Source organism: Myiozetetes cayanensis, unplaced genomic scaffold (assembly GCF_022539395.1).
Source record: "Myiozetetes cayanensis isolate MyiCay16 unplaced genomic scaffold, myiCay2020 scf4, whole genome shotgun sequence".
In the NCBI taxonomy this organism is placed as follows: domain Eukaryota; kingdom Metazoa; phylum Chordata; class Aves; order Passeriformes; family Tyrannidae; genus Myiozetetes; species Myiozetetes cayanensis.
This window is the reverse complement of record NW_026087631.1, coordinates 3,084,527-3,156,615: the sequence shown is the minus strand read 5'-3', so window position 1 is coordinate 3,156,615 and position 72,089 is coordinate 3,084,527. Positions and strand designations below refer to the sequence as shown.

Genomic DNA, 72,089 nt, shown 5'->3' with positions numbered 1-72,089 from the left:
GCCCACTGTTTTCCAATTCAATTACATCAGCCATGTTGCACTGCTAGAAGCAGAAAAATAGTTAACACTGCATTTTCTGATTTTGTGACCATCCTCTCAGACGATAAATACACTGCAAGATCTGTGCTAGCTGAATTTTCTGTTTTAAAAACTGAATGAAATGTCCTTTCAAACTGCTGGATTTATTTATTGGTTGGCCTGATGAAATTGAATACATAAATACACAGAACATGAATAAGTACAAGCACTGTGATGGCCAGAAATCAGCACAGATTCAGTGACCACTGTAGCTGAGATTCTCCAAAAAATTAGGCAACAGCATGTGTTTAATGAATGAGCAAGATATTGGGAAACTGGCCAGATCCTTTAATTTAAATGTCTCTGTTTGCCCTGAATTTCGAAATGGGGGTAGGGAAGTGACGAAATAGTGATGCATAAAAAGAAGTGGGGGTTTTTTTGGAGTGTTTTGAGCATAACATGTTCTGTTTACTATGGGGATATACTGCAGCACCAGTGATACTGTGGTATTCATCATTAGAAATATCCGACTGATACATTGATTTCAGTTACTGTTACTATTATCTAAATAAAATATCTTGTTTTACAAGTTTTAAATGTATATATAAATAAAATTTATTTATTTATTTATTTATTTATTTATTTCCATATAATTACGAACAGATAAATATATATAAATAAATGCATACTTTTAAAATGCAGTTAATTTGAACTGCATAGGTTTGCATAGGTATGGGGAAACACATAGAATTGCATAGATGGGGGAAATTATTGTCACTGCACTTGAGGTGTCTGACCACTACAATATGTGAATGTGAAAAATAAGTCTGTTCTGAAAAATAATGAAATTGGTGGAACACAGAGAACAATTCCACTGGGTGACATGTTACGTTCACCTAAAACTCTGTAATTCAGGCAATTATGGAAGAAATTTTAGAAATTACAGGCACAATAGCTTTTATTTGCCATTTCTATTTCATTTTCCTTCTGGTGTCCTCCTGTTTAGTACTTTAGGTTGATCTTCCTTGGAGCTGCACCCTGGAACTCTACTATATTTGGCCAATTTACTCAGTCCAGCAGCCCTCTTTCCTTTTCCTATTATGCAGAAAGCTTGTTGTGTTTAATAGCTCTTGACTGCAAACTTCTGTTCAAATAAAACCCTTGCAGAAATAAACAAAGCAGATAAATAACTTTCTTGTAACAAAATAATTTTTGTGGCTAACATGGAAATATTTTATGGTTAAGCTTTATCCAACAAACACAGTATTAGATGTGATGAATATTTACAGAAAACTCACTTGTGGTAATGAAAAGAGCTCTGATATGGCTGGTGGTTTAAGTTGCTCCACTCTAAGGTACTTTGTTATGTGACAAGGTAATTTAAAAGTACCTATAATGAAAATAGCACTCTGATGATTTACAGAGTTTATTCATTTTCTTGGCTTTGTTTTGTTCCTGGTTTACAAGGCCAAAATTGTGACAAGGTAGAAAGTGAAAGAATTGCTGGAAGACCTAATAAGTACATGATTAGCTTAAATTTCCTAATTTTTTTATAGCATAAAAAAGACAAAACAGAAAAAAACCCCCCAAAACTAAACCTACTGCATTAATATAGAAAATACTTCTTAATGACGAGAAATCAGTGAGAGTGCTGATAGTCTTTCCTGCTGTAAATGATACACCCAATTTCAGAAAGCGAGTTTTGGTTCAACTGTTTTTGACATTAGCAGCTAGTGTGTGCCATAAATTACCTTTGGATCACCCTAGGAAAATGCAGAGCAGAGTACTGAACTCCAGTTAATTTAGTTTAAATTTTCAGCCACATCTATTGGATTTCACACAGGACTGCTGTCTTTACACAGACAGTACTTTAAAAGACCTGGGGAAAAAAAATACGTATCCTAGATACTAATATTTTAAAAATGTTATTAAAAATATCACTGGAGTCTTAGAGTCATGTATTTGGCCCTGTTCTACATCTTCTATGACTGTGTGGTAAGAAGAGAAAGCCATAGCACTAACTTGGTCTCTCACAGGCCTGGTGATAAAATGCCTCAGTGACAGTTAAAAGCTGGATGGCAGAGATGCCAATGACCCATCTGAAGCCCCAGAGATCCAGCACAGGCATTATAAAGGGTCTAAAGCAGGAAAATTGGATGGATAAATGCTCCATCCATCCGTCCATCCCTGGTGGTCAGAAGGGTAAGTTAGAAATGAGGCATAACTTTGGCAAATGTCACATTGGCATTGCTTATTCTGAGGTCAGGCATCAGCCAGCAGAGGATTTTTGTGAATTCAGCAGCCTACAAGAGCTTCAAGTTCAGTCACTGTGCTCCTGTGTCCCTTGCAGAACCGCAGCCAGCTGCTGCAGGGGCTTCACCTGGCACTGACCTGCCACTGACAGATGCAGTGAAATTTATTCTCTCCATTTTTGAATCCCGTGTTACAAAGTATTTGACCCAAACCAGACAGTCCCGGCCTTCTCGGGCTAAGAGTTGGACTCAATGATCCTTGTAGGTCCCTTCCAAGTCAGGGTGTTCTGCGATTCCGTGATTTCAAGCACCAGTCAAGTGGGAGCTCCTCCCTCTCCTGTGTTGCCTTTATCCATGACAGACCTATTATGAGATACTGTGTGCTTCAGCTTCATACTCATGGTATTCAGTCAAACCGAAATGTTCTGAAAGCAATGTCTGCAGAACCAGGTCCTGAGTTGCTTTATTGACTTGAAGGGAGGTTTTTGTGAGATAAAATTCTAAGGGCATACTGTAAAGTGGAAATCTGCACCTAAATGCCGGAACAGAGTGCTGGTGATTTGCTGCGTGTGGACTTCGGTCTGTTTTCACTTTCTCAGTTTTGTTTGTGATTGGTCAGAATGTTATTAGTGCAGAATGTTTCTGGTTAATTTACACAATTATTCAAAGATGGAATAAATGGATTTTAAAAATTACCTGCTGGAAAAATCACAGCATGTTAACATGCTATAAGTCCTGCTGACAGTATTGTGCCCTGAGTCTAGAAATAGGTTCTTCAGGAAAGGTGGAAGAAAGTATTCCCTTAAGTGCTTCTTACATCTCATTTAGTCTACCTTGTGAATGCATTTTTAAAGCATCTCTTATTTATTTTAACTAGTAAATTTTTATTTTATCAGTTTTATTGGCCACTCCCATTAATTTCTCTAACTTTCACAAACATTCACCCACATACTGCTGTAGTACATTATTCCTATGACTTTGTACAACACTGGAATTTCTACTAAACTAACAGACACTTTAATGTTTTCAAGAGGCAGTGGAGAAATGTTTATAGTAATAGCTGTTTAGCACACTGTTATATCACATAGCACAGTACAAACAGATATCAAAAATATGTAATTTTCAATAATACACTTCTGTGATTTTCTGATCCACAGTATTTTTTCTTCATTGTTCTCCTGGTTAAACATTCATTTATCTGATAGATTTCTATGACAGTGTCAGTGCTTTTGTTTGTGAACAAGGCAGAAATATAAAAAAACCCCTATAATTTTCTTTTAGGCCACTAGACAATAAAGTTAGTTGCAATGATACTGAGTGTTTGACAAAAAGATAGAGCATATAACAATCCACACTTGCCTCTCCAGTACTAACTAATTACTCCTTTGGGTTGTGTTATATATTTTTAAAAGTTTATTTATGTAATATATCCTGTAGGATCAATTTGTTGCTGGAGTAAATAATTCTAACCCCATTGGTGTCAGAAGAGCTGCAATTGAAATGTTTAGTACATTGTCTTTTTAATCCTTCCTTGCAGGTGCAGAAACAGAAGTGGATATCTTCCCACATATAATTTAGCAATTAATAAATACATTCTTCCTCTAGGCTTATCCTATTTCAGGGTGAGATATTTTCAAATGTGGCTGCAGCAGCAGGGGACACACTAGGTTGCCATTTACTGGCTAGTCAGGCATTGAAGAACTACTGCAAATGGAGCAGAGAAAGAAGTTTCACTGTGAACTCCTGAAAAGGTGTAATCTAAGACACAGTATAAACTCTTCATCACAGCTTTCTTTTGTTTTCTTCTGTTTTTGATTTTGCTTTCATCTGTTTCTGATTCTTGAGGTAAATACCTGGACACTATGCTTCTGGAAATTCCTTTAACAGAGAAGTCAGAACGACTTCTGTTGAACCACGCTCAGCGAAACCTGCATAAAGAGATTCCAGTGGAGGGGGCCTTGACTATCCTTTTGTATCTCCTGAAGGGAACAGGACTTCACTCAGATGCTGAGCTAAGCTTTTCCCTAAGCTGTGAAAGAGGTATCTAATTTTTTTCATAGAATTAGGGTTTACTCCAGCTGTTCATAGTGTAACACTCGTGTCCTGAAAGCCGACCAACAGACTCGGAGGGAAAGCTTTCAATCTGTAGAGATTATGCTACTCTCTTGCTGAGGGTACAGGAAGTTTGGTGGATTTAATTGCAGAAGCTATGTCATAAATACTTGATTTCAAGGATTTATGCTGTTGAAGACAGCTGTGAAGAGCTCAGGTCATTTGTGGTGAAGTTTATTGTCTTTGCCATGGAACCATAGCCAGAAAGGACCTCATCAGAACTTTAGATTGTGTAAAGGCTTCACTGAAGTACTGATTGATGCAGGACTTTTTGGAACTGTACAAAAGACTTCCATGCCTTTTGCAGCCTTTAGTGTGCTAATGAGGCCAGGGGGATGGTGTGGGTTGCATAGATGTACCCAAAAGTGAGCAGTGAAGGCAAGGGTAGTGAGCGCAGGTGAGCACCTACCATGAGTAACGTGAGGCCATGATAGACCACACATAATGTTTGTTAAAAGATGATGACTGGTTAAAACTGTAAGGTAATCAGCAACTTTTTTTTTACTTGTGTGGTTGTATTCTTTTTACTTGTAAATTTTTTTTTTTGGGAGGGGGGGAAGGAAGGTTTTTGTTTTCATGCTTTATAAAATAGCAGGTAAAATTATGTAGCTTTATACTGACCCATTTGTGTTGAGGCCTTTTCAGTGTTGCTACCTCAGGAGGATGAAGTCAAAAGTGCTGTGCCTTGTTGACACAAAATCAAACACTGAATCAGACTCATGAACCAAGCTCTAGATCTTGCTGTGTGGAAGAAGAGTAATGCCAGTGCCTCCTGACTGTTGGCACTATGACAAGGTCTCCAAATCTGACACCGATGAGCTAATATTTATTAAAAAAAAAAACCAAACAAACATTCATGTAGGATTACTGGAATCATTAGGAAGGGGGAACTGTGATAATATCCAGATAATCCTTTGGCAGTAGAGACTTAGTGAGTGATTTGGCTGTTGTACTGTGGTTTATTTTGTGGCGATTGAAGATCAGAAAGTCATGGTGAAGTTTTTCCAAAGTAATAAAATACACCCAAAACCAACAGAAAAAGAAGTTTGTATACTGCAATTAGTGAAATTCCCCAAACCAATCAGGCATGTGGACGTAAAATTTTGTTTAATTGAAATAAAGAATTGCACACTTACATGGAACAGCTTCTTTTGCTAAGAGATAGGTAAGGAATTTCAACAAAATCTTCTTCTCTTTCTTGCTTTCTCTGGTAGCTTTCTTCCCTAGGGAGAATCCTTTGTGTTTAACCAGAGAATACTAAGAAACCACCTCTAAGCTAATCTTTTCTATCCGTAGTGTTTCCATCCAAAATTTGATTTAATAAACTGTTTGCCTGATTTCAATCTGTGTTCATCAACATAATTCTTCTTGAAATTATACTGAGAATATTTTATAAAATTAAATGTGTGGTGTCCACACAGCAGTGAATTGCAGTTTATCTGTGAGATGTCAGCAAATTTAGCAGAGGAAGAGCATTTGCTGTTTTTAGTGAGTTTGTTTTACTCACAAAATGATGAAGCGGTAGCAGTTAATGCAAGTGTGTGCTCTCTGTCTGTGCCAGAACAATTGATTTGGGCAGAATATACCTGCCTTCATCCTTGTTCCAGCACTGCAGCAGTGTTACAGAATGCAAAGGGCTCATTTATTTAGAACCCACCTAATTTATTTAGAAGAGTCCCAAGCCTCGCCTCTGCCAACTAACACATCTTGAAGTCTAATTTTGATCAAGACAGGCTTTCACCTAGAGGTGAGGCTTAAGGATGCTTTACCTCTTAAAAAACAATTTCAGTTTATTTTACTAGGTGCTCTTACAGGAAAAGAAAAACCCAAAGTTACCAACCAAGTTCTATTTTCTTGCAAGTCGGCAAAGCCCTTATTGCAAAAACAAGGACAACTCAAGTTTTGATTTAGCAGGTACCTAGCTGATTGTCTGAGCAGAGATTACCATGGTCATCATTTCAGTCAAGGTCTTTTAAGGCCTTTAGAGCTCCAAGCAAAGCCATGTTTTTGCATATTAATAAGAACTTACATTAAAATAACAGTAGCAAAGAAAACGACAGGATCAGCTTGCATAAGTGGTATAATTCTTTCATTTTTTCTTCATTTTAGAAGGACTAATCTCCTTAAATAAACATGATTATGCCACTCTGAAAATGTTCTATGTTAACATTCTTATTTCTTTAAAGGAAAGCAAATTCTGCCTATTCCTTACATGTTGCACAGTATGATGGCACACAGCCCACACGGTGGGTAATTTGAATGAACAGCAGGCCTTCAAATTGCACTGAAAGGGCTGTTATATTTCAAGCTGGGAACATTTTTATTACAGTCACATTCCTGACATCCTATAAGAGGCACACTCATTTTTTTTTCATCTCTCTTGATATCAGACCAACAGACAAATAGCTGGAATAAATGGGCATCTCTGGAATACCCATGGACAGTTTACAAATACAGCTACCTCAACTTTTTGAGCTGGAATATTCTGTACTGAGAGAAAACTCTTATTTTATACACAGGAACTGTAGCATGAATTGCATGCAGGAAGCCTCATCACATACAATCAGTGATTCACAGTTTCATTCAGAGCAGGGAACAACTTAATGGCATTATTCAGCCCAGCAAGCAGGGATTTGTGTAATGGGGCTTTCCAAAAGTATAACCACAGCAGCGAAGAGAGGTGGCAGCTCAATATTTTCTGTTTGTGTTTGACCTTTTGTCATACTTTGGACCTTGATACAGCCTTAGCTGCTTCTCTCTTGCTTTGGAACAAGTCTGACCATTTTTCCTGTAGCTAAACAAGGACTCAAACAGACTGTAGTCCTACCCACATCTTTAATCTCTGTTTGTTTTCTCACCCCATTAGCTTCCTCCTGCCTCATCCTCACTGCCTCTTTCAATTTCAGGGCTACAGAAGTTGTAGTTCATTATAATGAACTGCAGCTCATTAGTGGTGCTCTCCCAACCATGGAAATTCCTCCCTAAAGAGCTGCCACCCAAATAAAGCGAGCTGAAAGACTGGGAATTTTGCAGGGTTCAAATGACAGTTTTGCAAGATCTCTATCCCCTGCAAAGGAAACAAACCCATCCTAAGATTCATAAAAATGCACACATTTTAATGCTACTAAACATCAGCGAGTATAGGTGTCTAGGCATCAGAATGGACAATTATACATTTTTGTTAATCTTTCCACATGGCTTAGGCTGTGTCTTTATTGCCCACTTATATGCAGCATACATATATTCAAGGGAGTTATCCACAACTTGCAGGAAGGGTTAGTGACCAGAAAGCTCTGCTAAGACTCAGCAGAGTCTATTCTTAGCCCTGTTACCAGTAGATTAGATGACCTTGGACAAGTGAATTCACCTCTCCAGACCTCAGCTCTACTCACTGAATTACAGTGACATCTATCTGCCCTTGGATTATGATCTGATGTGTAAGTGGGAAAGGTTTAATACCCCTCTTATTATTCATGTTTAAGGGTAAGTGAAGAACATGCAAACTCTGCCTGTAATCTATTCAAACATCAGCTGTATACTAAAAACTGAAGGTCTATAGGTTCATTTCCTTGAAGTAATGATCAGAAGGGTATCTCAGAATCACAGAATATGCTGATTTGGAAGGGACTCACAAGAATCATTGAGTCTAACCCTTAGCCCCTCTCAGGACCATCCCCAAGAGTCACACCATGAGCTGAGAGTATCATCCAAATGCTTCTTGAACTCTATCAAGCTTGTTGCTGTGACCAGTGCCCCAGGCAGCCTGTTCAGTGCCCAACCACCCTCTGAGTGAAAAACCTTTTTCTAATATCCAACCTAAACCACCCCTGACACAACTTTAGGTCATTACCTAGGGTCCTGTCACTGTTCACCATAGAGCAGAGATCAGTGCCTGCCCCTCCTCTTCATCTCACGAGGAAGTTGTAACTGCAGTGAGGTCTCCCCTCAGTCTACTCCAGCTGAACAGGCCAAGTGGTCTCACCCACTCCTCACACAGCTTCCCCTCAAGGCCCTTCACTATCTCTGTTGCCCTCCTTTGGACACTTTCTAATAGCTTCATATCTTTCTTATATTGTGCTGATCAAAACTACACAACGTTCAAGGTGAGGATGCACCAGCTAAATATCTCCTGTCTTCCTCCAAATGAGTAGAATTTCTGCCAAGAAATTTTGCCCACCCTAAACTGTCCTTTGGAAGATTGTTCCTGATACCTTGAATAACACCATTTCCAAATAGGCTTTGCATTTTGTAATGTCCACTGAACAACCCTCACTTTGTGTTGTCTAAGGCAATTCATAGCGACAAGATTAGTATAGATTTTATTTATTTGTTTGCTTCATCAAGCTATTTAATATTACTTGATGAAGATATTTGATATGATAATTCAGGTGAAAGAACTGAAGTCTACTGTGTTTTTCTTTTCCGCTGTGGCAATTGCATGTTTTTGTGTGCCTAACAAGTTTACTGAAGGTCATGTATTACTAAGGATATGCAGAGACATATGCAGAAGAGAGACTATCCTTGCAAGGAGGGTAAACAGCTCTGACCTACTGGCTTCTGCAGTGAGTTCACAGTGACAAGATGAACAGGGAGCAATGGCAATTGGTAAGAAGGATCAAGTGTCACTGATGCCATGACATTTTATATAGTTCAGATACATATCTGTACAGATATGCGTAAGTGTACAGATGCCAACGAAGGCCTTAAAATGCTAATACATTTCACAGAGAAATGTGTGGCAAGATCTATGGAGAAAACTGAAAAATCATCAAAAAGTAAAGGGCAGATACAAATATTTCTGCAATTTAAATGGAACTCTGAAGAAAATATATCAGTGTGGTAACAAGAGGGAATCTGACAGTAATACTGTCAACAGGTTTTCTTATTCCCATTATTTACACATTTTTTATATCTGAAAATGAATGCAAGCTTTTTCCCTGGCTTTGGTTGGCAGATGTGAGGTGTCTTGGAGGGGAGGAGGCAGATTCCTGTAACACGAGGTGGCACTAGGCTGCTGCCATTGTTGATACAAACCTTCAATGCCAGGAGGAGGAGATGTGAAAAGAGTGGTCTGCTCAGCTTTCAGTCTGACAAGTCATTTCAGCTGAGCAAGCTGGCCTACAGCAGCAGTGGAGAACACAACCTGCTTTCTGCACGGGGTTGTCAGAGCTGCCATCCTAGCCCGAGTGTTCCAGTCACCTTGGGGAGATTACAGCAGGCTTGGCCAGCCTTGCTGGAACACAGCACTGGCATTCAGTGCCTCTCTTTTGACCTTGACAGGTAAAGACAAGTTTCACTATTGATCAGGTAAAAGGCAGAGTTTCTTCCAGCTGGGAGGAAGTAACCTGCTAAATCGTCAGCTGATTCTTGGGAAGCTGATGGAACACTCCTTGTTAAGGCATTTCCAGAGACGCTTAAGATCTCTGTAATAACAGAAATGCTGATGAGAGTGTTGATTCAATGGTCTAAAGGGCTGACACAGTTGGACAGGAAAAATGAAGCATATACTGATATGCAGTATCACTGTATTACTTGACAAAGAGTTCTTAGACTTGCTTCATACCAGATGTCTTGTTCAGGGAGTAGTTTCTGATTGATATTGGTTCCAAAAGGTTTGTTCACTGTGTCAAACACTGCTGTACTATTTCTTGACAAGGTTAGGAGACCAATCCGTTGGTGGTAAAGCACTTAAAGACCACGGGGCTCAATTTAGCAGTTGCCATTGACTCTAGTCCCCTCTGTGAACATCCTCAAGAAAGAGATGAAATAACAGCAGTGCACACCCCTGCACACAACTGCAATGTGGAGAGCAGTGAAAAGCATTTTTGCTGCACAAAGTCTCTGCTTCAAATCTAGTCGGTAGAAGAGAGAGATAATAATAGACAGCACAGAGTCAAGAGGAGAGCATGAAAAACTCCTGCTGATGTGCTTTGTATACTGCAGAAACAGGAGAATTGCTAATGTGCAAATTTTTTGCAGGTAAACTATAAGCCAAACACAACTCCCATTCATGGAGATTTCTGCACAGGCAGGAGTTTGAACCACAGATACTAGGAAGAATTTCAGATTAGTAGAATTTATGTCTAATTAGAGGTTGTCTGTTGTATCCTGTATTATTACCCTGATTCTACTCCTTATACAGATTGAAGTTCAACAGCAATTGGGAGCAGCAAGCTAGAAAATGATGGAGGGCTCTCTTCTGCTCACTACTCACTTCTGATTATTGGTTGCAGTTGAAGGATTTGAGTACCAATTAGATCTGTGATGTCAAGATAACCACAAATGAAAGTTTCCATTTCAAATAGGCAACAATAAGGCCTGAACAAAACTAAAGTAATCTGCAAGCTGTGTAATACTCTGTCTGTAACTAAAAGGCAATATCTTTCTCCAAATGTTTGATGTGATCAAAATATTTAATACATAGCTAACATGTCAAGCAGTTAGCCTTAAACACAGAAAGTAATAGCAAGTTTCAGGATGTTGTTGATCAGCAAATGAGCAATTCTTAAATGGGAATGTTATGTAGTGCAAAAGTAAGATAACTGCATGGAATCATTTAGGTTGGAAAAGACCTTTAAGATCATTGAGTCTAACCACTTACCTACCACTGCCAAGTCCACCATCTAACCATGTCCCTAGAGACCTCATAAGAAATGAAACCAAACCTCAAAACACCAAGCCTCACCTCTCCCTTCTTTCTGGCTCAATTTTACTTCTGATTTCTCTGCCTCCTCCCCTCCAGTGATACAGGGATGTGAGCAGTGAGGACTGCTGCCAGTTCATCACACACTAGCTCTGCCACTCCTCCCTCCTCAGAGAAAGGACTCCTTACACTCTTCTGCTGCTCCTGTGTGGAGCTCCACCCACAGGAGGCAATGCTCCACAAAATTCTCCAGTGTGAGGCTGCAGTTCTTCAGGAACTGCTCCAGTGTGGGTCCCCTGCAGGTCACAAGTCCTGCCAGCAAACCTGTTCCAGTGTAGACCTCTCTCTCCAGGAGCTCTCCACAGGTTCTGCCGGGAGCCAGCTCCAGGTCAGGCATCTGACAGGGCCACAGCCTTCCTTGGGCACACACATCATGGGGCTGCAGGTGGATATCTTCCCCACCACGGACCAAAACATTGCCATGCTAACCCAGCACAGCCCTCTAATGGTTTATACCTAAGGGCTGTTGTAAAACCTGAATGGGGTTGTCCTCATTTGAAGGAGCACAAGATGAATGCACTAAGAAACAAAGACTGCACAGTTATGGGAAACTTCCTTGTTTTCAGTTCTATTTTCAAGTGCAACGCAAGTAGCTGACATAATGTTTGAATCTTTTAAGGCATTGCACTCATGTGAACTTAAAATTTTGCCTACCTAAACCATCATTTGTCCTGAGAGCTCTAGTTTCTATAAAGGGTTTCTATAAAGTGTTCTTAACAATTTACAAATGTCACCAAATTCTAATAATATTCTATATTAATAATATAGATTATACGTAAAATGTAGTTAAATAATATAAAAACTAATTTTTAATAGTATTAATAATATTATAAATATTAAATATTACATATGGATTTCTAACAAAGCATATTAATTTTCTTCTGTATTTGCAGTTCTATGCAATTTATTGATGTTGAATCACTAGTTTACATAGGCATGTGTTTGTGTATGATTTAGTGAGATTTATTGCTGCAGAAAGAAAAAAAAAGTGAGTTGAACATGACTCTTTCTATGCCTACAACAAATAAATTTTAGTTTTCAGTTCTTTTTTTATTATAAATGCCACCAATACAGTTTTTATTTTAAAATTATTGTGTTAAATACTGAGCAGTGCTGCACTGTCTTACCATTTCACAGAAAATCAGGTTAAATGCAGTTAACTATCCATTTTCAGTCACAATAACACTCTCCCCTGTGTACCCTGGAAAGATATTAGAGAATAGAGTCAATGGCCTATCTCCTTCAATCACATTTATGGTATCTGACATCCCAGAAGCCAATAAGGATTAAACCTTGTCTTTCTTTCCCTGTAAATCATCAGCAAACCACTTGCCCCCAAGTGTTCAGAAGCAAGCCCTGAAGTTATGGCCCTTATACAGACAATAAGGCAAAGATATATTCTTGTGCTATTCCGCTCTTCAGGAACCAAGTCAAACCTTGGAAAATTTTGGTTCAGGGTAATACAGGCAATAATGGAGATTGCAGGTCAAAAGGAAACTGTATTCACCATGTTGGAGGTGGGAATGACAAAGTCTGGGCTGAAGTCCACTGAAATCTAAAGGAGAAAATGGCACTCTGTTGGGTCTGACAATGTTTTTTCCAAACTGCCAGTTCCATCTGCAGTCTGTAAGAAGTGACGTGTCTTGCAACTTTGCTGAAATAGCTGCTTTATTTTATTGCAACCTAAGAGCTAGGCAGGGTTTTATTACAACAATATCTATCTATCTATCTATCTATCTATCTATCTATCTATCTATCTATCTATCTATCTATCTATTTTTTTATTTAACTTCTGTGTCCAACACAAAGTTACCTTGAAAGAAAATGAGCTAAAACTCCACAGCTGACAAAACCACAATTTCATCTGTGTATCCACAGGGCCTGAAAATAATACAGCATGAGATGCCCCTCTCCAGAAAAACTGCAGTTTGAGCTTTCTTTACAACATTTCACAGAGCAACGCTGCTGGTCAGGTGAGGCTTTACTGTTAAAATGTATTAGATAAAGATCCATCTTTCTAATTCACTCAAATCAAGAGGAAGTCTGGAGTCACTGTAACAGGAATGAGAACCTCAGTTACACCCAGGAAGAATCTGGCCCCATCATCTCATGGTGTACTATGTATGTTTTAATTGCATTTGATTTATGCATAAGATGTAATACTAACAGAGGTAGTCACCTGCTCCAGTGCATTTTAAATGGGCTAGGATGCACTTAGACTTGCTAATAATGACTTTGCTAGTTATCTACTTTTTTGAGTTTTTCAGGTTCAAAGTAATATGCAGGCACTAAAAATACTGTTACAATTTTATGCTTAATTTACAAAATGGTGGAAGTTGCCTAATGTTCAAATGCAGTGTACAAACAGAAAATACAGCCCTTTTGATAAACTGTCCTGGAGCTACTGTCATGGCGTATTCAAATATAATTATTTGACCAAATGCAGGGCATTAAAAGGTCCACTGCTGACAATCAGCTGCCCTGGAGAAACACACTTAATAATTTTAACAGAAAGTAATTTCTTCGTATTGGACAAAAACTCCTGTAAATCTTTCTGATGCTAAGATCTTTTGCAATGTCTAACGCACTGCTGATTGAGACAACTCATTACCTCCTTTTTTAATCCTGCTGGTAAATACAATATGGGAAGATACCAAAGTATTACAAATTTATGCGAACTATTAGACATTCTGGACAGTTGGAAGGAAGAATTAAATTTCTTTACAGTATTGCATAGCTAAGACAGTAAGTTTTCAAATGTACAAGAGAAGAGGGATATATTTTAGCCAGACTGTGGTTTAGTGAAAGCATTCCAGAGAAACAGAGGTTAACAAGAGGAAAACCATCCCAGAAAAGATAAGAGTGAGCTTAATCCACGTTCTCTGCTGGCTTCTCTTTGTCAAGATTATGTTCTGCCTTGCAGGGAGAAAATCTTTGCAAGTGAGCAGCTGTTTCACATCTTAAACTTTTATGGGCAAACTGAAGACTTTCTCATTTTTCCATGCTGTATATGGGCCACGGATTCAATTTTGACTCGGAAGCTGCACTTCCAGTGCTTATGCAGGTTTGTGCTAAATGTGCATTCAGGCTTTAGGCAGCTCACATTTTGCTAACTAAGCAAACTTCTTGTTCCTTAAATGCCCTCCCTAGTGCGGATGCAGCACAGAACACAGCTTGGCTAAGACTTTTCATTGTGAGGGAAGATTTAAGAGAAATAGTCTGGTAGGGTTTTGTGACCTTGCCCTCTGCTCTTCCCCTTCTACGCAGTAACAGACGAGACTTAACTGGTACATACTCTGCAGCTGCAGAGCAGGGGTCTGTGGTGCCACTGGGAGAAGGGAAGACCTTCACTGCAAACAGACCCTGTGCACTCCATCCCACATTAACATACATCGGCATTCTCCCTGCAGCCTGGGGCAGGAAAAGCTTTGTCTTGTGGTGCCTCTGCTGGCCTGTGTGGGACTGACACGGGATCATTTCCGTGGGATCCTCTGCCGGGACCGTGAGTGAATAACTTGTGTTTATCACAGATGAATGAGGCACACTCGGGATGTTAGGAGTCTGTCTTGTTTGAACAAAGCCATTTGAAGCAGCAGTGTTATAAAACCATTGCTGAGAGTAGGAACTGCCCTGTTAGTTTTCAGCAGGCATAGAGAGGGAAATCCCATACAGGTTTCCTTTACGGTGAATTGTACATGGCAACCCAGTACTGTGCTTCTGATCAGGAAAAACCTCAGGGTGATTTTGGCAGGCTTAGTGCCCAGGTGGAAGCTGTAGAAGTGGAATTTCTGTCTGTCAGTGCAGGTACATATCTGCAACCTGTAAATGAAAGGTTTCTGTTCTTTGGACAGGTAAGGAAAGAACAAAGGCTATACTGATACTTGTAACTGAAGTAAATTCAGCTTTGGAAAGCATTTTGAAAAGGTAGTTTTCCTAAAGTTTGAGCATCCATCCTGTTGGAATAGGGTTCAAGAACTGGATTCTCTCAGACTTGCAATGTAAACTAAGATTTGTGGCAAGTCATAACTTTAAAATTCTTCATGTACTCCCACTGTTTTTAAGGAAAATTGAAAGGCATATTGGCGACAAGGACGCACCCACTGACCACTGAGATCTGTTAACCTTTGAAAATTACTGAGAAGCCATATTCTTTGCAACTACAGAAGCACTTTGTGGACTTATTCAATAAGTGGGTCTGGATTCTGCAGTCATGGGGCAGAACCAGAAAAAAGCACAGTCTAAATCCCTGTGCAATATTATAAACTTTGTAGATTGAGCTTTGCTGTGCTGCGGTAATTATACCACTGTAATTTTTTGCTTCTGAGATACTAATTAACCAATTCTCCAAGCACACAGGATTAAGATGTTGCTGAGAAGTGGTGACAAAAGAGGCAGGGTTTTGCTGTCAGGCAAAGGAGCAGGCTGGCAGCACATGGTTTGATCCACAGCTTGCTGCCTGGGAGCCTGTGGAAATAGGAGCCAGGAATATTCTCTCTGCACACTAGTGCAAATTATTTCCTCGGGGCATATTGGGCAGGTCATCGTGCATACTAACACACATATGCTCTGTAAAACACAAGTTTAGAGGAGAAGTTTTTAAAACACAAACAAATCAGTTTTTAAATGCCACCAAGGGTGATGTTTAGAAATTATCATACCAGCTGTTGGGTGCTGGCTGCTCAACTGGTCAGCCACAGCAAGCCTAAAAACTGAAGACTTTCCGTGCTGCTGTGCCCAGGGTGCTGGGTGTCACTTGTCCTCCTCAGGGCAGTGCTCCTCGGGATGGACACAGAGCCTCTTCATGTCAAAACTCAGTTACATTTTGCAAGCTCGCAGAGAACACAGTCCTACTATTTGATTATGAGGGAAGCATCCCCACACACCTTCCCTGGATACAGGGAGACTCCTGCAGTGGAAGTTTAGACACCTTCAGTGGATCCCACTTCTAGTCTAGAAAAATGCACTAGGAGCTGTTTTAAAAATAAGCAGCTGAAGGGGTCATTAGATTTTACCTACGAATTTTTCACCAAAAAAAAAAAAAATCATCGCCATTAAAGGTGGATAAAACATTTTAATTTATGTTTGTCCATAAACTTCAGGAATCCTCTTTTACACTGCTCTCAGGGAAAAAAAAAATCTAATCTGTTTCAGATGAGTGAAATTCTGAGGGACTATACTGGACAAAAGCAATTTTTAAGACACATTTTTCTTTCTACTTTTTTTTTTTTTTTTTTTTGTGAATAAATATTAGACCTAAGGGATTAATTTCTTAGCTAATATAAATCAGCACAGCTCCACTGATTTGAGTAGGGCTTTGCTGTTTTATGCCTACCGGGGATAAGCCTCACCATAGGCTTTGTAAGCTTTTTTAAAGTTAAAGGGACAGACAGGCTTGGTCTGCGTTTCGCTGCTGAAAGAAAGGGAGAATTATGAGCACAGATTAGTGTAAGCTACAGCTTTAAGTGATAAACTACAGAATATTTGGAGGCTTTGAAGACTAATTGCAAAAATCTACTAGATTGATGGAGAAAACCAGAAAATTACAGCCAGTACGTATATTTACCTTATGTGTATATATATATATATATATATATATTCCACAATTATTCAGTAGGTGGCAGTTAAAAGCCTCGACGAGCTTTGCCGTCGCCATTTAGGCAGTAGCACTGGCAGAGGCTGGAGTCAGTCCGTCCGTAAAAGCGGAAAGCAAGCCAGCAGGAGCATCATCCAGGACCCAGGCAGCGGGGAGCAGGCAGAGAGGAGCGGAGCAGCGGGAGCAGAGGGCAGGCAGCAGCCAGAACAGGGCACAAGGGGACGTCTCAGGCGGCGGAGCTGCAGCCCCCCTGATTAAGACAGGGGCTCCTTTCTGGTGGAGGAAACCCCGGGGCAGAGAGCAAGAGGAGCTGGTGCAATGACAGGCAGAAACTGAAGAGCATTTGAAGCTTTCTGCTCCCGCACAGGTAAATTATATTTTTTCCCCCCCCTGCTGTTTTTCTGTGTCACCTCGTACAAATAAGCGTAGCTTTGCACCGAGATTAGAGGTCTTCGTTTCCTTCGGCCGAAATCCTCAATGCTCACTCAGGCAAAATTTCCCCTGAAGTCGATAGAGTTTCGTGTGAGTTATGACTGCAAGATTTGATCTGAGCTCCTGTCTTATGTAGAGAACATGGCATGCTGCAAACTGGGGCTGGCAAGGAAGCCAGAAGCTGGTCATACGCATAATGACCAGTTAACAATACCATTTTCCTGTGTGCTGGGATGCTAGTAATGACTTCATAACCTTTTTATTTTCCAACTGTCTTTCATGCAAACTCTGTGTGCTGAATTTTGCCCTAGTTTACAGCACTGCCACTGCAGTGGTTTAAGGAGAGGTTAATTTCTATATCTTTTTAAAATGAAAGATACATTTTAACTCAAGTGATGGAAGAATACAAAAATGTGGAACCTGAATGAAATAACACTGGGTATTTCTTTCTTTGAGACAGGTACAACTTTGCAGCATTCCACTGTCAGGCAGGAAATATTTTATTTATTCAGTAGATTGTGTCTCTCGCAGTTGAATGAAAGATGATAATAAACCATGAAAGACCATTCTGAAGTGTCTGAGAGTGACTGAATTCAGGTTTGATAACACTTTCTGTCTCGCTCTCTTCCCCGTGAAATGTGGAATGCTCTGTATGCTGCACCACTCAGTCACAGAAGGGTGAGCCCAGAACGGAGCATCAAGATTGGATGCATTTTAATTTTAAGGCATCTTCTGAATGTTCTGCTTTCACGAGCACCTGGATCTAAGTGAACATGTAAATGCCTGCTCATACAAGCATACACATACATCTGTGTGAGGTGAACATCCCCACACCTTTCTATGTTTATGAAGCTGGTGAAACTGATTGCTGCTCTATGTTTGCCAGGCTTTCCAGTTTGCTGTTATCTAGAACGTTTGCAGGGTCTCACCATTTTAAATCCTGGTTCAGAGGGCTGTTTTGGCTTCCCCCGTCCTCCCTCCCCTCTTTAGTTTTCTGACTCCTGGACTTCACTCGTGCTCAAGGAGCTGCTCCCTGGGGTCCCCCTGTCCTTACTGAATGCAGCAGTGCCCAGTTCACATGGAATGGGATCCGTGCCATTGTTCAGGGGCTATGAAAGGTGAAGTTCCTCCAGGTTTCACACTCTCTCTCACACATCACACACCACGTTTCTGAGGCTCTTGCATGAAGGATTGCACAGACATGGAGCAAGTTCAAACACGCAACTGCAAATCAGCGATCCCATGGATCTGGGAGAATGATGGTGATGTACAGCTTTTTATACTTTGTCCCTCGGAAGGGAGAAGAACAAAGGGGTATAAATGAGCTGTGAATACACTTAGGCTGGAAGGTTTCAAACCATTAGAGCAGCAAGGTTCTTAAATTACATTCTAGTTGAAGTAATAGGAAACACTCTAAATGCTTTTTGGTTGCAGCTTGATGGAAGGGATTATGTGAAATGGTTGCCTGCAGAGGCAAAGCACTTGGATATCATAATCCAGAAGTTCTCTTTCAGTACTAAATAGCATTCTTACTTTTCACTGAAGTTGCCTGCACTGAGGAGTCCCTTTGCAAGTGGGTCAAGGTCTTTGGAAACACAGTTTTCCAAATATCTCACATCAGTCAGATAAAAGAATATTTATGCACTGTGTTGCCCTATTGTCTACAGCAGCAGACTCATGAGCCTTGATGGTCCTCAGGCTGAATAATAACCCTTTCTTACAGTGCAGAGCTGAGGTCTTTAGAATTTAACTGGAGTTCAGAGGCATGGCTCCTTCTGGCCAAGTGGTCAAGCTTATATCACAGCAGCCCTGCAGTCTCAGTAGTACCACCAAAATAGTGAACAATATATGAACTGATACTGCCATTCCTGAAGTTGTTACCATCACTGTTTCCAGTTTCCTTTGAGGATCACCTGATAAAGTTCTATTGGGATTTTCTCCTGTGCTAACCAACGCACTCACCCATGGATAGATCCCACCATCATATGTGAAAAAGCAAAGACTTACACTTTGACTGTGACAGGGTATTGCCTCAAACTTAGCTTTTTTAATAAACGTACAATTTAACGTTCAAAGATCTTCCCACAGAAAGACTGAGTTGAATTCCACATTCCCTTTTCCTCTAATTCTTTATTTTATAAACTTGTGTGTCTCTTCTTTTTTTTTTTAATGTTTTTGATTTATATACTACATCGTATTGCATTCAACTCACAGTGTACTTCAGTAGCTGTTCTGTAATATTTAATAAGCTGCATTCGAATGTTCCATCTCCCACACTGTGTGTGAGTGTCAGGTCATTTGTACATTTAAGCTGAAACAGTGTTCATTGTGGGACATTTAGCTTGGTATGTGGGGATGATTTCAAATGGTCATTGGTTTTGTATTACTAGGACTAATAGAGCAATTATTAATATTACGTAGAGGAAGAAAAATCACAGTTTTGTAAAACATGGATATTAGCAATATTAATTTCCCTTTAAAATGAGCAATTTCCATAAGTGTTCCAGCAAAAGAAATATTTCTGGATTTTTTTTTCTGTTTCGTATTATTACTTTACACACAAACAAAGGTTTCTAAGTATTAATAAACAGATACTTTCACTGCATTCTTATTGTGGCATTAAAATTGAAATGTGCACTAAATTATCTCACTTTACTGCTGTAAAAGCAGTGAAAAAGACCCACTGAGTGACAGTGCAACTGTACATATTAATTGAAACAGAACATGCTTTAATTTGCCTTTTTGAATAAACAAATATTGATTAGTTTCCAACCGCAGAATATTGATGACTGCATAATTCCTGAAACGGGTGTCAAAGGAAGACAAGCAAAATGTGAAAAAGGGTGTGTCAAATCTGTGACGAATGCACCTTTCAACTCACACTGAGGGCAGGACCACCTCCCCTTGAGCAAATAATTTTAATGTTGGATGTTAAGCTTCTGTATCCGAGGTTAAAATCGGTCTCTGGGCTATGCAGGACTGCAATATGCTATGGCAGTAAAATTCAGTCAGCATCACCCTGACTGCAGGCAATGAAATTGGTTTTAGTTGAATCTGAACAAGTTCCAATGAAGTTATGTCAGCCTTTCAGCATCCTCATTTAAAATATATACCTATTAAAGAAAGCATATGAAAAGGGCAAATCTGTTCCTGGACTGCAGCTGTTTCCTTCCCAAAATGTCCAGTAGTTCTGACTTAAAATTAATCTGAGGTTAAGAAAAGAACATTTGCCTTTTTTATTTATTTTTATTTAATTTTTTATTCTTCCCTGAAAATTTAAGCTGACAACTTTTATTTGTTCTGAAAAAGTTAGTTGTCTGAATAATCAAACATTAGGTAACATCAGTAGTTAAAATACTGCTGTCGGTCCAAATAAATAACATTACAGTTTTCCTAATTTTTTCATGCAAACACGAAAATGCTACCATGTGCTACTGAGTAATTAATTTTTAATATTCAGAATATAATTTTTATAATTTTGTTTAATACTGCAAGGAGAAAAAACATGAATTGACACTAACCTACTTTAAAGGCTTAGCCTACCTTTCTTACTTCAGAATAAAAAGAATTGAAAGTTGGGTCAGTGATGGATATTAGTATGAAATATTTTTCTGTTTAAAAATAATAATAATAATAATAATAAAATCATTAGGGAAAATTATTCAGTTTGGTGAAAGTCCTGAGATGCAGATTTTCAAATTAATCATTAAAAAACCCCCAAATCTTTGAAAAAGAGAAATAGATAGAACTTTCCTCCCAACAAGGTAATGATAAATTGCACATTGTAGATAACAAATAGCTTCTTATGAACATTTAGAAACTCCTACCATAAAACTGCTACTGCCATATCATCCCCCAAAAGTTATACTTTAACTTTTGGTTTTCAAAACTTTTTGATTTGCAGAAAGCTTTCAGTGGGAGCACAGTCTTCTCACTGGTGTCTGAAAAGCATATCACCAATGGTATTGCATTATTTAATTACTTTTCAGGGATCCTTTTGGTTCCCAAAACCCACTACAAAAGGACTTTGTTGTCCTTTGCACAACAGTACCAGTAAAATGTTCCCAGTTTAGTCTTCATTGTTTTGAGTGGGATGTTATTTGGGCTGTGTAGGAACATCAGAATTGAGGGCTACAGTGAGAGGCACAAGGGCCACCAGCCTTCGTACAGTTTCTTCTGCTGCATGAAAACTAATTTTCCATGAATATACTCTACTTCTGTGTAAATACCCACTTTTATATGGATATACTTGTTGCTTATGTTGGGATTTTAATCTCTGAATGAATATGAATCTCACAATATACAGAATCATCCAAACCCTCTAGAGTAAAATGATTATTTGGGGAACGTTCTTTCTTGGTTCACTTTTTTTTTTTTTTTTGGTGCTTTGTACTCTTCCAAGTTTTGCCATCCAGGAAAACTTAAAAACCATATCCTTTTCCATAAGATGCAGAACCTGTTTTGGCTAGTGTGCCTCTGAAGAAGCAGAAGTTCACTACAGCATATAAAGTCACTTTGGCTCAACGCCAAAACAGTGTTCCACTATTAAAAAACAGAGGGGCTGAAAGGTCAGACTGAGTGAGTCTCTCATTCTGCGTTTATAGGAATGAAAAATTCCAATTTAAAACCCTACTGCTCTTCCCAGGGGCATTGTGTCCTACTTGTTGAAGAGCGAACCTACAACATTCAGCATTATAAGTTGATCTTTCCCCCTTTACCTTGTTAAATCAAATCTTTTGAAAACTGAGGAAAAAGTACAGTATTTAGTTTAAGCTGGGAAGAAAGCTACCAAAAAGTCAGTCCTGAAGGGAGTTGAATACAATGCTGTTATGTTGACATTTTTATTTCTCTGTGTCCATTCACAAATACCTAACTACACATATGCAAAGACTGATTTACCAAAATGCTCAAATAAATAAATAAATGTAAGAATAACTCCATTGAAGTCAATGAAATATCTAATACACCTAAAGCAAATCCTGAATTTGGACAGAAACCGTCATGAAATGCTCAATTTTTAATTTTAAGATTAACCAATCCACGAAATAGGAAGTGACAATCAATAGGACCCCTGTGCATCCTGGATAAACTTAGTATATTATTTCCATTTCTGCATGAAAGTAGGGGTTTTTTTGGTATGGTAAATGTATTCATCTGTCCATCCTGGATAAATATAGCATATATGTTACTGTATGAAAGTAAGGCTTTTTCTTTCACATGGTAAGCGTGTTCAATGATACTGAATCTTGTTTTATGGTAACAGTTCATTATTACATGCCTGTTACTCAAGGATTAGGTCTGGAAGCTCTGGGACAACAACAGAGCAAACAATTTCAATGTACTCCTTACTTGTAAAACTCTTTGTTAGTTCAGGTCCAAGACCTTCTGCACTTTCTGCATGTGAACCCTCAGCCAAGAAGGGAATCAGCAGTTTCTTCTGCATTGTTCACTTTTCTGTCACAGTCTCGTCTTCTTCAGCAAGGAATGCCACTTTAGTTAAACCTAGTTTCAGAAATTAGTAAAGATTTTCCTACTTTGACAACTATTCATTTGGGATTTTTCATTTTGACGGGGTTCCATTTGATATAAGGATTTATAGGGATTCAAACGAAAAGCTGTTTTGAAAAGCCATTGTTCTGGGAATGAGATTTTCCACATTGGCTTGATGACAATATGACAGTTTGCTAAAGCAGAGCACAGCATCTGTGACTGCAGACCAGTTTACAGGCTGTATTCTAACCTCCTTTACATACAAATAGTTTCCTTCTTTAAATACAGCAAAAATCCCACAACAAATTACTCTGAAAAACTCCTGTTCTTGCTATTTCCCTTCTGTGTTAGGCCAGAAGCATGAGGGAAACCTCTCAGAGAACCTCTCTGAAAGACTTTATTAAGTTGATATCTGACACCTAGCTTGAAACCTGGACCATATTTGTACAGTAGCAAACACATTTATAATGTTGTGGAAAACCTGTCCCAAAATGCAAACAACACTTTGGTCAAAATATATTATTTAAAAAAAAAAAAAAAAAAAAAAGCAATTTTTATTTTTCTTCCTTTTTTTTTTTTTTTTTTTTTTAAAAGATATTTGAAAGCAAACACTACTTAGGCCAAACTCCTCCAAAGTAGACACTGTTTTAACATTCTGGTCACGCAGAGCAGTTTTAGCTTTCTGCTCTCTCTCAGTCAGACCCAGTTTCTAACTTATGAATTTTCTATGCAAATTCAAACGATTTCAACACTGTAGAAGCCATAGATCTAAAATGGAAACTGTTTCAGTTTAAACAATTTGAGTTTATAGTTTGAATTGTAGCTTTCCACAAATACATGGAATAAGAAGAATGTCTCATTTTGTCCCTTACTTTGAGATGATCAAGTAAATATCACAATAGGGACAGCGTGTCAGGTAAAAACAGCAGGTTTATGACACACTATTTTTTTTTTTCCCAGAGGATGCCATTTTCTTGGTAACTCAGTCTGGTCACCTTCTTTCTGGCAGGTGATAAAGAATATTAAGCTATAAATGCTTTTCTATTCAGCTATGGTTGAGAACAACATAAATTAAAAGTGCTGCCACATTTATGCAGCAAAGAAATGATGATTTACACTAGTCAAGAAGCAGACTTTCAAAGAACATTTTGTTCAGCATGAGAATAAAAAAGTTCTTTCCATATGGACTAGAACCTCATGTTGCAAGAAAAAGCCGTTTTAACAGTTCACATTTGGTCTTCAAATGTGTCCAACTTTCCACTGACTTGAAAAGACCAAAGAAGCCAAGAAAAGAAAAAGGATGGAAAAGCCAGTCTTCTATTAAAAAATGAAGACACTGGAAGTAGGAAAGTCCCCATTCTTGAAGCCCATGCTCATTAGTAGATACAGTGAAAATACTCCCCAGGGAGTGCCTGCTTATATACATAATGTGCAACAAGTAAAACCTTCTTTCAGAGCTCTCTTTCTATATTTTATAAAAATAATGAGACATTTTTCACCTTTGATATGTTGAAATGTGCATTAACCTTACAGCCATGCTGAAATCCATTTTAATTATAGGTGCATTCTTCACCTTGAACCTTGTATCTTTGTATAGTGGTGTCATCGCTGGATAGCCTGGAAAGACTGCTAATTTAAATTGAGAAAAGATTTTGAACTAAAAACGTTGCTTGTCCTTTATTGAATTTTCATAATAACAGTGACAATATAAACAGAGACATTGCCTTAGAGTTAAAACAGGCAAACAAACAAAAAAACCCAACAAAAACCACTGGCTGACATGAGATGGTCTTACCTGAGGAAAAAAGAATTTTCAGGAAATTAATACCCAACATCCAAAAATTGCTGTATATCACATGAGACTGACATCTCAGTGGGACATGATAAAACCTCAATAACTGTGTAAGTTAAGATGTGGTCAAAGCCTCTGACTCCAGAAAGCAATGATGTTGTTTTATAAAATGAATGCTACACTAAAAGATACCATCTAGTAAGAAAAATAACAAACCTGTGACATTTCATAGTAGTCTCACAATGCAAACGTGGTGAAAATCTTTTGCAACAAAACCCAAGACTGGAAACACTGGAGAGTGTTTTTAGGTTGTTTGTTTGTTTTGTTTTGTTTGGGTGTTTTGTTTGTTTGTTTTGTTTTGTTTGTTTGTTTTGTTTGTTTTGGTCTTTTGTACTTATTTTCAAGTATAATCTGAAAGAGTTCACCAGCTGTGAGATTCTAATCTCATGTTACTCTAAGAGTAGGTATTTAAGTAGACTAATTGTCAGAAGATATTTTTCAGCCACCCTATTCCTTTTACCTCCTATTGTATATGTTATCTATAGCTTAAATGCAAACATAAGAGGCAAGTTATAAATGCAATTGATAGAAGAGTTAAAACAGAAAAAAAAAAATCAAAAATAATTCTGGAGATCCAGTGGCTAAATACAGGATCAGAAACACTGATTTAGCTAATTTTAATACACCTACATGTAATTAGTCAGCCAAAGAACATGATGAATTTGGGCTATAAAGAACATAATCTATAATGTGAACTGCTTTGTTTAAACATTTTAAATGCATATATTTGTTACCACTACGTATTAAAATAACTGATTTTATATTAAAATGGCTCAGATCTTGAGCTGCGTCCTTCTGTCAGAGCAGCCCTGCAGTTCTTCTACCTGGCATGTCAGAAATAAAGGGGGAAAGCATGCAGACCAACACAAAGGTCTGCGGTTGAGTCTGAAGTGGAGGCAGTGGTTTGTCCCTGTGAATATCCCATCCAGTTCACCTGCAGCAGCTGAACTACAGCAAGTCAAGCCTTGTGCTAACAGGGAACAGAGCTGTCAGCAGAGGTGCAGACTCAGTGATTTGCTGAACTTTGCAATCAGACAATTAAAAAATTAAGGGTGTGGGTGCATGTCACGGAAAGTACTTTGCCTTTTTAAGTGAAGATAGTGTTGCTAAACTGACACTTCAGGGGATAATAGTAAATGCCAACTGATGCAGGTTGTGAAAGTAGCAAAAGCAGCAAATGAGGCTTTATTACAGAATAAGTAACTTTCAGTGCGTAAAAAGCATTTCTTTTTAATGTGCACATTATGAAACAGGTTTTCAAAGTATGAATCAGAAATGATCCTGTACATCTGAAAACTCAGACTTCTCTCAAGTTAATTTTTCCATACCCACATTGACCAGAATACTGAAAGCTGATGAAACAACATCTCCCTAAGCAATAGGTCTGCACTTCTTACCACTGTAAAGTTTTCCAAATGTCTAAAGTGCACCTCTTTCACAATGTGAGCCCATTAATGCTTTTTTTTTTTTTTCCCACTACACATGTACACTCTCCCTTTTTGCAATGACTTGCTATGTTTTGAGGACCATTACCATGTCATTTCAGGATCCCTTAGAAGTTTTTTATATGCTTAATTCTTTGTGCCACAAAGTGCCACATTTCAATTTGTTCTATCTTTTGGGCTACCATATGTGGCAGATTTCTTGGAGATTTCTGAGTATGCTCAAAGCATAAGGTGTAATAAAGCAGGAGTACACTCAGCTAGCTTTTAAAATTTTATTTCTCTGCTCCACATTTCACTGATTTTCCTAGTAAAAATTTTCCTTGTTCGTTTTTTCTCCTTGTCCCATAGTTCTTAGACAGCATATTATATGAGTGAGCAATGCTTCAGCTGCTTCTGAGGTGGAATAGCCAGGTTTTCCTCTCTTGCCTTGTTTCTCACAAGAAATTATTAAACTATAATTCTTATGATAGCTCATTCTGTGCAGTCATCCACAGCTGTAAACTCTACGACTGTTCTGAAACTGCATGTTGCAGCTCTTAGGTGAAGATTTATCCTCTGTGGAACAGCATTCAGCTAGCTTCCTCTTGTTCCTCCTCAATTTTTCCCGCTACTTTGGTGGATTTGTGTTGGTTTTCTTTTTTTATTTCTTTCTTAACATCATGAGCTGCTCACCCATTTTCTTTCTTCCTCAGAGGGTTTTCATTCTTCTGTAAATACATACATCAGCATGTTTTCTGAGGCTACCTTTCCTTTCCATTCCTTGAATTCTAGTCTCAGAAAACCAATTTTGCTTCAATGCCTCAGGATGAACACTCCTATTTATCCGTCTTTCCTGTATTTAAACAAGTTTCTCAGAGTGACAGTGGCTGGAGAGATGGAGGGGGTAAAGTTTTACCTTCTGTGGTGGACTGCCTGCACCTGAAAGCTTTCACTGAAGAACTGGTCTCTACCTTAACTCTGCTAATACTCTTTGGAGAATTTTTCTTCCATTTTAGGCATCAATTTGCACCCCAGCCTGGGTGGGCAGAGATGTGACAGCTCTCCACTTTGCCTCGGGATCAGCAGGCCAGGGTGCACTGGTTATTCTGCCTATCCTATAGCAAATGAGGAAGCACAACTCTTTCACCCAACACATTATGTAAAGACAGATGTTTTCAGCTTACTCAGGCATTAGAATTAGGACAGCATAGGATGCCCTGGACAAGGAGGATGACAAAATGAGGGTATGCTTGAACAACAAAATGAAGACATTAGTGCAGCATGGGTTGCTGTAGCTTAACTTGAAGTGGCACAAACAGCAGCAGCATCAAAACGCAGAAGCAAAAAATTTAGGTGTGAGATTGCCACCGAGACAAGGTCATGGAGGGTCCACTAACATCCATATCGCTAGGGCATCACTGTTCTCCTGCTGCTAGACAGGTTAAAGGTAACTCAAAATCCCACCCTGCAATGCAATCACTCCTTCTGGTGCGTTGAAGAAATATCTTGAAGGCTTTCCTTCAAAGGAAAGAAGTTCTTTTGGGTTGTTCTGGATTTACTGCTACCCAGGCAAAATTGCAGCAGGCAGATTTAATCACTTGGTGCCATTGAGGTACCTGGGTGAGGTCATCTTTTAAAACAGCTCATTTTCTTAAGAACAAATACAGATTCAGCAAATTTTGCAGTTTGTCCTGCATGTACTACCTATATATCTAAATCTGGTCTGAAAAGTAACAATATCCTAGATTCTCTTCAATTTTAGGGTTCAGTTTTTAGTGTTTATTTGCTTAAATCTCACTAAATATGAAAAAGTCTTGTGTGTGGTGTATACCTAACAAGCTGCTACTAATGGGAGGGCAAATTCATCTTTACTTTTATTTTTTCAATGAATTTTGAAACAGCTACAGCTTGAAAACATGTGAAAACTTTACCATTTCTGTTATTTAACAGTTATGCCAGTATTTGTGGTCCTACTCTTCACAGACGGGTTTTGTCAAGGGAACTGACTTCAGGAATCACAGAATTTTGTGACCTTTGACATATGCACTTGCAAGCCTTTACAGTACAAGCCACTAAAAACTAAAAACTAAAAACAACCTCTCCGAAAAGCGTAGCATATGTCATGCTAAATATCCTGTACTGCAAGATAAATATCAGAATGAAAAGGCAGACTGAATTTGAGCAACCTGAGTTTATCAAAATGTACTCTTTGATCTGAAATGCAAGTGGAAGAACACATTGAAGTGGGGCTCACACTCCCACAGAATTTAAAAACAAAGCAATCTTGTGCTATTGATGAATAATCTGCCAGTATGTCTTCGCTGTCACTCAAAGGAGTTGTCCAGTTTTAGTGGAGGTAAATTCTGCAACTACTGAAGGTACAGCACATTCAAAGTAACTGACTGTATACACCTGTACACCAACATATTTCAACTATGATTGAAGAAAACCTGTTTAAAGGTAGAAGGAGTAATTCAGTCTGTACAACTTGTTCGGGCCTTGGCCTTGTTAGAAGATCCCAGATGCAAATTTTTGTTTCTGTGGATATTAGTAGAGTAGAAAAGAATACTAAAACTCATGATATAAATTTATAGTCAGCCATGAGGAAGTAAAAAAGGTCATTTGTTACCAGACTGGATTGCAAACCCTAAATTTACTCCCGAAAAAAAATAATTCTGTAACCCCCTGCAAATCTTCTTAAATCACTACAACTGGTATGCCATCAATTACATCACATTTTTTCTCTTACTGGGAAAGATATGGTAGCATGCACTCTTCACATGTACCTGTATTAACATCTGTTTTCTTGCTTTTGTCGTTCTCTTTCCTAGGGTTTTTCCCCCTAGCTGATCAGGTGCGCCCAGAGAAACATGCCTGAGCAAAGCAACGACTACAGGGTAGTCGTGTTTGGAGACCGGAGGAGTGGGCAAGAGTTCCCTGGTTTTGAGGTTCGTGAAAGGCACTTTCAGAGAGGCTACATCCCCACCATAGAGGACACCTACCGCCAGGTGATCAGCTGCGACAAGAGCATCTGCACTCTGCAGATAACCCGACACGACGGGAGCCATCAATTTCCAGCCATGCAGCGTCTTTCCATTTCTAAAGGACACGCTTTCATCCTGGTTTACTCCATCACCAGCCGGCAGTCCTTGGAGGAGCTCAAGCCCATCTACGAACAAATATGCCAGATTAAAGGAGACATCGAAAGCATTCCGATAATGCTGGTGGGGAACAAAAACGATGAGAACCAGAATGCGAGAGGTGGAAAGCAGTGAAGGAGAAGCCATGTCTAAGAAGTGGAAATGTGCCTTCATGGAGACTTCTGCCAAGACAAACCACAACGTGAAAGAGTTGTTCCAGGAGCTGCTCAACCTGGAGAAAGCATGGGACTGTGAGTTTACAGATTGATGGCAAAAAGAGTAAGCAGCAGAAAAGGAAGGAGAAGCTGAAAGGCAAATGTGTGGTGATGTGAAATTGCATTGTCAGGAAGTCAGCTGTGAAGTCTTACCTGAGAACACGCATGTAAAACCTATAGACACCAAACAACCATGCAAGATCCTATTTATTAGTATCTGTTCTGGAAGAAATCTTTAGAATTTGAAAAAAATGAGGTACTGTGGTTGCCGTGACAAAAATCAACAAATACAGCATGCACTCAACGAAAATAAATCAGGAAGAAAAGGAAAGATGCCCCAGGATTCCTAATTTTGTTATTTACAGAAAAGAAGAATTTTTATCATTCTTGTAATGTGAAAGAGTTAGAAAGAGTCAACTTAATATCATTTTCATTTGCATATAACTGCAGGAGAAAGTACTGTACAATGTCAGAAGAAAATCAAAGAAATAGTTGTGAAGAAACCTAGAACATGCAAATGCATTCTGGAGTGGCATTAATCATTTTCATTAAGAATGTTGTGAACAAAAAGTTCTGTGCCATTTTCACTAGTGACTGGTGGACAGTGTGCATAGGAAGAGTCTTGGATCTGCCAAATAAATGAACTGTTGCACAGCAAAAAGGAAGTAGTGGGTATAGCAGCTAAAAGGAACAGATATTATCTCTACCCCTCAGCATGATATTTCTTTCTAGTGGGATGCAGTATTTGAACTGAAAGTTTTGGAAAAGGCAGTCCCTGCAGGAGAGATGGAGATCATCATCTTCTCTGGACTCACCGCTTCAAGAATGACCAGTGTTTCTGGCCCAAATACGTTTCAGAAGAGCAGACATTTGCCTGTGGAGAATGTCCAGATTGTATAAAGATGGTGTACATGTACAGACAGAAAGTTTCCCCTGGGAGGACTGACTGGGGAGTCCCCTAAAAAGCCTCTGTGGGAAAGACTCAGTTCAAATGCTGCTGCTGTTTAAGTGAACACATGGTGTGGTTAGTGAGTGAATGGAATGTCTTTTGAACTGGTGAACTGGTGGTACCCTTGGATAGGGGTCAATGCAGGATACAAAGTTTTTATTCAAATTATCAGATTAAATAAGTGATGCTTCTTTACATTACTATATTTCAATTAGAATGGGGTTATGTTTCTGCACTACTAGATCTACTGCCTTTATGTTGTCTGGAGAGTTTTATATTTGCCATTTAAATTCATGATTTGAACTGCTGTGACTATTTATAGAGCCAAATCCTATATGTGGAGTTAGGGCCCACTGGAGCCTTTAATAGAAAATTTTCTGGGATAAGCACTACAGGATTTGGCATATTAAGGGTTGCAGTCAGCACTGTGTTACAATGCAATACAAAATTCAGAATAGAAAACCAAAATATTTCAAACACTCTGTCAGGGGAAACTACTCTCCTAAAAACCTTAAAAGGGGAAAAATTGTACAAAATGTGAGCTTTCCTGGGTGTATCTCCAAAGCTTTCTTAAATACTAATATGAATGACAGGAAGTATGAATCCTACTGATAGCAAAGCCCATCTAAGACAGAATAAGCACATACAGTTTTTAAAGGACACATTAAAATTGCATAAGTCACAATTTGCACCTTAGGAACTGTTTTGAACCAATAAAAAAGCCTACCATACTTTTAGTAAATGTTTATGTCAAGAAGCATGGGAAAATGAAGTCAAGTACCAATATTATTAGCATGCATGCTGTTGCATTATAAATACCTTCCAGGAGATGCTCAAATGCAGTAGTTGCATTGAAAATTGCTACCTTGTTTCTCTCAGAGTTATTGCTTGCTTACCTTCCCACCTTTCTAACAGCTGTGCAGGTATTTCATAAGTAGAGTGATAGTATACATTTCTTTGAGCAAGAATTGCTATTAGCAACTGTCTAGAAAGGAGCACAACTTTTGTCATTCACTCAGAAGAAATTCTGGCACCAGTAGAATCAAATGGGAAGCTCCTACTGATTTCAGAAAGACTTTTTGTGTGCGCTTTCTTCATTGCATTAGAAGAGAAAACTATAAAGAGCAGGGAAAAAAGTTAAGGTTCTTCATTGACAATAAATTCCTGGCTCTTACACAACACTCTTTCTCCGTAAATCTCAAAGCACTTTTTGCAAAAGGACAGCATCATTATCTTAACTTCTCAGGTGGTGAAAGTGAGGCATGAAGAGAGGAAACAGCTGCACATAGGTTGCCCAGTGGGTTAGTGGCAGACCCAGGAACAAAGGCAGATCTCCTCTGTCGCAGTTCAGTGCTCACTCTGTGTTTTGTCAGACTGTCTCTTCACATTCTTAAATAGTTTCTGAAACACATAAAGAAGCCTGGTTTGGCTTACACAGCCAAGTGCATCTTTCTTGACTGTCTGTCAATAAATCAAACAGTATTTCCAGATCAGGGATGCAAAGCATTTAAAAGCACTACGTTTAGTAAGACTTTTATAAATGTTTATACATCGACCGTGTATAAAAAACTTGCTGATGATACTCAACGTCACAGCATTGGATCCTGTGGATGAAGCTGGGGAAAAAACCATGATCAACCTTATAGGAGACATACAGAGATCAAAATTAGGAGGTTGCCCACAGATGCTAACACACCAGTGCCAAAGGTCATCATGCATGGCACATGCCTTAGCAGCCAGCATGGAATAATGATAAAAAAATCAAAGAGAAAAAAAAAAAAAAAAAGGCTATGTAAAGGACCTTTTAACGTTATTTCTTTAACTGGAGAAATAATTTACGTAGTAAAATATCTTGCAGAAGTACAGTATAGGGGATCTGAATTACTTAAAATGTACTGACTGCAAAGATATTACAGGCTGAATTTTGGCCCTGGACTTTTTTTCTGAATGTGCCTCATAGCAAGAAAAGAGTAATTGTATGGCAAATACGGAAACAAAACTAGTAGCTGCCAATGTTAGGCTTGAGGACCATTTCCTTTAGTTCCCAGTTGATTCCTCACCTGCTACACTATAAGCCATGAAGTATTTCATGGACTTGCATGTATGAAAGCAAGGCCAGTACAGAAGCAATATTACTCAAGGACCACAGTCTCAAAAGAGAGGATATTTTATACCCTCGCATTGCCATCCTAGTTTATACTATTAGATTTTACATATCTTGCATAAGTGTGAGCTGGTTGAAAACATTTGTTTTGCTATTACTTATAGAATTATTTTTTTAATACAGAAAAATATAAGGTAAATAAAGAAAATATACAGCTTTATTACATTTTGTGTTTTGTTTGGGAATGTGGTATCAGTATATTAATCTCTTTAAAAAGTATATAAAGAATATTTAAAATATGTAAAGTCTACAGTGAATTTTAGCACCCAGAAAATATGATCTAGCCAAAATGAATCTTTAAAATGCATGATTTTTATATGTATATGTGAAATATTGAGTATATAGTTATCATGAAAATGTGTTGTTGCAATTTCATTAGCAATTGTTTTATTTGAAAACTGGATATGAAGTAATTTGTGCCTACAAGTTTCCATGTGTGGAAATAAAGTTTTAAATCTAAACATAAGTTTAGAAGATGCCTGCATTGTATTTGTTTCATAAGTTTATTATATATTTTTTTAAAACTGTAAAGACAATTCTTTAAACCTAAATAGATTCTTACATGTTAGGCAGAGTCCCAGAGTCTTCAGCTATACAAATGAGTCCTGAGTGACTTGAAGTAGTATTATCTTATCCAACAGTAACCCTTCTTTTATTATACTGTTGCAATACCTACCTTTCAAAGCAATCTGCCTTCAATAAAACTCCCCAAAAAGTTTATCAGTGGGTATTCCTTTTGGCCAGCAAAAAATCAAAATCATTCTGGAAGCTAGTTTATATCTTTAATATTTACCTTAAAAATAATGGCAGATAAACCTTTGTGTTAGTGAAAAATTGAAGCTTGCTGTATGGATCCTCCCATTACTTTCATTTCTATCAAATTTCTGATGTTTTTGCAAAATTTACTACTATTGCATTTTATATTACCACCTGTTGCAAAAAATTTCAAATATGATACTTTAACACTTCTTGCAGTACAGAAGGTGCAGTAACAGCAGTTAAACAACTATTTCTCTTTGTAAGCAATAATTCATATTTGACTGAGGGAGGAATCAAAAAAAAAAGCTTGAATACTTATGCATGTTGATAGGCATTTGAACCAGTGATGAAACATCAAGTATTTATTGCAGATTTTACGTCACTGCACATGGTAGTCCAAAAAGCATTATATTTTTAGTAAGAAACACTCCAGGACTTTTATTAATTCCTATTGTTCTGTTTTGTTTGCTTTTTTTCTTCTAATGTGCCATCATTTACTATACTTTTTCCTGGTTCTGTTGCAACCTACTGCAGTGCAGTGTTCAACAGTGGATGTGGCAATTCAGTGGTCTGGGTTTTGCACAGTTCAGCCACTGATTGCTTCATAAATGTTTACCATATCATATTCCACAGAATCACCAGAAGTATTGCAAAATTTGCCAGCCTTTAATTTTGTTTTTGGTCATTTGTTACTACGCCCGCTTCCCAGTGGAAAATATTTTTGTTAGTAACACATACCCTCATTCAAACTTGTGAATACTTGTCGCATTTAGTTCACTGATACTTTAACTAGCATTCTCACCCGCCTTATGTGCACATTCTCTAATTATTCCACAGATTTATTTCATGTAGTCAAGTGTGTCTGAAGTTCAGCTCCACTAAAACTACAAAGAGAGGCGGAGCTGAGCTTGAGTACCTTTGAAAGTGCATACCTGGATGCTCTTTGCAAAGGACCCAGAATCTTCTCTAAATTAACCAGAGGAATAAAGGGTATAGAGAAAAGATTTAGCCTCTTTCATTTCATATGATTTATCTTGATGGAGTACTACTTTTTTATATTGAGTTGTAGCGATCCTACTGAAATCATAATGACACTGAAGGGCAAAAGAAGATTTGTTGTTCAGGTTGATGTATGTATATCACACTCAGATGCCGAGAAGTGGCCCACAGTGGATCCCACAAGAGAATCTCTAGTCTCAGATTCTTTATTTATCTTTATTTAATATGTAAGATGAGAAAGGTGAGAGAGGTGGGGACAGCATTGAGGTGCCATTCACTTTAATACGTATCTGCTATACAGCAGCTTTTGTCCAGAGCTGCTGTAAAGATCCTTTGCCTTTTGAATTCCCTTTCCTCTTTGGTGGTTCAGCCCTGCTGTTGTTCAGATTGGTCCTTAAAAAAGGCTGTTGGCCTATTTATTAATTTATAACCCCATTACACATGGTACTGCATTCTTAGGTGAATTTAATTCCAAATTTTTTCTATGAGCCAGCAGTCCCCTGTACAGTTGGGTCACTGTAATAAAGAGGTAAGAGAATTATAATTTGGGAGGGGAAGTAGGAGCACAGAAAATGGGACTGTCAGAAGATTTTACACTTTATAGAACTCACTGTTTCTCAAAAAATTGTGAGATCAGTGAGGACTCCTAAAAGTATTTTCCAGAGTAAAAAAATGTCAATATTGAATGGTCACACTGAGCTGCACTAATGATGACTCTTCCTACAGACATCACAAGGAGGTAACACAAGGTTGCCTCAAGTAAGTAGGTTACATAAGGAGAGCAATTGCTTCTCACTCAGTGATCTATTAAAATCTGTAACTCCTCATAAAATCAACTTATATGACTTATATGACCGTGTAGGGGAACACACTCAGTAACCACAGGGTTTCAGCTCCCCTGTCCTTCCTCTTGTGCTAGTTCTGACTGGGGTAGGTCTAATTTTCTTCGCAGTGCCTAGTATGGGGCTGTGTTTTGGATGTGTGCTGAACACACATAGTCTTGCTAATATAAAGATGTTTCTGTTATTGCTGAGCAGGGCTTACGCAGAACCAAGGCCTTTCTTCTTCCCCTGTTGCGTGCTGGCGAGGGGACTGGGCGTGCACCAGAGTCTGGGAGCAGACACAGCTGATTCCAGCTGACCCCACCATACCATAAAGGGTGGGGTGATGAAGGAGGAAGGGGGGAAATTCAGAGTGATGGGGTTTTACCATCAGGAATGATGGGGCCGTGCTCTCCTGGAGGTGGCAGAACACATGCCTGCCCACAGGAAGCAGTGAATTAATTCCTTGTGTGTGCAGTTTTGTTTTCCCTGCTAACCTGCCAATCTGTCTCTGTCACATGCCATGGTTTTTTTTCAGTTGTACTTTCACAGTTCTCTCCCTGATCCCACAGGTGGGGGAGTGAGCAAGCAACTGCTGTGGTGCCCACTTGTCTGATGGGGTTAAGCCACAACACCTATTTAGTCTGGGAAGACCTTTTTCCCTCTACATGGAAAGAGACAGATGTTCTCCTCAGTGAGATGAGATGACCTCTACAGGTGTGAACAACATGCCCTTATCTTCTACAAACCTCACACTGGTCAAGCCTTGCCTTTTGAAATGAAATAAAAAAACCAACTGGAACACCAGTCTAACACAGCAGCAAGGGAAAGTAAAATACTTTTATAGAAACATGACTGTAAGCATCCAAATAATAGTATAATTTATATGTAGCTCTATGAAGTGCATGTTCATGTACCAAAAAATAGTGAAAGACCATGTTAGAAGAGAGAGGTAGAATTACAGAAGTGGCTTTTCTTGGGATGCTGAATGGGGAGAGAAGGTAAATATGTTCAGTTTCAATGGTAATATTTAAGAAGGATGAAACAAAGGAGGTAAAATATCAACTGCATATTCTCTGAATTACCCTGATAATAAGATCCATTAGGACACAGATCAATCATTCATAGAAAGTAGCAGTCAATATGAACATTAAAAAAAAGGTTGTGGTAAAAGAAACGGTCTTAAATTCTGTCCTTCCTTTTTGCTGGCTGTTATGATCCAGTTATTAAAACCATTAGAAAGATGCCTCTTCCCAAATTAAGGTGCAAACAAGATCATATGCCAAAATCAATAGTGTGGATTTTATTTAAGAGTAAATGTGAGGCAGAGAGAGAGAGGGAGAGATAGAAAAAAATAGGGAAAAAGAGATGGCAGGGAAGAAAGAGAGTGACAGAGAGAGATTAAATGGAAAATGTATCATCACTCCTTGGAGTCCAACAACATCCCATAGCTCCTCTTCTTCTGGTCTTCTCAGTGGTGAGGGTCCTGCAAAACATATATTCCAGCGGATTAATATACATTCAGGAGATGCCCAGACACCTCCCCCGTGGCAGTTTTAGAGTCTCTTGCAGCAGTCTCTGGATTTGCTGCATCCCTCGGATCACCCGCAGTCCCCTGGTGGTGGAAGGCCTCAGGAATGAGACAGGGGCACTTTGGGGGTCTGTGATGGTTTATGATCCCTTCTCAGCTGCCTCTCACGTGAATGTCCCATGTGTATTTAGTCTTCCTGCGGCGGGGGGAGTTACTTCTGTTTGGTATGGAGAGATTTCACCATCACACCCCCAAAACCCTTCTCCTCCTCCACCAGCTGAGCCTTGTTAACTTCTCCTTAGACCTGAGATAATTAGACAATGCCTGAATCTCAAGTTCCCATCACAGTCCAAATTCCAGTCAATATTGGTCCCAATCAGGTATATTGGGGTGGGAGGCGTGTACTTTGGGGGTCCCAGACAGCCAGTTTCTTCCTTGCAGTTTGACAAAAAAATCTGTCCATGATTTTGATAATGTTGAAGACATTAACAACATTTCGGTCTCTCACACTGGCATAACCATATTTGTCCATGGTTGCTCTCCTGTTTATTTTCAAACTCAGATCTGAATCTAAGATTGGCTTAATTCTGAAAGCTTGAGCTACACCTAATCGTTTCATGGTCTTTTGCTTACCTAGTGGCAAAAGCTGGATGGCATTTTGAAAAAGCGACATTAACCCACTATGGTAGAGGACAATTTTAATTTATTTATTACTTACTAGAAAACAGCTCAAAATAACATAGTAATAAAGTAATCAGAGCTAAATTATTCCCACAGGAAGAAAAAAACAAACAAGCAAAAATAGCCTGTCAGCTAGGTAACAGCACATGAAGTTCGCCCAGACTGTAGAACTTGAAAACACTATGAAATCCACATGGATGCAAATTCAGAATTTTATTATTGTGGGGGTGTAGGGCTGGGGTGGAGGAGTGGGAGTGAGAGGGGAAGAAACAGAATGACATCTACTTGACTGCTTTCCCTGCCTCTCCACTACCCAGGAAGAGCAGTCAGCCCGACTGCCTTTGCCGCAGCCAGAGCACCCACTCTTCTGCTGGAAAAGCTGTAGAGAGCAAAGAAAAACAAACAAACAAACAAAAGAACCACAAGAGCACCACTTCGGGCACAAATAAGTGATGTTTGTATATTGTGGGAAAGTATGGTGATGTGAGGACATTCAAAAAGTATGTGGCTCAAAAGCAACACACTTCAGTGTTATCATCCGGCCTCCAATGGCTGTGTTTTAAGCTGCAGTTCTGCACCTCTCGGAAGTTACCATGGTCTAAACTTTGCTGGGTCAATTAGGCTACACTTTAAACTACTTATGGAAGCTAGATTATTTAATTTAAAAAAAAAAACCAGTGTTGAGCTGTAGCCAAGAAAATATATTATTCTGTATTATACAGATGTAGGAGACAGTGTACTGTTAAATGCAAGCTAGTAGTTAAAGCTGTTATTCTATTAATTGTGGTGATTTCTTTAACCTGTAAATATTTTTTCCTCAGAAGCTTGGAATTAGTACTGTTCTACCGGGTCTTTTAATATGAGTTAGTTTAGGAAAAGAAACTTCCATATCAGGACTATTTTCAGCAAGAGATTTTCAAAGTACATTTAATGGTTATTAGAATTTGAAGTTCAACAGAAAAATTTAACAGTCATTTGTAGAGACACTATTAGTCATCCTTTTCCTCCACAAATATGTTTTATGGTTTGAAATGTCACTAAAATGGGTATTTTAGGGCACAGGCTAGAAGTCTGAATAGGAACAGATTTAGCATATATTTCAACTTTCAAGTACATGGAAGTATGGGTAAGTTCAATTTTTTCTGAATGTCAGAGACCAAACTCATTCTTGGTTTTGTTTGTAATAAATTTGTCCCTATGTTGTCCAGTTTATTTTCAATAACACTGTATTTCATGTGGTAACAATGGACAAACTGAAGAGTTTTGCTTTCTATGGTGTTTCATTGTCAATTATTTTTTGGTATAGGAAACTACCAAGAGAAAGTTAAACCTGTAAGCTAGGTTTAGGGAGACTTTTAGGAAATATTTTTCTTTTTCTAACCCAGACTTTTTTTTTTTTTTGATCTGTAGCAAAATGACCAATACCCTAGTGTCTAAATTGCCCTCGTATACAACCGGAGCAACTTTTTTTCTTGAAGATCCAGGAAACTTACAAAGCATTTAAAGTGAAAATTTAATTTCTCTCTGTCTTCTTAATATTGTTTTATAGAACAGCCGCCAATTTTCCAAATTTACAGCACAACGTGAAAACCTGTCCCCTCTGGACACATCAGTACACTCCCTTGGTTCTCATGCTCTCATTTCAAAATCCCCTGGTAACAAAACTAAATAATTCACTCCTTCCAACTTCATCTTCTGAGCTTCTCAGATGTTGACATGACTGCAGCTCTTCTGTGATGATGACACCACCACAGGGGAACCCAGAGGAGACTCAGGGGAAGTGTGGGAGGGAGGTAATCCTAATCCTGTGTGCTTGCTTGAGAAGGAATCTGCAGGACCTCCTCACTTCCTCTGAATTTGCATGTAGGCCACCTATATCAGGCTCCAGGACAGAGCACTGCACAAGCACAGGCCACTCTTGCTGAGCATACCACGAACTACAGCTTGCACCAGAGCCATCGTGACATGTGTTCCCCACATCTCTGGTCACTCTTTTCACCCCAACATCCATCAAACACTACTGCCCCACTGCTGTTTTGGAGGTTGTAGGCAACCTCTGTCTCACAGACCTTCAGTAATGGGATTTGTCACTGTGTGTACCAGTGCAGACACTGACACAGAGGCTAGAAAAAATATTTTTGGCTGTGGATAGCAAGTTTTGTTTACTTTCTAAGGCATGACATAAATTATGTATTTTTTGCGGGAGGTTTTCTTTTAAAAAGCTTCAAAGATGAAAGGCCATGTTAAATGAAAGCCTTCTTGAGCATCTATTTGAAGACAGCTTTCCTGTGGAAAAAATTTTAAGTTCTCATCTCAGTCTCAAAAGGAACAATAAACACAGACCTACTGACTTTTGCTTTCATTGACATGACTGTCTTTGCACACTGGGGGAAAGACTAAAATGATGAAAGGTCTTAATTGCATCATGGTGTGAGAAAGAAAGGAAGCAACTGAACAGTAAAAGTTACCTGCAGGAGGTGATGGTGTCTATTGATTTTGCTTTTAATCCACCATCGGTGGGAAAAGAGACAATATTCCATCAGCACCTTTGAATTGTAAAGAATTTAGGGGGGGAAATAGAACAAGTTGAGTTAAGCAAGCTCTGGCTTGGACTGCTCATTGACTGGACACGTGCACTGAGTGACCAGTAGCTCACTGGGTCTTTGATGGAGACTGCCTATTTTAAAATAAATAATAGGTACCACTCCACTTCTCCTACCCTATGACTTTGTGGGATTAAAAGTAGAAATCCCCCAAATCGGTGGGAACACCTCAGCTTGCCTGGTTTTTGGAATACCACATTTCCAACTAGCAGAAGCAGAACTTCACAGATCTTCTGGGAACGCTTTCAGTGTTCTCTGACCTCCAGACATCTTTCAAAGTGTGACAGTGAACGAACAACAATGAATGATGAGAAAGAATTCTCTTTCTGAGAATAACAATGACCAGTGATCTTCAGTGAAAATTATATACTTAACTTCTTCCCTTTATTTTTTTCTATTTCAGTAATAAGTGATCAGATATAAGCAATTTCTGTGGATATTGGTGAATGAGACATGTACATATAATATCCTATATGACTTTTTAAATCAACAGACCAACAAGAAAATTTGTGCTATTTAGCCCACAGGGAAAATCTCACACAAAGATTTGGGATTACAAAGAGCAAATGGTCACATGTAATCCAGCCTTTCTGTCTCAGTCTAACACTTTTTCTTCAGCTAAGGCTGCATCTGGAGGGCTGTGTGACAAGACCAGTTCTGGTCTTGTCAGTGCCAGAGAGACATGGATTTCCTGAAGCAGGGCCAGCAGAGAGTCACAAAGATGATTAGAGGACTGGAGCATCTCTCTTACAAGGGCAGGCTGAGAGGCCTGGGCCTGCTTGGCCTTGAAAAGAGACAACTGGGAGGGGACCTCATCAACGTATCTGAAGGGAAAGTGTCAACAGGATGGAGCCAGGCTCCTCTCAGTGGTGCTGAGCAGTAGGACAAGAGGTGATGGGCAGAGACTGATGCACAGGAACTTCCACCTGAACACAAGGAAGAACTTCCTTCCCATGCAGGTAACCATGCACTGGAAGGGATTGCCCAGAGAGGTTGTAGAGTCTCCCTCACTGGAGGTATTCAAGAGCTGCCTTCATGAATCCTGTGCCATGTGCTCCAGGATAACCCTGCTTGAGCAGGGAGGTTGGACCAGGTGACCCACTGTGGTCCCTTCCAACTTCACCCACTCTTCACCCACGTATTTCACATCACTCAGTGAAAGTGATTGTGAAATATGAAAAAAGAAGACGAGCAAAATAAAATCAATGCATTTCTGGGAAAAAGAAGTTTTTTTTAAAAAAAAGTACTTCAAGCAACTAGTGAAACCTCAAAGTGTAATCTCTAGTTTTGGGTCCAGATTAACGTGCAGATTGTTTGAAGAGATATGAAGAAGAAGAGTGGAAGTAATAGGGCATCTAGAAAGTCAGATCTGTGCTGAACAGATAAAAAAATTTTTTTCTGCAACTGCAGAAGAGCCATATGGGAAGAGCCTTAACAGACTACAGCTATGATGCAAATAAGTAAAGAACAGAGAAAAAGCTCTGTTGCACATCTCCTTCTGCAAATTTTTTAGTAGTCAGAGCAGGGAAGCACCCAGAAGGTGTCTGAGCACAAACACTCTCTCAGGGATCCGTATCCTTTCACCCTCACTGCAGCTGGTGGGTGGATGAGAACACCTATTGATGGGAGAGACACTCACAGCAGTGACATTGCTGATATGGCCCCTAGACACATCCTGAAAGCCCTCACCAGTCTGATTATTTGTGATCTATCACAGTCACTGAGGACAGCTCACAGGCAGAGACTGAAAGGCAACTCTGACACTGTATTTTTAATGCTTTTTTTTCTTTATGTGTACAGTTTTCTTTTTTTTTTTTTTTTTTCCCTTTTGTTTTCCCCTCAAGTAAAGAGAAGACTAATTTTTCCTGGTAGATTCTCATAACAGCTCATAATTGTTTTCCATCTTTCTTCACCCACCCCTGTGGCTAAACATCACAGGAGAAAATAATTCACAAAAGGTTGCTTTCTTCAGGCATTGCAGTTTCTGTGTTACAGTCACTGCATATATGGCAGAAAACCCTCATCATCTATGATTTAACATGGGGCTTTGTGTTTTATCAGGTAAGACTAACACCTTATATATTCCTTTTTTACTCATCCTGCTAAAAACATATGATCCAACAAGAAAAAAAACCTCTGTACGCTACAGACACTATACATAATCTTTAATGTGACCACTGCTCTCTTATCCCAGAACTCTTTATCTAAAAGTTGACAGAAAAACATATTGACCCTGAGATTAGCTTAGCTGGTTAGTGAATGGTGCTAATAACACCAAGGCCATGGGTTTGACCCCTACATGGGCCATGCATTCAAGAGCTGGACTCGATGATCCTTGTGGGCCCCTTCCAACTCAGAATGTTCTGTGATTCTGTGATATTCTAGAAAGGCAAAACATAAATATTTTGACACTATAATGCCAGGGTTAGTTTGTTCTTTTCTGTGGACTTCACTTTAGAAACATACCAGCCTGTTATAACCGTTAGGTTATACGCTTGAAATTTCAGTTCAGCCTGATAACGAACTTCTTTTTCTGGCATCTGGAGACACTATGGTATAGGAGAAAAATCCCCACCTGACAATAGAAATTACCACACTGACAGCAGTGTGGGTAGGAAAAATCATGTTTCACTGCATTTTTTATCCGTTAGTTCATCATTGCACAAAGAAGTGTATCTGCCAGAGGATTACTTTAAGGATTTTTTTTGTTATCTTTTATTTTTCCAGATATGAGGAAAAATAGATGGGCTTTAGTCATTTTATGAATCACAAATGTGTTTTTTTCCAGCAAAAATGAAGGCAGATTTATTTTATGAGAAATCTGAAGCATGGTTGAATAAGAATCTTAGTACTCTATAAATTACTTTAATGCCATATGGACAATACGATTAGTGTAGCAAGCAATCTCAAACAGAGATTAATCACGAAAGATTCATTGAAAAAAGCACACAACCCAGTAAAAACAACAAAATTCCCTATCTGAAAAGTTGATCATCTGTCAAGAGGGTTGATAACTGGATGGCTTAGATTTTTGTGAAAGTATTTTTTTGTTCCTTACCATCTTTAAACATTTTTGGAAAGGAAATTACTTTTACAGGAAAGATTCAAAAGGAATTTAAGGACGCTATTTTTTAATTAATTTTTTTTTCAATTTCTGTTTTACTTCTGTTGACTGGGAGAATACAGGTTTTGTTTAACAGGCTTGCTTTGCAATGGTTCCTTTTTCTCTTCTGCAAAGAGAAATTCTTAGTGGCCTTGCAAAATGCAAATCTAGGTTCTGCACTATATATGTCTTCCATGTTTCAATGAGCCTGAGCATTCAAACACATAATGTGGTATTCAGAGATACGCACTACTCCCACTTGGAGACTATGCTAAACAGTCGCAGCATATTAAAAAACGTTGCAGATTAAACACTGCCCATTTTGTGAATGGGCTTTTTTAATTTTTTTACAGAAAGCCATAAAAGCTAGAGTACCTAAATTTGTTACTTGTTCCAATAAAATCTGTATTCTGTTGACTATATTTAGTTACTTGACTGTTAAATATAATTACCAGCAGTTTTTGAAAGTCAGGAAAAGTAAGGTATCTAATAGAATGACAACTTTTAATGCACAGATTTAAATGTACAGTCGAAGGCTTTAGGAGAAAGCAAGAGCTGTACCATGGTTCCCTCAACATACATGAAGCACTGGGAAACTGCTTTGTACATTTTACATGAGGTCTTGGCCAGGTACTTAAAAAGCAGAAGAAGAATAATTTCCAAGTTTTATTTGACTTCTTTCTGATTTCTTTTCAGAAGACTTAGACAGTTGTTTTCCAACATCTACACTATTCTTCTGCCTATCTAAATGACAGGTTTACTGAACTCAGAATCAGGAAGATGAATGTGTACTGGAACCTTCAGGTTCAAAGGCTAACTAGCTTTCTTATTCACTGGTACTTGAGTGTCTGAGAGAAGAGGCAATTGCTTTTTTTCCAGGATTTGGTAATATCAGACTTTGCTGAAATAGCTACTGCTTGAAATGTCACCTTCAAGTACAGAGTAGTTGTTTAATTCAGACTTTCTGGTCAATGGTTCAGACTGCGAAACAACATAACATCCAGACACAGCTCTTCTAAAAGCAGTGTTTTATGAGTGTTTGGAGTATATTTGAGTATATTTGGAAAATATCTGTAGAATATTTCAAAATGGACTCGGGAGTTGTTTCATAAATATTATTTGAATTTTATTCACTAACTGATAGTCAAGAGAAACCCTGATCATCTGGGTGGCAATTTTCCATGTAGGTTAATACAGGTTTGATGTTCTGCTTCTGATGCCACACAGTGTTATTTTTCAGAACTGTTCTCAAGACAAAATGCAAGAAAACCCAAAAAATCATTTCTCAGAAGCATGGGGAAAAAAAAAAAAAAAGCAAGCTAAAGCCTATGACACTTAATAGAAAATTGAGATTTTTGCATTGGTTAGTTAGGGACAAATACAGATGAGGTAAATGAATCTAACTAGATAAATTGTATTCCTAAATTTAGATTCTCTTTTCTGGTCAGCTTGGCAGGTAGTTGACTGTCCCATACATGGAGAAGCATACCATTTGTATGGGGGGTGACAACCCCAGATAGCAGCACAGTCTTCCGGGATTATTGCACTTCCAACAACTGCCACTGCTGCTGGCAGAATGTTATGTTGAAACCCTTAAAAATATTAGTTTTAACACCAATTCACAGTGCATTGCCATTTCAAGTTAGTAATACAGTATGACACCAACTCAGCCTTGTTGCGGAGGAAGAGAATTTGTGTTTTTAGCACTCTGCTTCTACTGGTCAGTGATGCTACTTTTTGTTAGTTCATTGTCAGGTTTCCTTCCCAGTCTGAGAAAAAGCCAGCTTTCCTGCTGTGAGGGCTCCTGCCTGAACTCCTTTGTGTTTCTGGGAGATGTGTTGAATAGGAAGACAGGCATTACACAGTTGATGCCAGGTTTTACTAACATTTCTCCTCATAAGTGACAACTGCACTTCCGTATTGAGGAAAAGCAGCAAGTTCATGAGCCGAGTTGCTGTCCAGATGTCCTCAATGGAATACAGCTGGTTTTGCCAACTCAGAAAAAGGCAGATGAGAAGCTGAGGGATCCCTTCAGCAGCTACCAGACTGTAAGTCTTTTCTGGCACAGAGAAGCAGCCACGTCTCAGGTACAAGAAGCTTCTTCTAGGAAACCATCACGCAGCCTGAGCTGTGAACGGTGACATCTTCAGAAAGGAGAGAAATGGAGAGGCAGCTCCATCAGATATGAAATTTAAGGTATTCATAATATGTGAAAACTTTATAACTAGTTATTTTCTAAAAGCCCATTCACTGACAGATGAATAAATACAATTATAAAAATGTTGGCTGGAAAATACTGCCACTTCAAGTCATGCCCGATTCAATTACATGGCATCAAATCAAGTGGAGAGCTGACAACATCTGACAAGTAGAAGGTTGTGGCCAGCAAGGCATAATGCTAAATGTCAGGAAGAAGATAACAATAAATCTGAAATCTGTTGTATCACACGAAAAGATAAGTATTAAAACTCAAGGACATCCATCCCTCAGTTATGTAGGAACATAACAGTTATCACCCAACCCAAGTGTGTTTTTATAGATTTATTTTTACCTATTTTGTCAGTTGTCTGAGGTGATGTGAGATAATACAATTATTGCCTACACCAAGACAAAATAGTGGTGTCTGCTGTTCTCAAAGGCAGCCTGGATCTACCCTGGCATGGGGATGATCCACACACGAAGCTGCCTGCAACCTTGGGAGAGCAATTAGGCCAGTTGGCCCTGTCTCCAGCAGCATTTAACACCCTTTTGCAAGCTGAGTGTGTACCAAAGTCAATTGCAATCATCACAGTTGGGAGAGGGTGTGTGTGGGGGCACACGGGCTCAAGGACCTGACTACCTTTCATTGTGGTCAGTACCACGTTCCAAAAAGCCCACACATCTTTTAAACTCTTTTAGGAAGAGTGAGTCCACCACTTCCTGGGCATGCTGTTCAATGTCTGGCCACCATTTCAGTGAGAATTTTGTTCCTAATATGCAATCTAAACCTCCCCTTGTGCAACTTGAGGCTGTTTCTCTCTTCCTGTCCCTTGTTACCTGGAAGAAGAGGCCGATTGCCACCTCACTACAACCTCCTTTCAGGGAGCTGTAGAGAGAGATAAGCCCCCTTGAGTCTCCTTTTCTCCAGGTTGAACCCCATCTCCCTTAGCCTCTCCTCTTAAGACTTGTGCTCCAGACCCTTCACCAGCTTTGCTGCTCTTCTTCAGGTATGACTGAGGTATAGTTCTTGCTACTCAGTCAAGGACTTGCACAACCAAGTTATTGGGAAGATAAAGTGTTGGGATTAACTCTGGAAAAACTTCACACAGGACATTGCACGTAGAAATCCCGGCACTAGTACAAAAATCAAATACTGAACAGAAATACTGGAACCACTTTTTGGTATGTGCAAGTCTTCTGATGAGTGGGGAGCAGATTAGGACCTTTAGTTCTTACTGGGAATTTTCCTATATACTTTTTTCAATTTACCTGAGCAGTTAGAAAATGGCTGGCATGGCAAGCCTTCAATTTGTTTTCTTAAAATGGATTATACTGCTTTGTTGCTTTTATGCTAACATCTTGATGATGTTTCTCTTAACTGGCAACTTTAAAACCAAAAGAAAATAAACAATGTGTACAAATGCAAAGAAACATTCCTTCTTATATACTACCTGCAAAGTGTTAATTTTCTGATTAATAACTTGTTACATAAGTGAGATTATTAGAACTAATAAAGACATCCTAAGCTTTAATTGATGTAGTAAAATCAGAAATATTTGTGTATAAAATCTGAACGTGAGTGAGGCAGTTTGATTAGAAGTTCACTGAGGTGTCAGTATTACTACTGTGCTTAAAGGATTCGGCTAAAGGTTTTCAATCCCTAAACATGAGCAATAGTTCAGTAAAATAAAAGTTTAATTTCCATTTCCACAGTGATACTAACTAACTTATGTGGTCTTTTTAACAGCATGAGTCGTAAATGAGGCATAGGAATGTAAAAGCAAAAATTAATTTCCATATCCAGATAGGCTGTTGGATAATCCAACATAGGTATAATCCCAGATTATTGATGATTGCAGACTGCAGGATTTAAAGTACAATGAAGGAAAAAACTGCAGAACATATTTTAATACAACTATTCCGTGCATGCACTAATAAATATGTTTAAAAGTTGTTGTGACAGATAAATTTTAAAGATTTTAATTTTATAGTCTTTGCTTTTGCCACTGCTTTGAGGCCAAAAATAAATTCCTCTTACACTTGGAAATGGGTGGCACTGCCTTACTTCACAGACTGCTTTTATGAAAATACTGTAAAACCCACAATGACAAATCACATGATAATCAGCTTAGTGTAGATTTTTCCTGTATTTCAGAATAACTTATTTTCTATATGCTTAATACAGATGATAAGGTTTCATTTTTAAAATCAAATAAATCAGCTGCATCCTTAAGAAAAATCACTTCTTTTATTATTTTTCAGGTTAATTTTTTTCCTTTTAAATGTCTTTGAGATTAAAATATGTAGAGCATATGTGACACAACAGTTTGTTCATATTGTTGACTGTCCAGGGACCAGCCATGAAAGTACAGAAATGTAGATAGGGATTTTAATACAAAGTTTGGAAGTGTGTAAGGAATATTCCAGTAGACTTTTAGTGCTGAACTACCACAAGACCAAGAATTTTGTGCTAGAGTCATCAACTGAAGAAAAAATCCAAGCAGTCTAACAATATCAGAAAACACTTTAGAAACGTAGTGCTTTTCAGATTAAAACTAGTGCTTTACAAGGCAGTGTGTGTGTGTTAAAAAGCTTTATCACCACATTTCTGTTTTTTGTTGTTTAGTTTTTTTGCATATTCTATATCACCTTAATATTTAAATGTCTAGAACAGAGGTAAGAGAGTTTATCCACAGGGAGAAAGATAAGGCTTTTCTTTTCAATTCTGAGGACAGAAAATAAAGTCTAAAAAAAGAACTTGCCATACTTGTAAAAACGTAACTTATTAAGCATCTGTTACCAAAAAACAACAATACAAAAAATGCACGTGTACCAAAGTTTTATACTCTCCATGTTACTACAGTCTCTCTCTCACATTCAGCACTTTTTACTGCATGTGGTCAGAGCAGAGAAGCCCTGTTACACTTCCTCACAAATAGTTATGAAGGGCAGAGGAACAGATAACAGAAAATCTGTGACAAAGGGAGCACTTTTATTGACATAGTGTAGTTACTGTGCTACTGGTTTGCACATTGTACTTGATTTTATGAGGGTATAGAAGAAAATCACAGCCATGCTCCTACATGCATGTATCTACAGACTTAATTAACCTCCACCCTCAGAGCATGTTAGTCCTGTGCAAGGTGCCTGGGTCATGCACAACCTCCTCTTTTGTAAGTGTTTTACACTCAGGGAAAGGTAGAAGGTGAGAAAATTAATCAAGGTTAAGAGAAAAGAGTAAGTAAACTGCAACTGGAACTCAAGGTATGATGTACAGTGCCTGTTCAGAAATGAGTATCCTCTACTAAGTGGAAGGCTGGTATGCCGGGCAGGCAATGGCTTCAGCTGTGTATAGAACAGACAAAGAATGAAATTACGTAATTTATTGTCCTGTCTGTATGTGAGAAGCAAATCTCTGCTGTAGCTGGCTGCAGTGCTGAAGTAGGCAGCGCCATGCAAGCAGTGGTAGCGCATGAGTTACGAAAGCCTGTGAGATGAAGACAGTGGGTGAAGAGGGGGAAATGCTGATACTATCAAAACTTTGGTCCCTCCAGAGAGCCACTGGCTGTAACACCTGAAGTGTGGTTTGCGGGTGCTGCAGTGCAAAACCATAGACAGGATAGTTTGGAAGGTGCTTCTGGTGGTCCTTCAGTCCCATCTGCTGCTAAAAGAGAAGAAAAATTCAAAGGTATATCATGTTGTTCAAAACCTTTTCCAGTAAAAATCTCCACATCCCTTGGGCTAGCAGTGCCACTGCAGAAATTCATCTTGTTTTCTAGTATATGACTGGAAATTCCCTTGCTGTAACTTAAGTCTTCTGCCCTTCATCCTTTTGCTGTGCTCTTCTGCCTCCTGCCATACTTTGCTCTTTCACCCTCCACGCTCCATAAACCCAGAATTTTCAGCTTCCTCCTGCTAACTGTGCTCCAGTTCCACAGTTATCCTGGTGGACATCTTACAGTTTGTCAACACCTTGTTGGTACTGGGAGATATGAAACTCAGCATAATAGTAGAGTTAAGGGTTTATGAATACTCAAGAGAGGCAATCAGTCATTCCCTTAAACCTGCTCTCTACACTTGGCCAGTGCAGCTCAGAATGCAAGGACACACTGCTGACCCATGTTCAACTTCTTGTCTGCTAGGATCCTCAAAACTTTTTCTTCAAAGACCCTTTCCAGCAATCAGTCTGGAGTACTAAATTCTCCCATCACATGGGCATGGCTCTGTCCCCATCACTGAATTTTGGGAGATTCTGTTTTTCCCTTTTCTTGAGATACTAATCTTGAGTTCCTTTTTGACCTTAGTTGGTGCCTTTGAACAGCACTGCTCTCCAGTTTATCAACCGCACCAAAAAAGCTGAGTCTAACTTGTGAACTTAGGAAGGAACTACATCCCATCATGTGAGTCGTTAAAGATATTAAACATTATTGGTTTTAGGATCAGCCCCTGATGAATGCCACTAGTAACTGACCTTCCAGCTGCCAGTGCTATCCTTTGAGCATGACAGTTGTGTTGGTTTAAAGATAACCAGCAGGAGAAATGAACCCAACTCAAAAGAGATTATAAGTGAGAGTTACAATTTAATAAAAATAATACAATAAATACAATTATACAGAGAAACAACTGGTTTTAACCTACAAAACTCTGATGTATAACCCAGAATAACCACATATAACCACAGAATGGTGTTCGTTGGCCCCCGTACTGAGCCCCACATGATCCCCCTGAGTCCGAAAAGTAAAAGGAAAGGAAAACCTGTTGGTGAGTGGGATGGTCTCAGACTGGTCAAGAACAGTAGTCGCAGTCTGGTTGAGGGTTCTGGTCCTCCTCTGGATCCCACAGGTGGTACCAGAAGTCCCAAGACCTCAATATTATATAAACTCAGGTTTGGGTGGGAATGCCCAGGGTGGGGAGTTCCACAATGCGTGACTGTGAGTAGTGGGATATTTTTGGAGTCCTTGATGGCTCATTAGCAGACATGACTCCTCAGGGTGGCTGCAGAGGTGCTAATGACTCCCCAGAGGAGAGTTATCACACCTGAGTCACTGGTGTGAGAACAGGAACATCCCCCTATCTTACAGGCTTCTTAACACCCAGCTTATTGCCTGAGGGGTCAGGTGTGCCCTGGGCAGCTGCTGCAGATGGTCTATTCTGAACAGTTCCTGGGGAATGACATACTATATAGACAAGAATAAAATTACAAAGTTTATATAATGTTTAGACTTTCTTGAATTGCACTTGGAGACCAGTCCAATGACTGGAAAAAAAAATTAGAAAAATTTTCAAGCTTAGATTCAGTGCACAGGTTTTTTCTTTCTTTTCAGATAATTCTGTTTTCCCCATACTTGCTCCTAATGGGGTATCTTGCTCTCAATGCTCTACAATTTTAAACCTGTGTTATCACTGCCCTTAGCTAAATTCTAAAATTGTTTTCATGAGTTTATTCTGCCCAATTACACTGTGCTCTTTGCATATACATATCATATTTTTTAGAATAATTGGGTTAGAATGTTTTACAGGGTTAATGGTAAATATTGTTAAACAGCACAATTGTAATAGCTCACTAGAAAATATCTGCAAGTTGTAATAGCTCACTAGAAAAAAAGAAATTGAATTTCATTTAGCAGTGGGATTACCCATCCATTAAAATATTCCTCCTAGAGAAGAAATAGATGAAATGTGGGGTTTCCAGTTTGCAAATAATTAATTTCAATATTTTTCAATTTTGATCAAGCTTGGCAGAAAATTCTCTTTTCTGTGTGTGCATTTTATAGAACCCAGTCTAGAGAAATACCCTAGTAATAATAAGGAGGCTCTTCCTCAGGAACTCCAAGTCTTCTGATTCTGCAAGAAGGATCCAGGTCACTCAGGACTTCCACATACCCACTGTAGCCCTAAGCAGCCAAAATCCTGAAGGCCAGTAGGGAATCTGAGGAGGCCAGGGATATCCCACTACAGTCCTTGGAGCCCAGGCACAAGATTCAAAGTCTCTAGGGATTTCTACCTGTTTGGTCCATGGGTGGAACCCTTGGTGTGCCTGGAGCCAGCAGGAAAAAGAGATAGGTTAATTTTCTATTATTTAATAGCTGACCTAACATATTTCTGAGTAACTGCTTTTTAATAGCTCCTCTAATAGTGGAAAATTCCCTAAGTGGCTCTGTCTCTAGCAAGTAGGTCTGAGACTGCTGACTTTTTGCCTATCTGAGTCTTCCAAACTTGTAGTTCTATTCAATGCTGTTATTGGGCTAGAACTTTGCTACTGTGGGATTTGTACTTTTGACATTTTGGGACTGTTTCCCAAAGAGTATCTGTCTTTCCATTCACATCCCTATGTGAATATTGCTATCTTGACTAATTGTTGTATTATTAAGAAACGCTACTGTGCTCAAGTCTTCATCTAGGTCCCTGTATTAAAGAAAAAAATGTCACATGATGTGCCTGCGGTATGTTTATGCTATTGCTTACTTAATGGAAATAAGTGGCATGAAAAAATCAGGAATATATGTGAGTATGTGAGTTTACAATTAATCTCCAGAAGAACAAAGTTTGTATCTTATGAGGGAACTTTAAGTTTGGTTTCCTTCCTCTTTCCCTCCTCCCTTCCTCTCCTGTCTCCTCCCTTGTCCTCCCCTCCCTCTCACACTTACAGGTAGGAAAAATAAAAATACAAGCCTTCTAAGTCTCATTCTGGGCTACCTTCTGGTGACCTAAATAAAATTATCTTTCTCACAAACTGCAGATGCTCCAGTTAATGGCAGTAATTTAAGAACTGTCCCCAGAGGTCTTGTGCGAGGCAGCACCAGAATTTCTGGATTCGAAGAGCTTGAAGTCATCTTCCAGTTTCTAGACTAAACATTATTTACCACACAATATTTCTAACCTTTCTATTTTAAATTCATTCTTTCTAATGCACGGTTTGTCCAAACAACCAACACTCAGTGACTTACACACCCTAAGATGTACATCTACCCCCAAGGGTGTCTCATAATCACCTGCTGATCGACTGTTAGAGCCCAAACTTTTCTTACTCCATCATATCCCACAGATGATCTCTTACCTAACAGAATTAATCGCTATTACTCTCTAAGACCTGAATGCAAAAATGGATGTACCCAAATCTCACGTATTTAGGCCAACAACAGCATGCAAATGGAAACAGGATCTTTTAGCTAATCCTGTGATTCTAGTCATACAAGGCTCTTAATATGTGCATCACATTTTAACCATTCTTAAACTGCTTTTTGGAAATGAAAGTCATCATAAAATACTGGCTCAAAAAAAGAACCCCAACCAGTGATCCAAATAAATGCTGGGACTGATGAAAACGTATCTTCCATTAAACTGATGAATCTAAATATTTACACTTTGTCTTAGGATCCTTCTTGGTAGCCATGAAAATTATGTATCAGTGTTCACTCTAACACAGTGTTGTCTACATTCACCCAAAAATTTTTACTGGAGACAGGAGTCAAGCAAGACAATACCGACTTTACTGGGGCAGCAATGATAGGGCAACACAACAACTCAATAACAACATGATAAGCTTTGACATATGTACCGTGCATTCCACAAACAAGTTGTCCAAACCAGCCAACTCTACAGCATGAACAGGCTGGAAAAGGTTAAATAAGAGAGAGAAAGTGTGTAACCAGGTACAATAATCAGGGATTTTTCTGATTACTTTTGAAGTATTCACCAATAAGCAAAGAAATACTATTTTTTTAATGAGACTGTGAACTGAAATGTGGACAAATATTTCCATTCCATGGGTGAAGCAGTTAACATAATAAAATGTGAGAGAAGCTCTGTAGATATCCATTTAAGTAAACCAAAGAAATAGTAAATAGGTGAATGTAATCTTGCAAACTAGCAAGAATTGTAATGTGAGCATCAATTTGTTGCTGAAGTGAACAGTGTTCCTCAACAGGACATTTATGCAAAATAGGAGACAAGAAACAGAAAATTTATTCTGACTCTGTTGTGGAAGTTATCCAGGTGTTCTCACCCAGGAATACTTGATGAACTCAAGTGAACTCAAGGCTTATGAACCCAAATCTTGTGACAGCAGAAATAGACAGGACACCGACACGTCTTGTCGTTATGCTTTCTGTAGCATGGCCTCAGCTCCTGAGTTTCCTTCTTTTAACCTGACTGAGAACCTACCCTGTTCTTTTCTGTCCATTGTTGCTCATTCTGTCATACTCTCCTGAAATGCCATGGAGATATTTCTCCTGAGGCAGGAGAATAAAAGCTCTAATTTTGACGACAATGTGATGTAACCCGACAATGCGTCACTGAAATGTCACCCACTGTAAACTTGAAAAAGGCAAATAGCTCTAACTAAGGTTCTGTGGGAACATAACATAGCCCTGCTTCACCATCTAGAGAAAACATAACTATCCTGACCTGGAAATAAATGTCACTTTGTACCCTTGTTATGCTGACTGAGTTAGAAACACTAAATGCCTTGCTGCCATAAAAGAAACAATATTATTTACCCCATATGATATTCTTTAGTTTCAGGTTTAATTTTGTTTGCTGTTGACTTTACATCCTTTTCCAAGATAATGTTGCCTTCAGGTTTGAGAAGAATGAGAAGAATGCAAACATCAGAGATTTGTTGGAGGGCTTCATTTCAGCTGGAATAAATAACATCCTGTTCTTGTGCACGAAGCTACATTGCTCATCCAAAACCTTTCACTCTATTATAGACAAGGAAAATGGCTGAGAAACTGAGTGTACAGTTTAATTTAATTTTTTTTTTTTAACAACTGCTGCTTTTTTCTTTGCTGTGGCATGGCATTAAAGTTGTGAAAGAGAGATATTTTACGTGGTAGTTAATGTGTTACATTTTAAGCAGCCCAAGTGGTGACTGGCTTTGATAAAAGATTAAAAGAACTTTTTAACTAATTCTTAGCCAGAAAAAATAATTGTCTGAAATACAGTTTTGTGTGTGTGTGTATGTGTATTCTGGATGTCTGCCAAAACTAGTTGCCAACTTGGAGACATCTGTCCCATTTTTATGGTTTCACTTCTTTAGTAGGTGAGAACTCCTTTGCTGGTGTCCGTTCGCTAAAAGAGTAATTTAGATTTGAGAAGTTTCATAAGGTTACATATCATAAAAAGGAACATTGGGCTTAATGTTTTGGCACAATTTTCATTTTCATTTGCAAGGTGACATCTTTTTCTGCTCTGCTCAGTGGCGCCAGGTGACTGAGGGGTTTTGAAGCTTCCACAAGAGCCAAAGAAAAGAGCATAATTCTGAAATTAGCGCATACACTGATGGTAGAAGTTTGTACAAAGTGCTTTGTACCAAGGATGGGTAGTGCATAGCATCATTTTTGAGGAGACACCAACTCAAGCTGGTTCCACCTGAGCTTCCCATCATACTGGAAGGAAAATTGCTGGAGTGGGTTCTGCTGCAAGGACTAAACTGAACTTCTGACCTCTTCTATATCAACTTTTTTCTTCCCACTCTTTACCTAATATTCCCCTTCCCCTTTCTGAAGAGCATGCATGACCCCTGTGGCCTTAGTTTCAAAAATGTCCCTGTGCCTCCTTGCAGTACCTCAGGCCATAGTGTTCTATACTTCAGAAAACAAGGAAAAGATAATTTTCTTTTTAGAGTGCTATTTAATGTTAAATTCGAAAAAAGTGTTCAACTTCTTCCTTGGTTACAAGAAAGAAGAAAATTTGAAAAGAAAACAGTGGAAGAGGTAAACTGGAAATATCAATAAATAGAAAGCCGGTTTTTAAAAGATTTTGAATGGAAATTCACAAAATATTTTGTATAAAACCAATGACAATTGCCTAAAATAAAAAATTAATACTTTCTTTATACTTCCCTCTGCTCTCAAACTCTGTGATACCTTCTTTCAGAGTCAAATATTACAAATATTTATCCCCTACAAATACCAGTGAATTATGTAATTATGATACAGATGTTCTTCTCTAAGTTTCAGTAGCAATATACCTCAGTATAGAATTACTATTATGAAGACAATGACTTGCTATGTTTTGAGGACCATTACCATGTCATTTCAGGATCCCTTAGAAGTTTTTTATATGCTTAATTCTTTGTGCCACAAAGTGCCACATTTCAATTTGTTCTATCTTTTGGGCTACCATATGTGGCAGATTTCTTGGAGATTTCTGAGTATGCTCAAAGCATAAGGTGTAATAAAGCAGGAGTACACTCAGCTAGCTTTTAAAATTTTATTTCTCTGCTCCACATTTCACTGATTTTCCTAGTAAAAATTTTCCTTGTTCGTTTTTTCTCCTTGTCCCATAGTTCTTAGACAGCATATTATATGAGTGAGCAATGCTTCAGCTGCTTCTGAGGTGGAATAGCCAGGTTTTCCTCTCTTGCCTTGTTTCTCACAAGAAATTATTAAACTATAATTCTTATGATAGCTCATTCTGTGCAGTCATCCACAGCTGTAAACTCTACGACTGTTCTGAAACTGCATGTTGCAGCTCTTAGGTGAAGATTTATCCTCTGTGGAACAGCATTCAGCTTAGCTTCCTCTTGTTCCTCCTCAATTTTTCCCGCTACTTTGGTGGATTTGTGTTGGTTTTCTTTTTTATTTCTTTCTTAACATCATGAGCTGCTCACCCATTTTCTTTCTTCCTCAGAGGGTTTTCATTCTTCTGTAAATACATACATCAGCATGTTTTCTGAGGCTACCTTTCCTTTCCATTCCTTGAATTCTAGTCTCAGAAAAACCAATTTTGCTTCAATGCCTCAGGATGAACACTCCTATTTATCCGTCTTTCCTGTATTTAAACAAGTTTCTCAGAGTGACAGTGGCTGGAGAGATGGAGGGGGTAAAGTTTTACCTTCTGTGGTGGACTGCCTGCACCTGAAAGCTTTCACTGAAGAACTGGTCTCTACCTTAACTCTGCTAATACTCTTTGGAGAATTTTTCTTCCATTTTAGGCATCAATTTGCACCCCAGCCTGGGTGGGCAGAGATGTGACAGCTCTCCACTTTGCCTCGGGATCAGCAGGCCAGGGTGCACTGGTTATTCTGCCTATCCTATAGCAAATGAGGAAGCACAACTCTTTCACCCAACACATTATGTAAAGACAGATGTTTTCAGCTTACTCAGGCATTAGAATTAGGACAGCATAGGATGCCCTGGACAAGGAGGATGACAAAATGAGGGTATGCTTGAACAACAAAATGAAGACATTAGTGCAGCATGGGTTGCTGTAACCCAACTTGAAGTGGCACAAACAGCAGCAGCATCAAAACGCTAGAAGCAAAAAATTTAGGTGTGAGATTGCCACCGAGACAAGGTCATGGAGGGTCCACTAACATCCATATCGCTAGGGCATCACTGTTCTCCTGCTGCTAGACAGGTTAAAGGTAACTCAAAATCCCACCCTGCAATGCAATCACTCCTTCTGGTGCGTTGAAGAAATATCTTGAAGGCTTTCCTTCAAAGGAAAGAAGTTCTTTTGGGTTGTTCTGGATTTACTGCTACCCAGGCAAAATTGCAGCAGGCAGATTTAATCACTTGGTGCCATTGAGGTACCTGGGTGAGGTCATCTTTTAAAACAGCTCATTTTCTTAAGAACAAATACAGATTCAGCAAATTTTGCAGTTTGTCCTGCATGTACTACCTATATATCTAAATCTGGTCTGAAAAGTAACAATATCCTAGATTCTCTTCAATTTTAGGGTTCAGTTTTTTAGTGTTTATTTGCTTAAATCTCACTAAATATGAAAAAGTCTTGTGTGTGGTGTATACCTAACAAGCTGCTACTAATGGGAGGGCAAATTCATCTTTACTTTTATTTTTTCAATGAATTTTGAAACAGCTACAGCTTGAAAACATGTGAAAACTTTACCATTTCTGTTATTTAACAGTTATGCCAGTATTTGTGGTCCTACTCTTCACAGACGGGTTTTGTCAAGGGGAACTGACTTCAGGAATCACAGAATTTTGTGACCTTTGACATATGCACTTGCAAGCCTTTACAGTACAAGCCACTAAAAACTAAAAACTAAAAACAACCTCTCCGAAAAGCGTAGCATATGTCATGCTAAATATCCTGTACTGCAAGATAAATATCAGAATGAAAAGGCAGACTGAATTTGAGCAACCTGAGTTTATCAAAATGTACTCTTTGATCTGAAATGCAAGTGGAAGAACACATTGAAGTGGGGCTCACACTCCCACAGAATTTAAAAACAAAGCAATCTTGTGCTATTGATGAATAATCTGCCAGTATGTCTTCGCTGTCACTCAAAAGGAGTTGTCCAGTTTTAGTGGAGGTAAATTCTGCAACTACTGAAGGTACAGCACATTCAGAGTAACTGACTGTATACACCTGTACACCAACATATTTCAACTATGATTGAAGAAAACCTGTTTAAAGGTAGAAGGGTAATTCAGTCTGTACAACTTGTTCGGGCCTTGGCCTTGTTGAAAGTCCCAGATGCAAATTTTTGTTTCTGTGGATATTAGTAGAGTAGAAAGAATACTAAAACTCATGATATAAATTTATAGTCAGCCATGAGGAAGTAAAAAAGGTCATTTGTTACCAGACTGGATTGCAAACCCTAAATTTACTCCCGAAAAAAATAATTCTGTAACCCCCTGCAAATCTTCTTAAATCACTACAACTGGTATGCCATCAATTACATCACATTTTTTCTCTTACTGGGAAAGATATGGCAACATGCACTCTTCACATGTACCTGTATTAACATCTGTTTTCTTGCTTTTGTCGTTCTCTTTCCTAGAGGTTTTTTCCCCCCTAGCTGATCAAGTGACGCCCAGAGAAACATGCCTGAGCAAAGCAACGACTACAGGGTAGTCGTGTTTGGAGCCGGAGGAGTGGGCAAGAGTTCCCTGGTTTTGAGGTTCGTGAAAGGCACTTTCAGAGAGGCTACATCCCCACCATAGAGGACACCTACCGCCAGGTGATCAGCTGCGACAAGAGCATCTGCACTCTGCAGATAACCGACACGACCGGGAGCCATCAATTTCCAGCCATGCAGCGTCTTTCCATTTCTAAAGGACACGCTTTCATCCTGGTTTACTCCATCACCAGCCGGCAGTCCTTGGAGGAGCTCAAGCCCATCTACGAACAAATATGCCAGATTAAAGGAGACATCGAAAGCATTCCGATAATGCTGGTGGGGAACAAAAACGATGAGAACCAGAATCGAGAGGTGGAAAGCAGTGAAGGAGAAGCCATGTCTAAGAAGTGGAAATGTGCCTTCATGGAGACTTCTGCCAAGACAAACCACAACGTGAAAGAGTTGTTCCAGGAGCTGCTCAACCTGGAGAAACGCAGGACTGTGAGTTTACAGATTGATGGCAAAAAGAGTAAGCAGCAGAAAAGGAAGGAGAAGCTGAAAGGCAAATGTGTGGTGATGTGAAATTGCATTGTCAGAAGTCAGCTGTGAAGTCTTACCTGAGAACACGCATGTAAAACCTATAGACACCAAACAACCATGCAAGATCCTATTTATTAGTATCTGTTCTGGAAGAAATCTTTAGAATTTGAAAAAAATGAGGTACTGTGGTTGCCGTGACAAAAATCAACAAATACAGCATGCACTCAACGAAAATAAATCAGGAAGAAAAGGAAAGATGCCCCAGGATTCCTAATTTTATTATTTACAGAAAAGAAGAATTTTTATCATTCTTGTAATGTGAAAGAGTTAGAAAGTCAACTTAATATCATTTTCATTTGCATATAACTGCAGGAGAAAGTACTGTACAATGTCAGAAGAAAATCAAAGAAATAGTTGTGAAGAAACCTAGAACATGCAAATGCATTCTGGGTGGCATTAATCATTTTCATTAAGAATGTTGTGAACAAAAAGTTCTGTGCCATTTTCACTAGTGACTGGTGGACAGTGTGCATAGGAGAGTCTTGGATCTGCCAAATAAATGAACTGTTGCACAGCAAAAGGAAGTGTGGGTATAGCAGCTAAAAGGAACAGATATTATCTCTACCCCTCAGCATGATATTTCTTTCTAGTGGGATGCAGTATTTGAACTGAAAGTTTTGGAAAAGGCAGTCCCTGCAGGAGAGATGGAGATCATCATCTTCTCTGGACTCACCGCTTCAAGAATGACCAGTGTTTCTGGCCCAAATACGTTTCAGAAGAGCAGACATTTGCCTGTGGAGAATGTCAGATTGTATAAAGATGGTGTACATGTACAGACAGAAAGTTTCCCCTGGGAGGACTGACTGGGGAGTCCCCTAAAAAGCCTCTGTGGGAAAGACTCAGTTCAAATGCTGCTGCTGTTTAAGTGAACACATGGTGTGGTTAGTGAGTGAATGGAATGTCTTTTGAACTGGTGAACTGGTGGTACCCTTGGATAGGGGTCAATGCAGGATACAAAGTTTTTATTCAAATTATCAGATTAAATAAGTGATGCTTCTTTACATTACTATATTTCAATTAGAATGGGGTTATGTTTCTGCACTACTAGATCTACTGCCTTTATGTTGTCTGGAGAGTTTTATATTTGCCATTTAAATTCATGATTTGAACTGCTGTGACTATTTATAGAGCCAAATCCTATATGTGGAGTTAGGGCCCACTGGAGCCTTTAATAGAAAATTTTCTGGGATAAGCACTACAGGATTTGGCATATTAAGGGTTGCAGTCAGCACTGTGTTACAATGCAATACAAAATTCAGAATAGAAAACCAAAATATTTCAAACACTCTGTCAGGGGAAACTACTCTCCTAAAAACCTTAAAAAGGGGAAAAATTGTACAAAATGTGAGCTTTCCTGGGTGTATCTCCAAAGCTTTCTTAAATACTAATATGAATGACAGAAGTATGAATCCTACTGATAACAAAGCCCATCTAAGACAGAATAAGCACATACAGTTTTTAAAGGACACATTAAAATTGCATAAGTCACAATTTGCACCTTAGGAACTGTTTTGAACCAATAAAAAAGCCTACCATACTTTTAGTAAATGTTTATGTCAAGAAACATGGGAAAATGAAGTCAAGTACCAATATTATTAGCATGCATGCTGTTGCATTATAAATACCTTCCAGGAGATGCTCAAATGCAGTAGTTGCATTGAAAATTGCTACCTTGTTTCTCTCAGAGTTATTGCTTGCTTACCTTCCACCTTTCTAACAGCTGTGCAGGTATTTCATAAGTAGAGTGATAGTATACATTTCTTTGAGCAAGAATTGCTATTAGCACTGTCTAGAAAGGAGCACAACTTTTGTCATTCACTCAGAAGAAATTCTGGCACCAGTAGAATCAAATGGGAAGCTCCTACTGATTTCAGAAAGACTTTTTTGTGTGCGCTTTCTTCATTGCATTAGAAGAGAAAACTATAAAGAGCAGGGAAAAAAGTTAAGGTTCTTCATTGACAATAAATTCCTGGCTCTTACACAACACTCTTTCTCCATAAATCTCAAAGCACTTTTTGCAAAAAAGGACAGCATCATTATCTTAACTTCTCAGGTGGTGAAAGTGAGGCATGAAGAGAGGAAACAGCTGCACATAGGTTGCCCAGTGGGTTAGTGGCAGACCCAGGAACAAAGGCAGATCTCCTCTGTCGCAGTTCAGTGCTCACTCTGTGTTTTGTCAGACTGTCTCTTCACATTCTTAAATAGTTTCTGAAACACATAAAGAAGCCTGGTTTGGCTTACACAGCCAAGTGCATCTTTCTTGACTGTCTGTCAATAAATCAAACAGTATTTCCAGATCAGGGATGCAAAGCATTTAAAAGCACTACGTTTAGTAAGACTTTTATAAATGTTTATACATCGACCGTGTATAAAAAAACTTGCTGATGATACTCAACGTCACAGCATTGGATCCTGTGGATGAAGCTGGGGAAAAAAACCATGATCAACCTTAAGGAGACATACAGAGATCAAAATTAGGGAGGTTGCCCACAGATGCTAACACACCAGTGCCAAAGGTCATCATGCATGGCACATGCCTTAGCAGCCAGCATGGAATAATGATAAAAAAATCAAAGAGAAAAAAAAAAAAAAAAAGGCTATGTAAAGGACCTTTTAACGTTATTTCTTTAACTGGAGAAATAATTTACGTAGTAAAATATCTTGCAGAAGTACAGTATAGGGGATCTGAATTACTTAAAATGTACTGACTGCAAAGATATTACAGGCTGAATTTTGGCCCTGGACTTTTTTTCTGAATGTGCCTCATAGCAAGAAAAGAGTAATTGTATGGCAAATACGGAAACAAAACTAGTAGCTGCCAATGTTAGGCTTGAGGACCATTTCCTTTAGTTCCCAGTTGATTCCTCACCTGCTACACTATAAGCCATGAAGTATTTCATGGACTTGCATGTATGAAAGCAAGGCCAGTACAGAAGCAATATTACTCAAGGACCACAGTCTCAAAAGAGAGGATATTTTATACCCTCGCATTGCCATCCTAGTTTATACTATTAGATTTTACATATCTTGCATAAGTGTGAGCTGGTTGAAAACATTTGTTTTGCTATTACTTATAGAATTATTTTTTTTAATACAGAAAAAATATAAGGTAAATAAAGAAAATATACAGCTTTATTACATTTTGTGTTTTGTTTGGGAATGTGGTATCAGTATATTAATCTCTTTAAAAAGTATATAAAGAATATTTAAAATATGTAAAGTCTACAGTGAATTTTAGCACCCAGAAAATATGATCTAGCCAAAATGAATCTTTAAAATGCATGATTTTTATATGTATATGTGAAATATTGAGTATATAGTTATCATGAAAATGTGTTGTTGCAATTTCATTAGCAATTGTTTTATTTGAAAACTGGATATGAAGTAATTTGTGCCTACAAGTTTCCATGTGTGGAAATAAAGTTTTAAATCTAAACATAAGTTTAGAAGATGCCTGCATTGTATTTGTTTCATAAGTTTATTATATATTTTTTTAAAACTGTAAAGACAATTCTTTAAACCTAAATAGATTCTTACATGTTAGGCAGAGTCCCAGAGTCTTCAGCTATACAAATGAGTCCTGAGTGACTTGAAGTAGTATTATCTTATCCAACAGTAACCCTTCTTTTATTATACTGTTGCAATACCTACCTTTCAAAGCAATCTGCCTTCAATAAAAACTCCCCAAAAAAGTTTATCAGTGGGTATTCCTTTTGGCCAGCAAAAAATCAAAATCATTCTGGAAGCTAGTTTATATCTTAATATTTACCTTAAAATAATGGCAGATAAACCTTTGTGTTAGTGAAAAATTGAAGCTTGCTGTATGGATCCTCCCATTACTTTCATTTCTATCAAATTTCTGATGTTTTTGCAAAATTTACTACTATTGCATTTTATATTACCACCTGTTGCAAAAAATTTCAAATATGATACTTTAACACTTCTTGCAGTACAGAAGGTGCAGTAACAGCAGTTAAACAATTATTTCTCTTTGTAAGCAATAATTCATATTTGACTGAGGGAGGAATCAAAAAAAAAAGCTTGAATACTTATGCATGTTGATAGGCATTTGAACCAGTGATGAAACATCAAGTATTTATTGCAGATTTTACGTCACTGCACATGGTAGTCCAAAAAGCATTATATTTTTAGTAAGAAACACTCCAGGACTTTTATTAATTCCTATTGTTCTGTTTTGTTTGCTTTTTTTCTTCTAATGTGCCATCATTTACTATACTTTTTCCTGGTTCTGTTGCAACCTACTGCAGTGCAGTGTTCAACAGTGGATGTGGCAATTCAGTGGTCTGGGTTTTGCACAGTTCAGCCACTGATTGCTTCATAAATGTTTACCATATCATATTCCACAGAATCACCAGAAGTATTGCAAAATTTGCCAGCCTTTAATTTTGTTTTGGTCATTTGTTACTACGCCCGCTTCCCAGTGGAAAATATTTTTGTTAGTAACACATACCCTCATTCAAACTTGTGAATACTTGTCGCATTTAGTTCACTGATACTTTAACTAGCATTCTCACCCGCCTTATGTGCACATTCTCTAATTATTCCACAGATTTATTTCATGTAGTCAAGTGTGTCTGAAGTTCAGCTCCACTAAAACTACAAAGAGAGGCGGAGCTGAGCTTGAGTACCTTTGAAAGTGCATACCTGGATGCTCTTTGCAAAGGACCCAGAATCTTCTCTAAATTAACCAGAGGAATAAAGGGTATAGAGAAAAGATTTAGCCTCTTTCATTTCATATGATTTATCTTGATGGAGTACTACTTTTTTATATTGAGTTGTAGCGATCCTACTGAAATCATAATGACACTGAAGGGCAAAAGAAGATTTGTTGTTCAGGTTGATGTATGTATATCACACTCAGATGCCGAGAAGTGGCCCACAGTGGATCCCACAAGAGAATCTCTAGTCTCAGATTCTTTATTTATCTTTATTTAATATGTAAGATGAGAAAGGTGAGAGAGGTGGGGACAGCATTGAGGTGCCATTCACTTTAATACGTATCTGCTATACAGCAGCTTTTGTCCAGAGCTGCTGTAAAGATCCTTTGCCTTTTGAATTCCCTTTCCCTCTTTGGTGGTTCAGCTCCTGCTGTTGTTCAGATTGGTCCTTAAAAAAGGCTGTTGGCCTATTTATTAATTTATAACCCCATTACAATGGTACTGCATTCTTAGGTGAATTTAATTCCAAATTTTTTCTATGAGCCAGCAGTCCCCTGTACAGTTGGGTCACTGTAATAAAGAGGTAAGAGAATTATAATTTGGGAGGGGAAGTAGGAGCACAGAAAATGGGACTGTCAGAAGATTTTACACTTTATAGAACTCACTGTTTCTCAAAAAATTGTGAGATCAGTGAGGACTCCTAAAAGTATTTTCCAGAGTAAAAAAATGTCAATATTGAATGGTCACACTGAGCTGCACTAATGATGACTCTTCCTACAGACATCACAAGGAGGTAACACAAGGTTGCCTCAAGTAAGTAGGTTACATAAGGAGAGCAATTGCTTCTCACTCAGTGATCTATTAAAATCTGTAACTCCTCATAAAATCAACTTATATGACTTATATGACCGTGTAGGGGAACACACTCAGTAACCACAGGGTTTTAGCTCCCCTGTCCTTCCTCTTGTGCTAGTTCTGACTGGGGTAGGTCTAATTTTCTTCGCAGTGCCTAGTATGGGGCTGTGTTTTGGATGTGTGCTGAACACACATAGTCTTGCTAATATAAAGATGTTTCTGTTATTGCTGAGCAGGGCTTACGCAGAACCAAGGCCTTTTCTTCTTCCCCTGTTGCGTGCTGGCGAGGGGACTGGGCGTGCACCAGAGTCTGGGAGCAGACACAGCTGATTCCAGCTGACCCCACCATACCATAAAGGGTGGGGTGATGAAGGAGGAAGGGGGGAAATTCAGAGTGATGGGGTTTTACCATCAGGAATGATGGGGCCGTGCTCTCCTGGAGGTGGCAGAACACATGCCTGCCCACAGGAAGCAGTGAATTAATTCCTTGTGTGTGCAGTTTTGTTTTCCCTGCTAACCTGCCAATCTGTCTCTGTCACATGCCATGGTTTTTTTTCAGTTGTACTTTCACAGTTCTCTCCCTGATCCCACAGGTGGGGAGTGAGCAAGCAACTGCTGTGGTGCCCACTTGTCTGATGGGGTTAAGCCACAACACCTATTTAGTCTGGGAAGACCTTTTTCCCTCTACATGGAAAGAGACAGATGTTCTCCTCAGTGAGATGAGATGACCTCTACAGGTGTGAACAACATGCCCTTATCTTCTACAAACCTCACACTGGTCAAGCCTTGCCTTTTGAAATGAAATAAAAAACCAACTGGAACACCAGTCTAACACAGCAGCAAGGGAAAGTAAAATACTTTTATAGAAACATGACTGTAAGCATCCAAATAATAGTATAATTTATATGTAGCTTATGAAGTGCATGTTCATGTACCAAAAAATAGTGAAAGACCATGTTAGAAGAGAGAGGTAGAATTACAGAAGTGGCTTTTCTTGGGATGCTGAATGGGGAGAGCTTAGCTGGTTAGTGAATGGTGCTAATAACACCAAGGCCATGGGTTTGACCCCTACATGGGCCATGCATTCAAGAGCTGGACTCGATGATCCTTGTGGGCCCCTTCCAACTCAGAATGTTCTGTGATTCTGTGATATTCTAGAAAGGCAAAACATAAATATTTTGACACTATAATGCCAGGGTTAGTTTGTTCTTTTCTGTGGACTTCACTTTAGAAACATACCAGCCTGTTATAACCGTTAGGTTATACGCTTGAAATTTCAGTTCAGCCTGATAACGAACTTCTTTTTCTGGCATCTGGAGACACTATGGTATAGGAGAAAAATCCCCACCTGACAATAGAAATTACCACACTGACAGTAGTGTGGGCAGGAAAAATCATGTTTCACTGCATTTTTTATCCTTTAGTTCATCATTGCACAAAGAAGTGTATCTGCCAGAGGATTACTTTAAGGATTTTTTTTGTTATCTTTTATTTTTCCAGATATGAGGAAAAATAGATGGGCTTTAGTCATTTTATGAATCACAAATGTGTTTTTTTCCAGCAAAAATGAAGGCAGATTTATTTTATGAGAAATCTGAAGCATGGTTGAATAAGAATCTTAGTACTCTATAAATTACTTTAATGCCATATGGACAATACGATTAGTGTAGCAAGCAATCTCAAACAGAGATTAATCACGAAAGATTCATTGAAAAAAGCACACAACCCAGTAAAAACAACAAAATTCCCTATCTGAAAAGTTGATCATCTGTCAAGAGGGTTGATAACTGGGTGGTTTAGATTTTTGTGAAAGTATTTTTTTGTTCCTTACCATCTTTAAACATTTTTGGAAAGGAAATTACGTTTACAGGGAAGATTCAAAAGGAATTTGAGGATAATATTTTTTAATTAATTTTTTTTTCAAATTCTGTTTTACTTCTGTTGACTGGGAAAATACAGGGTTTTTTTAACAGGCTTGCTTTGCAATGGTTCCTTTTTCTCTTCTGCAAAGAGAAATTCTTAGTGGCCTTGCAAAATGCAAATCTGGGTTCTGCACTATATATGTCTTCCATGTTTCAATGAGCCTGAGCATTCAAACACATAATGTGGTATTTTGAGATACACACTACTCCACTGGAGACTATGCTAAACAGTGCAGCATATTAAAAAACGTTTCAGATTAAACACTGCCCATTTTGTGAATGGGCTTTTTAATTTTTTTAGAGAAAGCCATAAAAGCTAGAGTACCTAAATTTGTTACTTGTTCCAATAAAATCTGTATTCTGTTGACTATATTTAGTTACTTGACTGTTAAATATAATTACCAACAGTTTTGAAAGTCAGGAAAAGTAAGGTATCTATTAGAATGACAACTTTTAATGCACAGATTTAAATGTACAGTCGAAGGCTTTAGGAGAAAGCAAGAGCTGTACCATGGTTCCCTCAACATACATGAAACACTGGGAAACTGCTTTGTATTTTACATGAGGTCTTATTAGTACTTAAAAAGCAGAAGAAGAATAATTTCCAAGTTTTATTTGACTTCTTTCTGATTTCTTTTCAGAAGACTTAGAGTTGTTTTCCAACATCTACACTATTCTTCTGCCTATCTAAATGACAGATTTACTGAACTCAGAATCAGGAAGATGAATGTGCAGAACCTTCAGGTTCAAAGGCTCTTGCTTTCTTATTCACTGGTACTTGAGTGTCTGAGAGAAAGGCAATTGCTTTTTTTTCAAGTTTGGTAATATCAGACTTTGCTGAAATAGCTACTGCTTGAAATGTCACCTTCAAGTACAAAATTGTTGTTTAATTCAGACTTTCTGGTCAATGGTTCAGACTGCGAAACAACATAACATCCAGACAGAGCTCTTCTAAAAGCAGTGTTTTATGAGTGTTTTGAGTATATTTGAGTATATTGAAAATATCTGTAGAATATTTTAAAATGGACTCAGGAGTTGTTTCATAAATATTTTTTGAATTTTATTCACTAACTGATAATCAAGAAAAATACTGATCATCTGGGTGGCAATTTTCCATGTAGGTTAATACAGGTTTGATGTTCTGCTTCTGATGCCACACAGTGTTATTTTCAGAACTGTTCTCAAGACAAAATGCAAGAAAACCCAAAAAAACATTTCTCAGAAGCATGGGGGGAAAAAAAAAAAAAAAAAGCAAGCTAAAGCCTATGACACTTAATAGAAAATTGAGATTTTTGCATTGGTTAGTTAGGGACAAATTACAGATGAGGTAAATGAATCTAACTAGATAAATTGTATTCCTAAATTTAGATTCTCTTTTCTGGTCAGCTTGGCAGGTAGTTGACATGTCCCATCACATGGAGAAGCATACCATTTGTATGGGGGGTGACAACCCCAGATAGCAGCACAGTCTTCCGGGATTATTGCACTTCCAACAACTGCCACTGCTGCTGGCAGAATGTTATGTTGAAACCCTTAAAAATATTAGTTTTTAACACCAATTCACAGTGCATTGCCATTTCAAGTTAGTAATACAGTATGACACCAACTCAGCCTTGTTAAGGAGGAAGAGAGAATTTGTGTTTTTTAGCACTCTGCTTTTACTGGTCAGTGATGCTACTTTTTGTTAGTTCATTGGCAGGTTTCCTTCCCAGTCTGAGAAAAAGCCAGCTTTCCTGCTGTGAGGGCTCCTGCCTGAACTCCTTTGTGTTTCTGGGAGATGTGTTGAATAGGAAGACAAGGCATTACACAGTTGATGCCAGGTTTTACTTAACATTTCTCCTCATAAGTGACAACTGCACTTCCGTATTGAGGAAAAGCAGCAAGTTCATGAGCCGGTTGCTGTCCAGATGTCCTCAATGGAATACAGCTGGTTTTGCCAACTCAGAAAAAGGCAGATGAGAAGCTGAGGGATCCCTTCAGCAATTACCAGACTGTAAGTCTTTTCTGGCACAGAGAAGTAGCCACGTCTCAGGTACAAGAAGCTTCTTCTAGGAAACCATCACGCAGCCTGAGCTGTGAAGGGTGACATCTTCCAGAAAGGAGAGAAATGGAGAGGCAGCTCCATCAGATATGAAATTTAAGGTATTCATAATATGTGAAAACTTTATAACTAGTTATTTTCTAAAAGCCCATTCACTGACAGATGAATAAATACAATTATAAAAATGTTGGCTGGAAAATACTGCCACTTCAAGTCATGCCCGATTCAATTACATGGCATCAAATCAAGTGGAGAGCTGACAACATCTGACAAGTAGAAGGTTGTGGCCAGCAAGGCATAATGCTAAATGTCAGGAAGAAGATAACAATAAATCTGAAATCTGTTGTATCACACGAAAAGATAAGTATTAAAACTCAAGGACATCCATCCCTCAGTTATGTAGGAACATAACAGTTATCACCCAACTAAGTGTGTTTTTATAGATTTATTTTTACCTATTTTCAGTTGTCTGAGGTGATGTGAGATAATACAATTATTGCCTACACCAAGACAAAATAGTGGTGTCTGCTGTTCTCAAAAGGCAGCCTGGATCTACCCTGGCATGGGGATGATCCACACCGAAGCTGCCTGCAACCTTGGGAGAGCAATTAGGCCAGTTGGCCCTGTCTCCAGCAGCATTTAACACCCTTTTGCAAGCTGAGGTGTACCAAAGTCAATTGCAATCATCACAGTTGGGAGAGGGTGTGTGTGGGGGCACACGGGCTCAAGGACCTGACTACCTTTCATTGTGGTCATACCACGTTCCAAAAAGCCACAGCCCACACATCTTTTAAACTCTTTTAGGGAAGGTGAGTCCACCACTTCCCTGGGCAGCATGTTCCAATGTCTGGCCACCATTTCAGTGAGAATTTTGTTCCTAATATGCAATCTAAACCTCCCCTTGTGCAACTTGAGGCTGTTTTCTCTCTTCCTGTCCCTTGTTACCTGGAAGAAGAGGCCGATTGCCACCTCACTACAACCTCCTTTCAGGGAGCTGTAGAGAGAGATAAGCTCCCCTTGAATCTCCTTTTCTCCAGGTTGAACCCCATCTCCCTTAGCCTCTCCTCATAAGACTTGTGCTCCAGACCCTTCACCAGCTTTGCTGCTCTTCTTCAGGTATGACTGAGGGTATAGTTCTTGCTACTCAGTCAAAGGACTTGCACAACCAAGTTATTGGGAAGATAAAGTGTTGGGATTAACTCTGGAAAAACTTCACACAGGACATTGCACGTAGAAATCCCGGCACTAGTACAAAAATCAAATACTGAACAGAAATACTGGAACCACTTTTTGGTATGTGCAAGTCTTCTGATGAGTGGGGAGCAGATTAGGACCTTTAGTTCTTACTGGGAATTTTCCTATATATTTTTTTTCAATTTACCTGAGCAGTTAGAAAATGGCTGGCATGGCAAGCCTTCAATTTGTTTTCTTAAAATGGATTATACTGCTTTGTTGCTTTTATGCTAACATCTTGATGATGTTTTTCTTAACTGGCAACTTTAAAACCAAAAGAAAATAAACAATGTGTACAAATGCAAAAGAAACATTCCTTCTATATACTACCTGCAAAGTGTTAATTTTCTGGTTAATAACTTGTTACATAAGTGAGATTATTAGAACTAATAAAGACATCCTAAGCTTTAATTGATGTAGTAAAATCAGAAATATTTGTGTATAAAATCTGAACGTGAGTGAGGCAGTTTATTAGAAGTTCACTGAGGTGTACAGTATTACTACTGTGCTTAAAGGATTCGGCTAAAGGTTTTCAATCCCTAAACATGAGCAATAGTTCAGTAAAATAAAAGTTTAATTTCCATTTCCACAGTGATACTAACTAACTTATGTGGTCTTTTTAACAGCATGGTCGTAAATGAGGCATAGGAATGTAAAAGCAAAAATTAATTTCCATATCCAGATAGGCTGTTGGATAATCCAACATAGGTATAATCCCAGATTATTGATGATTGCAGACTGCAGGATTTAAAGTACAATGAAGGAAAAAACTGCAGAACATATTTTAATACAACTATTCCGTGCATGCACTAATAAATATGTTTAAAAGTTGTTGTGACAGATAAATTTTAAAGATTTTAATTTTATAGTCTTTGCTTTTGCCACTGCTTTGAGGCCAAAAAATAAATTCCTCTTACACTTGAAATGGGTGGCACTGCCTTACTTCACAGACTGCTTTTATGAAAATACTGTAAAACCCACAATGACAAATCACATGATAATCAGCTTAGTGTAGATTTTTCCTGTATTTCAGAATAACTTATTTCTATATGCTTAATACAGATGATAAGGTTTCATTTTTTAAAATCAAATAAATCAGCTGCATCCTTAAGAAAAATCACTTCTTTTTATTATTTTTCAGGTTAATTTTTTTCCTTTTAAATGTCTTTGAGATTAAAATATGTGAGCATATGTGACACAACAGTTTGTTCATATTGTTGACTGTCCAGGGACCAGCCATGAAAGTACAGAAATGTAGATAGGGATTTTAATACAAAGTTTGGAAGTGTGTAAGGAATATTCCAGTAGACTTTTAGTGCTGAACTACCACAAGACCAAAAATTTTGTGCTAGAGTCATCAACTGAAGAAAAATCCAAGCAGTCTAACAATATCAGAAAACACTTTAGAAACGTAGTGCTTTTCAGATTAAAACTAGTGCTTTACAAGGCAGTGTGTGTGTGTTAAAGCTTTTTCACCACATTTCTGTTTTTTTGTTGTTTAGTTTTTTTGCATATTCTATATCACCTTAATATTTAAATGTCTAGAACAGAGGTAAGAGAGTTTATCCACAGGGAGAAAGATAAGGCTTTTCTTTCAATTCTGAGGACAGAAAATAAAGTCTAAAAAAAGAACTTGCCATACTTGTAAAAACGTAACTTATTAAGCATCTGTTACCAAAAAACAACAATACAAAAAATGCACGTGTACCAAAGTTTTATACTCTCCATGTTACTACAGTCTCTCTCTCACATTCAGCACTTTTTACTGCATGTGGTCAGAGCAGAGAAGCCCTGTTACACTTCCTCACAAATAGTTATGAAGGGCAGAGGAACAGATAACAGAAAATCTGTGACAAAGGGAGCACTTTTATTGACATAGTGTAGTTACTGTGCTACTGGTTTGCACATTGTACTTGATTTTATGAGGGTATAGAAGAAAATCACAGCCATGCTCCTACATGCATGTATCTACAGACTTAATTAACCTCCACCCTCAGAGCATGTTAGTCCTGTGCAAGGTGCCTGGGTCATGCACAACCTCCTCTTTTGTAAGTGTTTTACACTCAGGGAAAGGTAGAAGGTGAGAAAATTAATCAAGGTTAAGAGAAAAGAGTAAGTAAACTGCAACTGGAACTCAAGGTATGATGTACAGTGCCTGTTCAGAAATGAGTATCCTCTACTAAGTGGAAGGCTGGTATGCCGGGCAGGCAATGGCTTCAGCTGTGTATAGAACAGACAAAGAATGAAATTACGTAATTTATTGTCCTGTCTGTATGTGAGAAGCAAATCTCTGCTGTAGCTGGCTGCAGTGCTGAAGTAGGCAGCGCCATGCAAGCAGTGGTAGCGCATGAGTTACGAAAGCCTGTGAGATGAAGACAGTGGGTGAAGAGGGGGAAATGCTGATACTATCAAAACTTTGGTCCCTCCAGAGAGCCACTGGCTGTAACACCTGAAGTGTGGTTTGCGGGTGCTGCAGTGCAAAACCATAGACAGGATAGTTTGGAAGGTGCTTCTGGTGGTCCTTCAGTCCCATCTGCTGCTAAAAGAGAAGAAAAATTCAAAGGTATATCATGTTGTTCAAAACCTTTTCCAGTAAAATCTCCACATCCCTTGGGCTAGCAGTGCCACTGCAGAAATTCATCTTGTTTTCTAGTATATGACTGGAAATTCCCTTGCTGTAACTTAAGTCTTCTGCCCTTCATCCTTTTGCTGTGCTCTTCTGCCTCCTGCCATACTTTGCTCTTCACCCTCCACGTTCCATAAACCCAGAATTTTCAGCTTCCTCCTGCTAACTGTGCTCCAGTTCCACAGTTATCCTGGTGGACATCTTACAGTTTGTCAACACCTTGTTGGTACTGGGAGATATGAAACTCAGCATAATAGTAGAGTTAAGGGTTTATGAATA

The 72,089-nt window shown here is 38.6% G+C and overlaps 2 protein-coding genes across 2 annotated transcripts; both read left to right on the top strand.

The window, feature by feature from the left end:
- The first annotated feature begins 16,730 nt into the window (after positions 1-16,730).
- Positions 16,731-60,894, top strand: LOC126647144 (GTP-binding protein Di-Ras2-like). The gene is given in 3 exon segments (XM_050329087.1): positions 16,731-17,045; positions 57,795-57,937; positions 57,940-60,894. Coding segments are annotated over 2 exon segments (597 nt in total). The 5' UTR covers positions 16,731-17,045; positions 57,795-57,837; the 3' UTR covers positions 58,437-60,894.
- On the top strand, positions 28,747-29,348 carry LOC126647145 (GTP-binding protein Di-Ras2-like). Its single transcript, XM_050329089.1, is given in 5 exon segments — positions 28,747-28,788; positions 28,790-28,847; positions 28,850-29,130; positions 29,132-29,254; positions 29,256-29,348. Coding segments are annotated over 5 exon segments (597 nt in total).
- Positions 60,895-72,089: the final 11,195 nt, after the last annotated feature.